General features: G+C 58.2%; 3 protein-coding genes and 2 long non-coding RNA genes across 18 annotated transcripts; 2 read left to right on the top strand and 3 right to left on the bottom strand.

The window, feature by feature from the left end:
* Positions 1-7,623: 7,623 nt before the first annotated feature.
* On the bottom strand, positions 7,624-24,714 carry HPN (hepsin). 8 transcript variants are annotated; one of them, XM_070632570.1, is made up of 13 exons: positions 24,141-24,714; positions 23,545-23,614; positions 18,329-18,430; positions 18,202-18,243; positions 12,689-12,818; positions 12,497-12,619; positions 12,307-12,347; positions 11,848-12,013; positions 11,555-11,745; positions 8,821-8,916; positions 8,490-8,632; positions 8,183-8,347; positions 7,624-7,970 (listed from the first exon to the last, which is right to left on the bottom strand). In XM_070632570.1, the coding sequence occupies exons 2-13, from the start codon at positions 23,558-23,560 to the stop codon at positions 7,932-7,934; spliced, it is 1,254 nt and encodes a 417-aa protein (XP_070488671.1). In that variant the 5' UTR covers positions 23,561-23,614; positions 24,141-24,714; the 3' UTR covers positions 7,624-7,931. The 8 variants fall into 8 exon arrangements, with proteins under 8 accessions (XP_070488671.1, XP_070488666.1, XP_070488669.1 ...); XM_070632565.1 differs by having other exon boundaries at positions 12,689-12,950; positions 23,545-23,753; positions 24,141-24,539; XM_070632568.1 differs by having other exon boundaries at positions 23,545-23,753; positions 24,141-24,308.
* An 860-nt stretch (positions 24,715-25,574) lies between these two features.
* SCN1B (sodium voltage-gated channel beta subunit 1) lies at positions 25,575-34,201 on the bottom strand. The gene is made up of 6 exons (XM_008515101.2): positions 33,813-34,201; positions 32,013-32,179; positions 31,044-31,284; positions 26,819-26,960; positions 26,292-26,363; positions 25,575-26,204 (listed from the first exon to the last, which is right to left on the bottom strand). Exons 1-5 carry the CDS (start codon positions 33,850-33,852, stop codon positions 26,297-26,299), a joined length of 657 nt encoding a protein of 218 aa, XP_008513323.1. The 5' UTR covers positions 33,853-34,201; the 3' UTR covers positions 25,575-26,204; positions 26,292-26,296.
* A 2,766-nt stretch (positions 34,202-36,967) lies between these two features.
* Positions 36,968-60,556, bottom strand: GRAMD1A (GRAM domain containing 1A). 6 transcript variants are annotated; one of them, XM_070632574.1, is made up of 21 exons: positions 60,227-60,556; positions 59,940-60,115; positions 58,813-59,131; positions 50,371-50,581; positions 50,226-50,246; positions 49,672-49,756; positions 49,430-49,533; positions 49,254-49,349; positions 48,403-48,483; positions 45,468-45,580; positions 45,176-45,326; positions 44,454-44,652; positions 43,337-43,480; positions 41,827-41,945; positions 41,610-41,752; positions 41,081-41,184; positions 40,810-40,983; positions 40,626-40,713; positions 39,304-39,411; positions 39,101-39,221; positions 36,968-37,425 (listed from the first exon to the last, which is right to left on the bottom strand). In XM_070632574.1, exons 3-21 carry the CDS (start codon positions 59,079-59,081, stop codon positions 37,333-37,335), a joined length of 2,424 nt encoding a protein of 807 aa, XP_070488675.1. In that variant the 5' UTR covers positions 59,082-59,131; positions 59,940-60,115; positions 60,227-60,556; the 3' UTR covers positions 36,968-37,332. The 6 variants fall into 6 exon arrangements, with proteins under 6 accessions (XP_070488675.1, XP_070488680.1, XP_070488676.1 ...); XM_070632579.1 differs by lacking the exon at positions 60,227-60,556 and having other exon boundaries at positions 58,424-59,131; positions 59,940-59,999; XM_070632575.1 differs by lacking the exons at positions 59,940-60,115; positions 60,227-60,556 and adding an exon at positions 59,475-59,657.
* On the top strand, positions 49,270-52,431 carry LOC139085435 (uncharacterized). 2 transcript variants are annotated; one of them, XR_011543719.1, is made up of 3 exons: positions 49,270-49,362; positions 51,521-51,765; positions 51,848-52,431. It is a non-coding gene; the product is annotated as an uncharacterized lncRNA (long non-coding RNA). The 2 variants fall into 2 exon arrangements; XR_011543720.1 differs by lacking the exon at positions 49,270-49,362 and adding an exon at positions 50,709-51,153 and having other exon boundaries at positions 51,848-52,430.
* On the top strand, positions 56,215-57,729 carry LOC139085436 (uncharacterized). Its single transcript, XR_011543721.1, has 2 exons — positions 56,215-56,771; positions 56,918-57,729. It is a non-coding gene; the product is annotated as an uncharacterized lncRNA (long non-coding RNA).
* Positions 60,557-67,910: the final 7,354 nt, after the last annotated feature.

Here is a 67,910-nt window from a genome sequence, read left to right as displayed (position 1 = left end):
GCTCCTCACCTCCCCGAGGATGCCGGGCAGCCTCTGCTGGTTCCCCACCCACCTGGGTCGCGATGCCCCCCAGGCCATTGTCGGGTCTCCCGCCGCTGGCCACACCCATGGTCCACAGGGTGTCCTTGTAAAGAAACAGTGCCCAGGAGGCGCAGGTGGCCACGGTCAGCACCGCCTGGAAGGTGTTCACCTGCGTGGGGGAGCGCGGTCGGAGCGGCTGCGTCCTGGCCTGGCCTGGGGCGCCCACGAGCCCCCTGGCGGCCACTGCCCGCTGGGCTCCACTGCTTCCCAGCTCTCCTGTCTTCCCAGCCCGCGGTCTGGTCGGCCCTCCAGAGCCTGTGAGGCCTGCCTCCCTCTTCCCCTCCTCTCCCTGTTTCTATTTCTGTTCTTCTGCCTCCCCCACCCCGCCCCCAATCGTTTATCCTTTTCTTTCTCTTTTTCTCTCTCCATCTGGTTGTCTCCTACCCTCGCTCTCTCTCTCTGTCTTCTCCGTCTCTCTCCTAGTCTGTGTCTTTCCTTCTCTCTCTCTCTCTCTCTTTCTCTCTGTTTCCCCTCTGTCTCTCCATCTCTCTCCGTCTCCCCCTTGTTTTTGTCCTTCACTCTCTCCTTCTATCTCTCTCTCCCTCGTGGTGTCTCCCACTTACCCAGAACCAGACCCTTCTTCCTTGGGAGCTGGACCATCCTGGGCCCCTCTCCCCCACCTGCTTCCTCACCTGGGGGCCAGGGGCCCCTAAGAGGGAATTCGGTCCCAGGTGGCCACGAGCAGAGCGCTGGGGGAGGGGCGTGGGGAAAGGCAGGGGCCAGATCTTCGGCCGGCAGCTCTGCTAGCACTACTGTGGCCCCTGCTCGATGTGGACCCGTCCACCCAGAACGGGGCCGCAAAGGCCTGGCCCATCTCCAGGGGGAAATGCCTGGGGGTGAACAGGGCCACAGGCCCCCCTAGGGACACCAGCCATTGGTGCAGACCTTGGGGACCATGGGGGGAAAGAGCTGGGCAGGGCGGTGTCATCAGGTCAGGGATCAGAGAAGGGACAGGGCCCAGGGCCCAGAAGGACAGAGGACACAGGTCAAAGGAGGAAGGAGCAGATGTGGACAGGATCAGTCAGGAGGAGGGGAGGCCCACGGTCCGGAGTCAGGGCTCACAAAGGCCGTCCTGTGTGTGACCCCAAAGAGCATGAAGGGCTCCAGCAGCTGCAGCCCCTTGGAGAAGCTGTCGTTCTCTGCAGGGAGGGTCTCATCCACATGCTCCAGCCCGTGGAGGTACAGGAGTGAGGCTGGGGACACCAAGACCCCTGAGGCTCTCCAGCCCCATCATGCTGGGGCTGTGTCCTCTCAAACTCCCCAGGGAGAGGTCATGTCCCCTCAGTCCCCAAGAGCAGGGGGTCTCCACGGTTCTCTGGGGTGGGGCTGCATACCCCCAGACTCCTAGGGCCCTCCCTACCTGCCCCAATGGCCCTGTCCCCTCACCGGGCTATGGGACATGTCCAGCCTCACCTCTGAGCCCCTCGTTCCAGGTCGCTTCGTTCTGCAGGGCTGAGGGGAGGGGTGTGAGCTAAAGGCTGGGGTCCGTCCTCCACAGCTGACTCTCTTCCAGACCCCCGATCCCACTCACACACCAGCAGTAGCCAGCACATCCCCATGGTGGCCCGGTGTGCTGCTGTCTGCACTGGTTTATACCTGGGGCTAAGTTGGGGGTGGGGGCCTGTAATCAGCTCCACTAGCCCATTGTTCAGGGATGCAGGGGCCTGGGAAGCTCCCCAGGATCCTGGTTCTCAGCCGGTCTGGCTGAGGCTGGGCCGGGCCTGTGGAGGAGCATGGGGCGAGCAGGGAGAGAGGAGACAGGCGCCTCCAGGGCTTTCCCAGTGGGCAGGGCGACCACAGGCAGCCAGGGCCGGGGAGGAGCTCCCCACCCCGTTAGCAGGCCTGAGCATGCGTCATGCACCCCACAGATGGGGACCCTGGAGCTCTGCTGCTGCTGGAGAGCCCACGAGGCGGACAGTCTCTCCTTCCGGGGCCCGTTCTCTCCAGCAGCCTCCCGCGGCCCGAGCCAGCGTGTGCGGAGCAGGTGGTCAGGATGCGCACCTGGGGAGATCCAGGGGCTGCAGGCCGGCCGAGGGGCCCAGAGGGGCCTCTGCAGAGAACAGTGGGGGAGGCTATGGTAGGAGCTCATGGCTGGGCATTTGGGAGCATGACAGGGGCACATCCCAGCAAGAGAGAGATTCGTCTGGAGTGATGCAGACAGTGCCCCTGTGGACGTCGTGGGGGCCACCCTGGGAGAGGACATGCAGAGTTAGGCAGTGGGGACTCCATCTTCCAAGGGGGGTCCCCAAGGCACTGCTCTGGTTCCCTAAACCCAAGCCAGCCCTTCATATGGTCAACCAGGTGGGACAGAGTGGCGCTGGGCCAGCCATGGTTTGACGTGCAGGCCCCTCTCCCTCCAGCATGAGTGAGGGGCCCCTCGCCCTCCCCGACTCAGGCATCCTTGGTTAGGGCCTCCCATGTCCATCCCAGAACAACCCCAGCATCTGGAGACACAGGCTTCCTGGGGCCCCAGGGAACCCCCGAGGGGCAGTGTCCACGCCCAGTCAGCTGAGAGGGGCTGGCAGTGGGGGGCTCAGTACCCTCCCCTGAAGTGTTCTGTCACAGCCCCCTCAGATGGGCCACCATGCGCAGATTCACAGCCCCTTTCCCTGGTTTGTATGAGGACCCAACAGGCGTTTCCCAAAATGTGTCCACAGGCCGCTGGTACGGGGACCCTGGGAATGTATAGGGGGGCAACGAAGGAGCACTCGTCATTATTTTACTGGTGGTTGTCTATCTAATATCTTCTATTTATATTGAAAAAGATATGCCACTGCCATACGAAACCCATAGTTTCATTAATTTTACTGTTTGAATCAAGGCTAAGATCAAAAATAGAGAAAGATACAGGGCCGGCCCAGTGGCATAGTGGTTAAGTTCGCACACTCCGTTTGGCTGCCTGGGGTTCACTGGTTTGGATCCCAGATAAGGACCTACACACTGCTCATCAAGTTGTGCTGTGGTGACATCCCACATATAAAATAGAGGAAGATGGGCACAGATGTTAGCTCAGGGCCATTCTTCCTCAGCAAAAAAAAAAAGGGAAAAACAGGGAAGGGAAAGAGATGATGTGAATAAAACAATAACCCAAGCGCTACCAGTGGTATTTGTTCCAGCCCCACGAGGACAGGAACGTTGTCTGTTTGGTCTCCAGCTGTGTCCCCAGTGCTTAGAACAGTGCTGCCTGGCACCTAATAATTGCTTGCTCAATAAATATCAGTAGAATGAAGGAGTCAGTAGTAGAAATTAGGAAAGCCACACTTAAACGTCTGAATGTAGGGAAACGCTGAGGGAACACACGAACCTCTCCATGGTGCCCAGCATGAAGGAAGCGCTCAAATTGGTGTGCTTATCCTCATAAAAATCATTAGGATTTAGAGGTGCAACAAATAGGTATTCTGGCCAAACGTTAAAATCAAGATATGCCCCAACAAGTGGTGCTGGGAAAACCGGACAGCCACACGTAAAAGAATGAAAATCGACCATTCTTTTTCACCATTCACAAAAATAAACTCAAAATGGGTCAAAGACCTAAAGACACGACCTGAAACCATAAGGCTTCTAGAAGAAAACATAGGCAGTACACTCTTTGACATCAGTATTAAAAGGATCTTTTTGGACACCATATCTTCTCAGACAAGGGAAACAATAGAAAGAATAAACAAATGGGACTTCATCAGACTAAAGAGCTTCTTCAAGGCAAAGGAAAACAGGATTGAAACAAAAAAACAGCCCACTAACTGGGAAAAAATATTTGCTAGTCATATATCTGACAAAGGGTTAATCTCCTTAATATATAAAGAACTCACACAGCTCAACAATAAAAAATCAAACAACCTGGCCAAAAAATGGGCAAGAGACATGAACAGACATTTCTCCAAAGAAGATATACGGATGGCCAATAGGCACATGAAAAGATGCTCACCATCACTCATCATCAGGGAAATGCAAATCAAAACTCACTAAGATATCACCTTACACCCATTAGAATGGCAAAAATAACCAAAACAACAAGTAACAAATGTTGGAGAGGTTGTGGAGAAAAAGGAACCCTCATACACTGCTGGTGGGAATGCAAACTGGTGCAGCCACTGTGGAAAACAGTATGGAGATTCCTCAAAAAATTAAAAATAGAACTACCATACGACCCAGCTATCCCACTACTGGGTATCTACCCAAAGAGCTTGAAGTCAGCAATTCCAAAAGTCCCATGCACCCCAATGTTCATTGCAGCATTATTTACAATAGCCAAGACATGGAAGCAACCTAAGTGCCCATCAACAGACGAATGGATAAAGAAGATGTGGTATATATACACAATGGAATACTACTCAGCCATAAAAAGGAACAAAACCGTCCCATTTGCAACAACATGGGTGGACCTTGAGGGAATTATGTTAACTGAAATGAGCCAGTTAGAGAAGGACAATCTCTGTATGATTCCACTCATATGAGGAATTTAAACGTGTGGACAAAGAGAACAGATTAGTGGATACCAGGGGAAAGGGGGGGTGGGGGGTAGGCACAAAGGGTGAAGGGGTGCACCTACAACACGACTGACAGGCAATAACACACAACTGAAATTTCACAAGATTGTAACCTATCATAATCTCAATAAAAATTAAAAGAAAAAAATCAAGATATGCCCAAAGCTGATTGTCATCTTAGAATGAACTTCTGAGAGATAAAAACAACCCTGAAAATGTATTAAAAATTTATGACTGTCACAATTTTATCATCCCCAATTAGAGCAGGCAAATCTCTCAGGCTGAACACTCTCATGAGGGGTCATTTTGTGCTCCCGCCGTCTGTAGCCTCCTGTGGCAGTTCTGAAACACGGCCCCAAAACCCATCGACAGGCCGAGAGGTGGGGTCTGTGTCTGTCGCTTCTCCTTGGGCAGGTTTGGGACTGTTCAACCGATAGAGTCAAGCAGAAGTGAGGCTGTGGTGGACGAGGCCGCGTTTGCTGGGATGTTCACTCTGAGCCTCTAGGAGGAAGTCCAAATGTCCTGAGGCAGCCACGCCTGGAGGAAGCGCAAGCCATTGGACAGACAAGGAGCCGGTGGTCCCAGCTGAGCCCAGCCTCGGGGCCACTCCAGCCCGGGCACCAGGCGCGGGAGTAGAGAAGGCTCCCAGTGCAGCCCCTGTCCACCGAGTCACCCCACCTTTTAGGTCTTCCGGCGGAGGGCTGGACATCGGGAGCAGAGACAAGCTGTCCGTGCTGCTCCCCACCCATCGGAGCTGCAGACCCCATGAGCTCTCCCCACCGCTGAGCGGGGTGGTCTCTGTGCAGCGAGAACCGAAACAGCCACTCCCCAAATAACCGCGGGCCTCAAATAGCACGGCTCTTTCTGCAGAAACTAGAACCCATTTCCCTACTTACCACTATTTGAACGTTCACAATAATTCTTTCTGAACATAAAATCAATGGCTGTCACAGTCACTGTCCATCCCGGCCGTGTTTTACTTGTGGAATAAACACCGTGGGAGGGTTCCCGGCCGTTCCTCCTGCAACGCGACTGGGCGGCCGCCAGCCGGAGACCACGCCAAGCTTTCCGCTCCAAGTGGCGTCCAGAGGGCTTTCTATCTTTGAAAGTGAGTGTCCGGATAGAAGCACCAACCGTAAACGCAGAGCCTGCTCGTGTCCTGATGTGGTTACATTTTTCAGAGAAGACGGGCCAAGTGCTTCTGGCTCGGAGCCGCACAGCGATGACACGGAAGAACGAGGTTTGATATTCGGTCTCTCTGGAGACTAAGATCTTGGCAGGACATCAAAGCAACCCCAGGAGTGTTATTATTATTTTTCTAATATCTGTGGGGCTCCTTTGGGTGGGTGGCAAGGTTGGTGGGAGCAGGAGGAGAAACTGAGGCTCCCAGACCCCTAGCAACAAACAAAGGGAACTGGTGGATGGCTGCTGGGTGAATCACAGTGTCCACCCCCCTCCCGCCCCCTTCTCCAAAAGAGCAGTAATGCTGGCATTATCCAGGGTGGCCCCAGGGGTGACATTTTCCCAGGAGACCACCTATCGGCTTTTAACGTCCAAATTCCGCCAGGTCCCCTAGAGTAGGGCTGCATACCCTCAGATGCCCCAGGGTGGGGCCATGCCCTCTTCAGTCCCCCCAGGGCAGTTCATATCTGCTCAGACCGGCCCTCTCCCCCCACACGGTGAGCTGTGTCCCCTCAGACCCTCCGGGACATGGTCCTATCTGCTCAGAACCCCCAGGGTGGGCCATGTGCTCTTGGAGCCCCCGAACTTCATAAAACGCATGTACGGTACATATTTCAGCCAACAGTTATGAAGAAAAACTTATAGTCACATCCCCGTCACTCAGAACACTTCTAACAAAGCAAGGCGTGAGTCAAGCCTGCAGTTAGATCTCGGGGGGATGGCTAGGACAGCGCAGCCACGCGCAGGCCTTTGGAAAAACTGCGTGGCGCCCTGCAAACGAGACGTGGGGCAGGGTGCTCCTGACTCAGACGAGGCCAAGGAAGGGATCAACTGTGCGAAGGGTGCGGTGTCCAGGGACGGTGGTGGGCGCCTTTCCCAAACAGATAGTCAGAGACGCTGTTCTATGTCTGTTTATGTTTTAGGAAATTGCCTGGGGGCTTGTGGTTGGTGGGCGACACATTACAACTTTTATCACAGGAACGCAGGGGAAAGGGGCACCCAGGGAGCGTTTTCCCGAAGACCGTCTGGTTTTCAGCAACACTGGTTTTCAGCAACACGTGGTCGAGGCTGGACAGGAAACACCTGCGTTTCTCCCCGTTTAGGGGCAGCAGCGCCCCCTGGTGGCCATCGGAGCCCCCACAAGATCTGAGGATGCTCTGGGAAAGAGTGGGGCCCAGATGGAGGCAGAGGTGGGGGTCTCAGGCTGTGCTCACAGGGCCTGGGGCCACTGTCTCCATCCCACAGGGCCTTGTTTCCTGTGGCGGCCCAAGGTGGGTGTCTTTTCTTCTCACTGCCCATCTATGTCCATTTTTTCTGACAACAGTACCACATTTCCCTTTGGGGAACCCCCCAAAGTCATGTGGTCTTTGAGGGTCTCACCGCCCCTCTCCACAAACTCCAGGCACCAGGTGCACGGTGATTTGATGAGACAGGAGCACATGACCCAAATCTGTCCAAGGAGAGCTAGGCCTGGGAGTTCTTTTGCCGTAGCTATTGAGAAAGAAGCATTCCCTTTCCACTGGGGCTGCTAAATGGTCCATGGCGTATATGCCTAGGGTGTGGGGAAGGGGACATCTCTGTCTCTGGTTGTAGGAGAGGCTGCTTGGAAATGCAGCTGACACAGCGAAAAGTAGATTTGAAAGAGGAAATGAGGCACAGTCCTGATGAAAAATATTTGAGCAGCTGGATCCAGCAGTACCTGAAGCCGATATTCCAGGGCATTTCCAGTTAAGCGAACCAATTAAAATCTCTTAAGCCAGTGGGAATCAAGGGATCCTGCCGCCTGCCTGATTTGTGCCAGGCCCTAATTCTTCTCTTCCATCCCCCCAAAATGTCCTCATTGCTGCTTACATTTACAAATTCAGAGACCACATTAATCAAAACCATCTTTATTATTTAAAGAGCATCCTGTCATCAGGGGCACCGAGATGGGGATCCCCAGATGGTGGAAAAATATTTACATGGGGGCCAGGAGGGTGAGGCTCGGGTGGCCCCAGGGCTGAGTGGGCCCGCCACTATGGACAAGAGGACCCCGGAGGGAGGGTATCCTTGGGCCTGTGGGCTGGGCCCAAGAAGAATAATGTTCCATCCCAGGCCCGGGGTGGACCCCACCATGTGGGGCTGGAGCCACCTAGATCAATTCGGGCCCTGGAGGCACGCACAGCGAGGAGAAGCCACGGGTCAGAGCTGGGTCACCATGCCGCTGGCTTCGGAGTGAGTCTGGGGAAAGACAACTGGGGGCTTCCAAGGTCTGAGAGGCCTCCCCGGGCCCCGCAACTCCCCTCCACCAAGAAGCCCTCTGAAATCCATCTGCTCCCGGGGCGCCCTCTTCTAGGCCCACGCGTCCGTTTCCAGAACGCCCCTGCCTGCCTTTACCCAGGAGAGTCCCCGACACTGCCCCCCTCTGGCTCCCACCCGAGCCCAACTTTCACCTTGATGGCCTGGAAGATCCACTCTCGGAAGTCACTGACTTTGGTGTAGACGCCTGGCTTCTGGGCCAGGGCACAGCCGGTGCCCCAGCTCACGATGCCGCACAGCCGCCAACGTGGCGTCCGAGAGATGCTGTCCTCACACACGAAGGGGCCACCACTGTCGCCCTGGCGGGGGAGGAGAGGCCGAGACGGCTGGCCAGGAGGCCCTTGCGGACGGCCATGGGCCGAGACAGGGAGCCGGCCGCCCACTGCCTGGGTCTCCATCCCCGGGGCGGCAGGGCCGGGGCTGCCCCACACGGTCCCTCACCTGACAGGCGTCAATGCCACCCTCGGGGTAGCCGGCGCAGAACATCTTGGGCTTGATCTGGTTCCCGTAGAAGTCGGGGCCGTTGCAGACGTCATTGCTGATTATGGGCACTCGGGCCTCCTGGAGCACCCCAGCCTGTTGGCCTGGGGGTGTGGGGGCAAGGCTGGCCAAAGCTGGGGAGCACGCACCGCCTCTCCCTCCCACACCCACCCTGGGCTCCTTGGTGTCCCCACGCCCCAGGGCCAAGAGGCATTCATTCCACCAGCCAGACTGCCCATCCCAGCCCGGCTCAGCGTCTCCCTCTGGTGGCGTCCCGGGGGACAGGACTCACCGTAGTACTGCGTGTTGCCCCAGCCAGTCACCGTGCAGATCTTGCCATCCACCAGGGCCTGGCCGGCAGCCGGGAGGCACACGGGCTGGATGTATTCTGTGAGAGACACCACGCCGGTCCAGCCCCTGCCGGCGGCCCCAGGACAAACCTCTGTCCAGCTGCCCCCAGCGCCCCGGCTCTCCTTTCCTCTGCTCTTCGTAACAACCACAGCAGACGCTGCCGGCGACTGAGCTCACAGGTGCTCCCTGTGTCAGTTCTCATCTCCATCAGCCCAGGGGGGCGGGCTACGATTAGCCCATTTTACATAGGGCGGAGATGAGGCCCAGTCACTTGTCCAAAGCCCCATAACGAGTCAATGGCAGAGTCAGAATCTGACCCTGGGTTGGCCCAGCTCACAAGCTTGAGTCCTTACCCATGGCTCACAGGGCCGCGCCCACCTAGAGGTGCCTTCAGGAGAAATGGAAAGAGTCGCCCTATCTTGAGATACTTGACTTCCAGCTGCCAGAAACCACCATCATAAATACACAGTCGACACCGACCACAGAGAGAAAGCACCTCTGAGACGTGCCACCTTTGTGCAGTGCACAACCCACACAAGGGATCCTGGCAGCCCTGCCTGCTGCCTGCTGCTGACTTTACTGCCTGAGCCTCAGGGCTCTCAGGTGCAAAATGGGAAGAAGAAGCGTCTCCCCCAGCGGCTGTCGTGGGAAACTGGCGAAGCTCTGAGCACCACGCCTGGCAGACAGGAAGTGCTCACATATCTGGTAATAATAGGAAACAACAATGGCCATGACCACTGACAGTAACAGAGTCTCACTGTGTGCTGGCGTCGCTCTAAACTCTTTACTCAGATTCACCCTTTTGCTCATCTCACTAATTGTAGGAAGTCACTTAACAGATGAGGGAAACTGAGGCATGGAGAGGCAAAGTCGCACACCCAAGATCACACAGCTGGCAAGGACGTGAATCTGGCCAAAGCCCGTGGTGACCCCCTTGGCCCTGTGTCTCGGATCCAACCCTCCCACCCCACCCACCTGTGTTTCCATGGACTCTTCCTTATTCAATGTCTTTAACCCCCTCGCTCTTTTCACTAAAGAGAAGGGTTTGTTTTGTTTTCAAGAAAAACATGGCTCCCTTAAGCGGAAAACCAGTCTCACGGATCATTAAAAAGAAAATAACCATAAAGTTAAGTATAATGCCAATCACAGAATGGTCCTGACTTCCCGGGTGGCACAGCCCGGGGTGACAGGCAGCTTCCAGCGCCAGGCGTGGGGGCTCACGTCTTTGCCACTTGCGGGAATTTGGGGCACATTGGCCTTCTCTGTGTTGGGACCTCTCCCTGTGGGGGAAAACAGGACTACAGGAGCGCCACCCCCCGAGGCTGCTGACGACCACGGAGCGCACGCGGGGGACCGCCGGGAACAGCACAGGTGCTGGTGCGCGCCACCTCACCACTGTGGGAATCACTTATTGTATGATTTCACCACCGTCACCATTCCGACTTGGTTATCATCATCATCACCCCTATTTTGATTATTATTATGACACTGTGGCCTGCTTTTGACCCAAAAGTCGTGCGTTGGAGAAATGTTAAAGGCACATCGGCCCCCAAGTGAGTCTTTCTTGTGGAGAGTTCAGAGGGAGCCCCCCAGCTTCCTCAGATTCCTTCATAGGTTTAAAAATATTTTTCATTACTTTTTTTTTTTTTGAGGAAGATTAGCCCTGAGCTAACATCTGCTGCCAATCCTCCTCTTTTTGCTGAGGAAGACTGGCCCTGAGCTAACATCCGTACGCATCTTCCTCTACTTTATATGTGGGACACCTGCCACAGCATGGCTTACCAAGCGGTGCCATGTCCGTACCCAGGATCTGAACCGGTGAACCCCAGGCCGCCCAAGCGGAACATGAGAACTTAACTGCTGCACCACTTGGCTGGCCCCAAATTACCTTTTTTTTTGGTAACAGATTTTTTGAGATATAGTTCACATACCTACCATCCACCCACTTAAATTCTGCAAGTCCATGGTTTTTAGTGGGTTCACAGATAATAGCTAAGGAGCATGTCTGGCCATAGGAAGGGGTGGCCACCACCACAGTCCTTTCTAGAACATTCTTGTCACCCCAAATAGAAACCCTGTATGCTTTCCTCTCACCTCCCAACCTCCCCATCACACCTGACCCCATGCCACCCAGCCCCTGGCAGCCACAGTCTACTTCCTGTCTCTACAGATTTGCTTACTCTGGACACTTCATATCCATGGAACCATCTAGATTGTGGCTTCTTTCACTCAGCACAGTGTTTTCAAGGGTCATCCATTGTGTATCACGAATCAGAATTCATTCCTTTTTAGGCCCAAATATTACTCTATCGTGTGGATCAACCACAGCGTGTTCATCGTGTGTCAGATGATGGACACCAGGCGGTTTCCGTCTCTGACTACTGGGATAAAGCTGCTGTGAACACTAGTATAAGTTTTTGTGTGGACACGTGTCTTCACTACTTTGGGCGCGCACCCCAGGACTGGAGTTTCTGGGTCCAGGGGGAGCTCCACGCTCACCTTGTTGAGGACCCGTCAGATGGTTTTCCGAAGCGGCTGCCCAGCTCACGCCTATTTAATGATGCCCAGCTCATGCCCCGCAAGTCCGTCTTCTCTCTCCCCACAGCGTCTAAGCCCCCGGTGCCCTCCTCCGTCCTCCCGGCCTCTGGGGTCCCCAGGCCAAGACGCAGACTCACCTGTGAGGGGCAGGGAGCTGGAGAGGCGGACCAGGGCGATATCGTTGCTGTTCTCCTCGCTGCTGGGGTCTCGAAAGGGGAGGTAGGCCCCGTGGTAGACCACCGCCTGCATCCCCAGCTGCAGGCCGTGGGGCGAGGCCTGGGCCACGGCGCCGGCAAACACTCGCCAGCGGGACAGGACGCGGTTCCGCCTAGCAGGGGACAGGAGGGGAGGGTGGCAGTCTGCCTGGGCGCAGCCTCCCGCACCTCGCCGCTCCGCCACCGCCCCCCTCAGCGTCGTGGGGGACACTCACTCAGGGAAGCAGTGGGCAGCTGTCAGCACCCAGTCTTTGGAGAGCAGGGACCCCCCACAGAGGTGCGCTCCGTCGTAGCGGAGACTGACTTGCCATGGCCACCGGCCCAGGCTGGTGTCCTGGCCTCCCACGATGCGGTCTACGGGCAGCTTCCTGTGGCCACAGTCTGTGGGAGGGGGCGTCAGGGGCAGTGGGGGATGCCGGGACCCCTGGGGGTCTGCGAGGACACACCCCAATCTGGGGAGTGTGAAAGGACACGACCCTGGCCTGAGGGATCTGAGGGAACGTAGGCCCATCCTTGGGGACCTCTGGGGACAGGGCTCCGCCCTGGGGAGTCTGGGATGACACAGGCCCCTCCTTGTAGGATCTAAGAGGATATGGCCTGCCTGGGGGCATCTGATGGGATGTGGTCTTGCCCTGGGGGGTCTAAGGTGGAGGTTCTAAGTGTCGGGGCCTCACCTTGGCAGAGAGCAGTCAGGAAATGGCCTCTGGGACAGTCACTGCGAGGGAGACAGTGACGGAGATGCAGAGAAACAAAAAGTGGGACCAGTTAAGACAGATAAAGGGAAAACGAGGGCAGCAGGCAGGGCGCGGCTTGGCGGCCCGGGATATGCCCACCCCCCCCCCCCCCCCCCGCTGCCCTCCTCACCACACAGAGATGACCTCGAGCAGCCTCCGGGCGTGGGGCAGCCTCCCCTCGTCCACGCAGAAGAAGCCCGACGTGCCGTTGGCGCCCGCCGTCCGCACGTCCAGCTCCGAGTGCTCCAGCGCCCTGGGCGGGGCAGGGGTCAGGCCTGTCCTCCCGCCCCCTCCCCCGCGCCCCCCCGGGGCACCCCGGTACCTGAGGAAGCCCATCTCCTCGCAGCTGAGGCCTGCTACCCTGGCGTTGGAGCGCGAGGAGCAGAGCAGCCGCCAGGTCCCTTCCGTCTCATCAAACACCGTGAGCCGTGCGTCCGCCGGGCTGACCTGCACTGCAGGACAACAGGACCGCAGCCGGGTCACCCTCCTCAGCCCTTCCAGGTCAGCTCTCCAGCCTGGGGCTCTGGGCCTGAGTCCCTGCAGGCCGATTGGAGCACCCCATGTCCCCACATCTGTGCTCGCACCTGCAAGGGCACGTGCGTGACTCAGTGGACCCTTGAATGGCAGCCCTGGGACTTTGGCTGGCCCCATGGGAGCCGGGGGACTTCCACTCGCCCCTGGGCTTCCTAAGCTGGTTGCTCATGTAAGTCTGGAACTTTGCTGGGACATTTGGGAAGAGGGAAACGGTTTTAACCCAGCTCCCAAGAGAATGGCGTGGGAGGCTGGATCTGCCAGGGCCCATCTTTGCCCCCATGAGGGAAATATAAGCCAACATGGAGAAAAGCCAGGAGACTTCTGGTAACATTTTTAAAGCCCATTCGTGGAGTCAGGCTTGAAGAACCCCTAGAATCTGATTATGTAAGTTAATCACGTCCCATTTTGTTTAGCCAGTTTCTTTATTTTTTTCCTTTTGTCTTTTGCAGCCTGAAGACCCTTGACTAATACATCAGATTGCCAAAATCTTTAAATAGATATCCTATAATCTTTAAAAAACAAAACAAAAAAAGGAAAGAATGCTATGTTTTCCGCAGGACTTGTCAGAGCCTTGAATATAGGAGGAAAGTGCATGATAATTCTCCAAACAGAGGATGCAGTTTTCATTCATTCATTCATTCAACAAGCATTAAATAGACGCGTACTCCATGCCCAGTCCCACCCTGGTGCGGGGTGATGCTGGGGACACAAAGATGACCAAGACAGTCCTGGGCTATGCCCTCACCAAGCCAAAGTCTGAGAACTGGGGAAACAGACAACAATAACAAAGTCACCCAAGCAAACACAACATCCCAAACTGAGCAGGGGCGGGGCAGAGATGTACAGGAGGGCTGGAGAGAGCCTACGGGGGATCCCTCCTGCCTGGGGCTAGGCGTGTGGAGAGCCAACCCTCCCCTCAGCTCCCCCTAGGCTGCTCCCCACACCTGGCCGGACGGACAGACAGACAAGCCTCGTTCACAGCTGGCCACGGCCCTTAGGTGTATTATTTCATTTACCAGACACTCTGTACGCACCCAGCTCTATCCTGGGCAATGAACGAGTCAGACAAACCTCTGCCCTGTGGAGCTCGAGGGCCGACAGGTGAGACGGAGACAGACCAGGACAAAGCAAAGTATATGGCGTGTCACAAGAGAAGAAGGGGCCGGGAGAGAAATCAGGCTTGACGGGGGCAGCGAGAAGGTGGTACCCAAACAAAGATCCGAAGGAGGTGAGAAAGAGAGTCGTGAAGACAGGAGACGGAGCATAGAACTAGGCCAAGAGAACCGCAGAGATCCCAAGGCTGGGGGCGGTGTTTGAGGAACAGCAAGGAGCCTGGAGCAGAGGCAGCGAGCGGACATGAGGCGGGAGACAGACCAGAACACGAGGACTTTGCTTTTACCCCGCGTGAGTGCAGCCAGGGGAGGCTCTGAGCCAGGAGGGCCCTGACCTGACTGAAGTTCACAGGCCGCTCCTGGCTGCTGTGGGGAGCAGACTGCAGGGGACAGGGATGGAGCAGGGAGACAGGGCGGGGGCTGCTGTGATGGTCCAGGAGGCAGAGGATGGAGGCCGGGCCAGGGTGGGGCAGTGGGGAGAAGAGTTTAGATTCTGGATAGATGTTGTGTGTGGAGCCCACAGGGTTTGCTGAGAGACTGGATGTGCGTGTGAGGGAAAGAGAGGGGTCAAGGACAATCCGAGGTGTTTGACTGGAGCCACGAGAAGGATGGGCCTGACACCGACCAGGATAGGCAAGGCGGGGAGGGAGCGGGCTTGGGGAAAGGTCAGCTGTGAACTCCTGGGTCCTTTTCTTCTGAGCCTCCTGCATGGCTGGTGTTCCGAGAGCACATTCCAGAAAACTGAGTCTGGTGCAAACTCGCTTTTGCATCCTCTTAGCAGGGACCGGGCGAGGCCACACCCAAGCTGAGAGGTCTTCCTGCCGCCCTGCAGATCTGGACAAGGGGAGGCAAGGCTGCCAGGGAGAACCTGGCTTGCTGAGGACCTACTGTGTGCCGAGTGCCGTGCTGCATGCTCTCCCTGTCCCGCCATCAACCAAGACGGGGCCCACCACCCCGAGGCCACAGAGGTTATTCCATTTCCAGATGGGGAAGCTGAAGCTTGGAGCAGTGGGGTGACTTGCCCAGCATCGCCAAGGGAGTCAAAGGCAGCGAGAGAGGATCAGGCTCGAGTGACTCCAAACCCCAAGCTTTCAGCGTCGCCCTAGACAGCCTCTCAAGGCACATTCCCTCCTGGGGGTTAAAAACACCAGCGCTATCATAAAACTCTGGCTGTGTTCCCTGGGGACAGCAGTGGGCTGGCCTCGACTATGTGTCGTATCTGGAGGGTCCTTCTTAGAATCCCACAGCCACCCTGGGGAGTGGAGGCCATCTCGACGCCCATCTTGCAGATGGGGAACCGAGCCTGGAGAGTGTTACTTGCCCAGGAGCATAGGGCTCAGAGCCCAGGTCCCCCGACCTGCACACGCCCTGCCCCTTCCCCGTCCCCAGCCTGAACACACCCACCCACAGCCCAGACTAAGAGCTTCCTGGCTGGCCTGTCGTAACTATGGCCTCCTGCTCCAGGGTAGGGCAGGGGATGCCTGGCACCTCTGCTGGGTAGTCCCTACCACTGCCTGAGTCCCAAGACCAAGACCCAGGTTTGAAACTCCACCTAGGGGTGGGGATGAATTCTTATTTTAAAACTACTTCTGGGGCCGGCCCGGTTGCGTAGTGGTTAAGTTCGCACGTCCCGCTTCGGCAGCCCGGGGTACGCCGGTTTGGATCCCGGGTGCGGACATGGCACCGCTTGGCAAAAGCCATGCTGTGGTAGGCGTCCCACGTATAAAGGAGAGGAAGATGGGCATGGATATTAGCTCAGGGCCAGCTTCCTCAGCAAAAAGAGGAGGGTTGGCAATAGTTAGCTCAGGGCTAATCTTCCTCAAAAGAAAAAAAAAAATGACTTCTAAGGGCTCCAGAAATATGACTTCCAGAAAGTGTGAGGTCTTAGGAAAAAACGATCACTCTGTGGATGTATGTTGGGGGAGGTGGCAGGGGGAGGGGATGTCAAATGCCCCCTCCAATTACTTTTAAAGCCACATTCTGTGCCATTGCTCCTCGCTTTTAAACTCTTTATTCTTGTTTGCATTATTTTAAGCAATGCAAGAAGAGTGCTCTGGGTCACCTTGTTTGCTTACCAAATCATCTGATATATTTAGAGGTGTGAAAATCCCCGAGAAATGAGGTGGGGATATAGTTTTGTGGTTGCTGTTGTTTGTTTTGTAATTTCCCAACGTTTTGGAAAAACCCACGTGTAACTGAGGGGAAGGGCGCCGGGGTCGGCGAGAGCTAGTGGGAATCGTGGGTTCGTTACTGTCCCACTGGAGGCTGGGGACAAGTTACGTCATGCCCGGATTTGTCTTCCTGTTTCTTCCTTAAGCACAGAGTCCTGAGCACTTACGCAACAGACACTGTCTGGGGCGGTGCCCCTGGGAAATTCACGCATCAGGGAGAGACAGATGCAGTCAGAGTAGAGTGGAGCTTCCCCGAGTTGGGGAAGCGGTAGGGGTTCAGGGACGCCAGAGACAGGGTGTGGGAGGGAGCACCGAGTCTGGGGCACAGGAAGGCCTTGCTCAGGAAAGTTAGAGCCCGAAGGGTGAGACACGAAAGCCAAGGTTTCAGGAGCTGGCTGAGGGCATCTCCTCCAAGTCCCACCCAGCTTCAGAAGAGGATGCTGCAACTCGGAGGGCAGGAGAGGCCTCAGGCTCAGCAAGGACGTGCAGAACCACATCCTGCCTGGGGCGGGAGTGCCAACAGGCAAGAGCAAAGGCTGCGAGCCAGGAGGGTCCCTCCAGGGCATGAGAGGGCCCATGAGCTGGAGCCTGGAGGGCGCCGGGAGCCAGCGTGAGGTGGGCGCAGAGAGGGACCCACAGCCTGGGAGCCGCGGAGCCCACCAGGGGCTGCAACTTCAGCCCAGAGGCAGTGGGGAGCCCTGGAGTGGCTGCCGGCGGGCGTGAGCCCTCTGCCCCGCCACTTACTCCACACGTGGTCTCAGGCAAGTCAGTTCCCTCCACTGGGCTCAGCTTCCTGCAGCTGCAAAGTGGGGTGATGACAACAGCCCCGGCTTCCCAGGGCCGCTGCGCAAAGGCTACGGACAGGGCCTGGCACACGTTAGCCATCACTATGGCAACTCTCTTGACTTTTTCTTGAGAAACAACAGTGTGACAGCTCTACACAAGGGCTGGATCCAGGCCGCTGGGTTCAGATCCCAGACCTGCCACGCACAGCTCTGTGACCTGCGGCCAGTCCCTTGGCCTTTGGCGCCTCAGTGTTCCCCTCCTGAAATGGGCTGGTGGGAGGACTGAATGAACTGATGTGCCCGGCACGTGGAAACGCTCGCTCAGTGCGCCCACGAGGGCTGACACTGAGGGCAGCTTTCCTCGTCCACGCTTCCCTTTCTTCTAAGGTGAGCCCAATCCTTTATGGAATTGATGAGGCTTGTGGGAGTGCAAAATCCATTCCATCACCCAAGTTCCCCTTTCCTCCTGCTGCCCCGGGCCGCAGAACAGCAGCTGGGAGCTTAAATTTGGGAAGATTCATTCATTCATTCCACAGTTCATTTCTGCACCTTTTTACTAGTGTGGTCACTCATTCCACCTGCCTGCAGACACATCCCCACCAGGCAAGGCTAAGAGCTGCTCCCAGCCCCAGTGTTTCCCAGCTGCCTGTTCTCACTTTCCACATCTGTAAATGGGGGTAATAGTAGCAGCTACCTCCCCAGGAGAGCTAGAAGTTTCGCCGAGTTCACACAGCACCTCTCAAACCTGTTTGACCATGCCCCACAGTAAGAAACACATTTTTACATTATCACGTAGCCCTGAACTTCTGTTCTCTAGGGCAAACCATCACATTGCTCGGAGCCTCAGTTTCCCCATGTGTAAAATGGAGAGAATAAGACTGCCACCCTCATCAAACGGAAGCAAAGCTTAACAAAGCTTTTACTCACGGAGCGAGAGGCACTCTGATATTTTCTAATCTATTTCATACTTTTAAAAATGTGGTTTTCAACTCGCTCATTTAATTTCATGACGCAATAACGGGGAACACGCGTAGAGTGTGAAAAACACCAGGTGAGACAAGTGAAGAGCTTAGAACAACGCCTGGGCCAGAGCGGGCAGCTTGATGCAAGTGCGTGCGCTATTACCAGCATCTCTGTATCTGTTCATCGCTTCAAAGGATCCTGCCCCAAGCAGCGCCCCCAGGCACAGTCGCCTCCAGGACGCCCCAGACAGCCCCAGCCGGCCTTGCTCACCTGGATACAGCGCCTCCTGATCACTCCTGAGCAGAAGGGTCACTGCAGAGAAGGCAGAGGTGAGGGCGGGCAGGCCAGGGGGCAGCAGGGGCCCCAGGAGGCCAGATGGGCAGGGGGCCACGCTCACCAATGGCCCAGGATGCCGCCCCGATGCCTGTCAGGAGCAGTAGGGTCCCCGCAGTGAAAGCTGCCACCTTGGGTCCGGAGCAGCATGGGACAGTCCGGCCACCTGCAACAGACAGCATGCTGGGTCCCACCAGGCCTATTCTCTCCGCAGCAGGGTCTGGGCATGGGGCCAGCTCCGCCCTGCCCCGCCAGGCTTGACTAGGCAAAAGCCTAAGCCTGCCATGGCCTGGGCCCAGTTTCCTCCCCCACAGTGTGGACGACCAGGTGTCCAGCTCCCCAAGGGTTCCAGCTGGGAAGGGGTGTGGCCTCGACGGCTGCCACCCTCCCTGCCTGCACTTACGGGATCTTTCCTCCCCAGTGATACCACGCTTCTGTATCTCTCTCATCACACTGTGCCATCTTTTCTTGGACCTCTCACTTCTGCCGACTTTCCCAGGGCTTCTCCAAGCCTCTTGGGGGCTATGACCCCTGACCTTCGCCCTCTTGGCAGCTCTCTTCCCTGCTGTTCAGCATTTCCTCACTGCCTCACTTCTCCCTGCTGTTCCAGACCCTCTGTCCCCGGGGAACCTCCAAACCAGACCTCTCCCACAGGACCCCGCTCCAAGGTCAAATCTGCCTCTGGAGGTTGGGGACCTAAGTGTGGAATTTGTGAGCCTCACTTAAAAATACTGGCCTTACCTCTTGTTGGGTGGGGCCTTGGGCAGGTGGCATCGCCTCTCTGAGCCTCAGCTTCCTCATCTACTTAATGGGCATCCACCTAGCACTCATCCCTAAATGCAATACTTTAAAGTTCTTTTAAATAATAAAAATCATCATCCTCATCATCGCCAAGCTCTGCTCAGAGGCTCGCGCTGTGTCTGTGCCACCCCGATGCATTAATACATTCAGCTCCTGTCTCAGTTATGAGTCTTATTTTTCAGACAGGGGAAACTGAGGCACAGAGAATGGAGTCGCGTGCCCAGGGCAACTTAGCCAGGAAGAGGCAGGGCTGAGCGCAGGAGCCCGGGGCCCAGGTGCATAACCACAGAGCCGCCCTACCCCTCTCTGTGCTGTAGGCCGGGCACACAGCAGGTTCGAGATAATGCTTGCAAAATCATTAGAGCTGTGTGGTCCTGGGCAAGGGCCTTCCTCTCTCTGGGCCGCAGTTTTCTCATGGGTAAAGTGGAGCTTTATTCATTCACGGTCTTACGGCGCATCCACTGTGCACCTGGCTCCATTCCAGGCTCCGGGGACACACCCCAAACAAGACGGATGAGCTGTGGCTCTCACCGGTCTCAGGTGTGTAAGGCAAGGTGGGGATGTAGATAAGGAAATGAGTAAATGAACTTGGTAACTTCCAGATTGTGGCAAAGTCTATGAAAATAACGCAGGTCGGGGCCGGGGTGGTGTCCGCATGGGGCACAGGGAGAGCCTCCCAAGAAGTGACTTCTGAGCTGGGGCCTGAAGGGCGAGGCCAGACGTGCAAAGACCGTGGGCAGAGGGGGCAGCACAGGCAAGGCTGGAGGCCAGAATGAGCACAGGCTGTCAGAGGGCGAGCGAAGCCGTTGACGTGGCCAGAACAGCGTAAGCTTGGGGAAGGCCAGGGGGGCCAAGGCTGGGCCGGCTGGGGAGGCCTGGGCCCAAGGAGAAGAGGGATTTCATTCCCAGCTCAATGGGGCCCCTGGGAAGTAAAAGCCAACCCGTTCTCTGGGGATTGTCCAGGGCCCAAAGAGATAAGGCTGCTCAAAGCCTCAGCGGGCCTAGCACACGCTCCACTGCCCTTGGCATCTGCAGGGCCCCCCAGGGCTGCAGGAGCTCCCGGCTCTCCCCTCTGTGTCGTGGGAGGACAGCTGGTGGTCACAGGCCAGCCAGCACCCGGAATGGAGTGGGAGTGGCCCAGGAGCCTCCTGGATGGCCAGTGTCTGGGTGTCTCAAGGACTTGAGAGCCCCGCAGCTCCCATCAAGGCACTAGAGAGCAGTCCATCCCCCCAGAGAGGCCCCAGGGAGCCGGACCAGCCCAGCCCCCGCTGGCTGACCCTCCGTCACAAGAAAAGGCCGGCAGTCCCACCCCAGCTCCCCCCGCAGCCACCTTCCAGGTCAGTGGGAGGTCTGGCTCCCCTCGGCTGCTCAGCCCAGCCTGGAGGCTCTGGTGCGTCTGCTGGGGCGGGAGGCACCACCACCCCTGTCTCCCAGGGCAGAGGATTGCCCTTCCATGCCCTCTGGTTCAGGGGACCCCAAAGCCAGTGCCTCTGGTGAGACAGGAGGCGCCCTCACTCTGAGAGGGACAGCATCCTCGCCGTGAGTCCTCAGGAGCGAGAGGCCTCTGCACAGCAAGCCAGCGCCCTGACTTCTCCTCGAGACCCCGCTCCTCCAGGGGCCACCCACCTCTTCCCACACGACAGGTCTGCTGCCCCCACCGATCAGCTGCCAACACCCCCCAAGGGACGTCTTCGGCTCCTGTCTCTAAAACTGCCCTCGGTTGATAGCTCCGTGTCTCAGTCCTCATCACACGACTCCAGCTCCCTGAAGGAAAGGCTCTCCTCGTTTGACTTCTGGGATACCACCTGCACCTGATGTCCCTTCCCCGTCTCCTGAGCCTCCACCCACTGCCTGAAATCTGGAGTTCACAGGGCGGGCCATGGCCCCCCCCATCCAGGCCTCCTCCCACCCAAGTCTGTCTCACCCACCTCCACAGCCTCAGTTTCCCTTTTCTGTCTCCAGCCCTGGTCCCGGCCCCTTAGTCCCGGATCAGGGGTCCGGCAGCCTCTTAGATGCCTCCCCATGGAATCCCCTAGGTCCTTCACGTCCCCCAGGTCCCATCTGGTCTCAATGTCTCCCCAGGTGCTAGGTTCAGTCTCAGAGGCCCCCATCCTCAGCACCGTCCCTCATGTGCAGGATGCCTCCCTCCCCCACAGCTTGCCAGCTCCACGGCCTGCAGGCCTCGCCAGTGCCTCCTGTCCCCTGTGCTTCCCTGCCCCCAGCCCCATCCACCCCTGGGCTCAGTCCTCCCTGAGGTCCAGCATCTCCACGGATGCCTGGGGGATCCTCCTAAACACCAAATCCAACCTCTCCCTTCTTTACCCAGAATCCCCCGTGAGCCCCCAGAGTCCCCAGGACAGTCTAAGGATACAAGCATGGCTGTTAGTGATTCGGGGGCTGCACATGCTTCCCCAAAGTCATTACCAGACCCCCCGAGAGAGTTTCCAAAAAGCAGCCAAACCACAGAACCCATAAAACACAGACACACATTAGAGGAAGAAACACAGCGTGACCTCCAGCACCCTCTTGTGGAGACACCCAGCACTGCAGGGCCTGGCCAACCTCTCGGCCATCCCAGCAGACCAGGTCCAGCCTGCACACCTCTCATCTCCCAGCTCCATTTCCAGCTTCACCTCCAGACACACCCAGAGTGCCTCTGCGCCCCTGCACACCGGCAGTGCGTCACTCCCACCCTCCCACCTCAGCCACGCTCTTCCCTCCACCCGGCACGCCCTCCCTAGCCCATGCCCATCCTGAGTATCAACTCAGATAGAACTTCCTCCAGTCCCAGGGCCCCCGCCTGGCCTAGGACAGACTCCCCCAGCACAACGCTGACTCAAACCAGCAGCCGCCGCAGCAGCAACAGCTCCTAGAATCCTAGCAGGCCGACTCAGCCCGTCCCACCTCTCCTGTGATTTCCTGAAATCCTTGCAACTTAATGATGAAGGCATTGTTATCATCATCCCAGTTTACAGACAGGTGCAGCCACCTACCCCGGGTCACCATCAAGTAAGCATCTGTCCGGGTTGGACCCCCCCCCCCTCCCCGAGACTGGGCCGAGCTGCCTGGGGATGCACTGGCGCCCACTCTGCCTCGGTTCCCTCTGTGCCCAGACTGCCTCTGGCCATCCTCTGGGCCTGCTCGGCTTCTCCTCCCTCATTCATTCACCCACAGCCCTCAGCCCTGGTGACTCCCTTCGGTCGGCTCGAGGAAGAAGTCATCCCGAAGGTGCAGGGCTCGGCCAGCCACCTGCTGAGCAAGGGCACAGTGGCTCCTCCCGAGCCGGCGGGCGGGAGCCTGGGTTCGCTCAGCCACAGCTGAGTGGCTTGGGGCCTGATTTGGTAACTGTGCTGAGATCCCAGGAGGCCAGCGGTCCACGCTGGTCATTTCAGCTCACACGCTCAGCGCCTCCTGCCTACGTGGCATTTAAATCCTCACGCCACCCCACAAGGTGTGCACCAGGACCATCTCCATTTTACAGATGAAGAAACTGAGGCCCAGAGAGGGGAGCTGCTTGCCCAGGGCCTCACAGCTAGAAAGTGCTACAGCCTGGGACCGAACCCAGCTAGCCTGGTTCCAGGAAGAAGAGAGGGAGGCAGCCCCAGCTGGGGAGGGAGGAAGGAAAGGCCGCCCCTCAGTGGGCCCCTCCAGCTGGCTCCCAGGTGTGGGAGAGGCTGGGAGGGAGCCAGGCTGCCTGGAGCCCCCACCACAGCCGCCAGGAGTCCTCAGTGCCAGCCCCTCGGCCGGCGCTTCCCCGTCCTGCTGGGTGGTTTCTCTGCCGTCTCTCCCTCTCCATCCACCCTGGCCAGGTCCAAAGTCCTCCCTCTGCTCTTCTGCCCACAATGCGAGGAAGCAGGAGGAATGCCTGGAGTCGCTGGGGGTCTTGGGTCCCTGGGACCCCCAGGCAGCCAACCCGTCATGACGGCTCTGGACCTTGGCATGTGTCCTACATGCTAAGCCCCATGTTGGTGCCTTGTGTGTGTTCTACACTCCCAACAACCTCACGTGGGTAGGTAGGTAGCATTAGGGTCCATGCTTGACTCAGGGGGAACCAAAGCCCAGAGAAGTAACGTCCCTTGCACAAGGTCACACAGCAAAAGAGCGGCAGATGCCGATTCAAACACAGGCCCGTGCATTCGACTCCCAACTCTGCATCCTTAACCATGATAGCTAGTCTCCCCACCTTGGCCCTACACAGATGACAGGCCCAGGGTTAGCTGAGAACTCACTGGGGGGCGAGGGGAAACTGAGGCAAGGAGCCAGGAAAGTCATAAGGGGCAGCAGGGAGGCAGGGGGTGGCGCAGCCCCGCAGATTTGGTTAATAGTTAACAGGTGGGGGCGGCTTCAGAAGGGGGTGGGGAGGGGCCCAGGAGGGCTGTGAGAGAGAGGGGGCTCCAAGGGGGTGGAGGGTGGGGAAGAGAGCATGGAGGGAGGGGTGCAGGCAGAGCCAAAGTTGGGGATCAGGGAAGGGGGACTCACCCTCCTTCTCCGCCATGTCACGGCCTCTTGTTAATGATTCCCCGGCTGACCTCCTGGGCCGGGGCGGGCCCTGTGGGGAGACGAACGGGGAGGCAGGGCCCGGGGGGGCCAGCCCAGCCCGGGTGCCCCCAGTCCCAGGCGCCCATCCAGGGAGGCTGCAGGGACTGGGCCCTGGCCAGAGCACGCCATGATCACGGACGCAGATTGGGCTGGGTTCAAGGATGGGGTCAGTGTCTGACCAGCGGCCAGGAGACACCTGGATTTGCAGGACTGGGGCGCCCGTGCTTGGGCCGGGGGGAGGCAGGGACTGAGGGTCTGAACTCCTGGGTTCGAGGGAAGAGAGAGCCGGGGGCCTGGATTTCTGGGTCCTGGGGAGAAGGGGCTGGGGGCTGGACTCCTGGGTCTGAGGGCGGAGGAGACTGGGGCCCAATCTCTGAGTCTGAAGAAGGGCCACAGCTCCAAGGTCCCTGGAGAGAAGTCAGAGACCCCACTCTTGAGGTCCCCCAGGGCCCCTTGATTGGGAGGTGGGCTCTAGGTTGGGTGGGAGTGAGGGGACCCACATCCTGGGGACTGTAATTGAGGGCCCTGGTCCTTACCCTGGGGTCCGGCAGGTGGGGGCGGAGCTGAGAGGTGGTGCCGCCTTGGGGTCAGTCTCCAGGCCTGGGCAGGAGCATGGTGGCCCCGCAGCAGCGGTGGCCGGAGCGGCGTGGGGCCTGCTAGGCCTGGCTGCCTCACCTGAGGAGGAGGAGGCTGGGCCAGAGGCGGGGAAGGGGCGGGCAGGGGCCGGGCGAAGGGATTGGCAGCATCGCAGGCCACCTGGCTGGAGGGGTAGGGTTTGCAGGGGCTGGACTGGGCCGGCCCAGCAACCTGCCTCGCCTCTGGCTGGAGGGGGCCCAGGTGAGGCCGTGTGAGGGGAGGAGGGAGCAGGGGCAGCTCGCCTGAGGGCCAGGGGTTCCAGGAGACAGAACAGGCTGCGTGTAAGGACTGAAGGATGGGACCTCAGGGAGGGCCCCAGCTGCCCCTGCCACCTCTCCTGCCCCCTGCCCAGCCCCCACCCTGCCCCAGCGCAGGCCGAACTCTGTCCTTGTCCACACTACCCCTCCCGGCACCCCTGCCCAGCCCCAGGCCCACCACTGCCCCTGCCCTTTCCTGCACCCCTGTCCAGCTCCTGAATGAGGCAGCCCTGCCCTGCCCAATTGCGGGCCCTTCCTGCCCCAACTCTGCCCCCTCCCATGGCCCCGGCCCTGAGCCCTCTCCCCCACCCCTCCCCCAGCTGCCTTCCTACAAGTCACGGGGGCTGGTTTGCTTTGGCAGCCTCTCTGCCGCCTGCAGCAATGACCTCTGGAGCCGGGAAGTCCCGGACAGACGGGGGATGGGGGGCCTGGCCCGGAAAAGGCAGCACTGAGCGCTAAGGCCCAGGCCAAGAGGCCGGAAGTGTCCGGAGGCAGACCCACACTGTCCCACCGGCAGCCAAGAGTGACGCACGTCAGGCCCCAGGACCAGACAGATGCCCAGACACTGGGGTCACCAGCAGACACCTGCCCGTGGACAGCCACGCACCCAGAGTCAGAGCACAGCTGCTCCCCAGACAGGCTGTCCCACACAGCTGCCCCAGGCACCCTCCCCTCAGAGCCCCATGCTGCTCAGCCGGGATCCCCATCTCTCCTCCGCTCTCCACTCGCAGCCCTCTCTCTCCTTCCCTCTCCCTCTCCGCAGCTGCCACCTCTGCAGAGAGACCTGCACTGCTGGGAAGACAGCAAACACCCAAACTCCTGCCTGCCGCTCTTCTCTCCATAGCCCCCCAACCCCCATCCTGGCCTGGGCGCCTCTTCTCCCTCTGGCTCCCTCCCTACTCACAGTCGCTCTCAGCTAATGATCCCCCCGACTCTGAGGCTAACCAAGTCTGAGCAGCTGCCAGCGCTGGGCCCCCACCGGTTCCTTCCCCTGGTGGAGGGTCCCCAGGAAAACTGAAACGCCTGGATGTGGGGAGGCGGGTAGAGGGTGACTCGGCTCACCAGACAGACTTCCAATCAAGTCCAAGAATCTTTATTCCATGAACAAAACTATTTGTGTCAAGAGAGACGAGGCTGAATGGGCCCTTTCTAAGTGGCCACACTCCAAGGCTGGTGAGAGAGGGCGGGTTGAGCTGGGGCAGGAGTGCATCACAGGAGAGGGGACCCCAGGTCCAGCCAGAGGAAGCAGGAGGGGAAGTGCCGCTGGGGGTCAGAGTGGCTCCCAGAACCCGCTGCCCCAAGCTGTTCTGGCCCATCACCACCCCCTCTGGGCAGGGAGGGGGCAGGGAGGGGCTGGGCCCCAGTAGTGCGTGTCTGAAGCGGCCAATGTGTGCAAATCAGCAAGAAGGGGGGTGAGGGGCCGCTGCCCCCACCTCACCGCCCCCCCCAACAGGCAGCAGAAGCAGGGCGGGGGCAGCGGCAGTATTGCTTTACCCATCATGCATGGCGCGGGTGGGCGATGGGGCGGGAGAAAGAAGGCTGCATTGGGGTGTCAGCCAAGCCCCCTGCCCCCTCCCACCCCGGAGGCTCCGTTGGCAGGTCTCTGAGGCTTGTGGAGGCCCAGGAATGGCCCACCCCCATTGGGGGCAGGCTGTGCCCGGGTGTTTCCCAGTAGGGCTGGCTCTTCCTTGAGGTGAAGCCCAGGGCCTGAAGGTGAGGGAGAGACAGGGCATCAGGGACCGAGGGGGCTGACACCGCCCGGGCCCCCGGGCCCTGCCCACCCACCCACCTTACCAGGGCTATTCGGCCACCTGGACGCCCGTACAGTTCTCTTTGCTTTCTGAGGTGATGGCCAGGTACTCCGAGCTGTGGGGGCAAAGGCCAGGTGTACAGGTGACCCATCACCAGTCCGGCCCACCCCAGCAGACTGAAGAGGGTGGAGGTCTGTGCCCCAGGTGCTCAGGGCTCCGGAGTTAGAGGAGGGGGCTGCGGGCTAGACTCCTAGAGACCCACAGGAAGTCCTGGGTCTGAGGCAGGAGGGAAGCGGGGGCTCAGACGCCCAGGTCCCAGGGGAGAAAGGGGTTAGGGCCCTGGATTCCTATAGCTTTGGGGAGAAGGATGCTGGGCTGAACCACGGCCCCGAGAGAAGTGGGGGCTGAGTCTGAGGGAGGAGGGGGGTTGGACCTGACAGCAGCCGTATTTGTCTCTGACGACAGGGACGGCGCACTGGGTTGCCCCCAGCCCCCTCCCCACTCCGCTCAGGCTCCCCTGGGGGAGTCCCGGGTGCCTGGGTCACCTCCCTCACCCCCACCGCCACTCACGCGTTCTCCTGTGCGGCGGCCTCCGTGGCGGCCGCGATCTTCTTGTAGCAGTACACCATCTCCGCCACGAGCCAGATGGTCAGCACCACGATGAGCACGTACATCATGATCTCCGACACGATGGACGCCATGTCTCTGTTGGCTGCGGGGCCAGGCACAGTCAGGCGGCTGCCGAGCCCAGGCTGGGGGAGCCAGCGCAGCCTGAGCGTGCTTCCAGCTTGTGGTTGAGCTTGGGCAAGTGTCTGGGCCTCCCCGGGCCCATGGGACCCATGCAGCTTCCCCGGGGCCATTGTTATTGCTGTGATTCTAAATAAACAGCCTTGGGTGTGCCTTGGGGTCACCCTCCTCATGCCTCCCTGTGTGACTCGGGGGTCATCTCTGTCACTCAGGTGGCTGCAGGTCCCCCAGATCTATAGTTCTGCCACCCAAGGGCTCAGGTTCCAATCCTGGCTCTTGCCAGCTGTGTGGCCTTGGGCAAGTGACTCAGCCTCTCTGGCTCTCAGTTTCCCCATCTGTTAGAAGTTGATAATCACAATATCTCCTTCATGGGAGTGTCATGAGAATGACATAAGCTTTAAAGATCCTTAGACTAGCACCTGACATAAATAGCATTCAATCAATGTTTGCTATTATTAATATTACTATTACTGTTATTGTTGGGGCTGTACAACGTGGAAGAGCAGGGGCGCTGGGGCGAATTGGCCAGGGTTCGAATCCTGGCTCTGCCTCTTACTAGCTGTGTGACCTTAGGCAAATGACTCTACCTCTCTGGGCCTTGATTCCCCCTCTGCAAAATGGGGAAGATAATACTCATGGCCTCTCACAGGGCTGCTGGGAAAAGGAAGCGAGTTAACATCCACAAGGCTCGGCAGCGCAAGCCATCAGCACCAAGCGGCGGGGCGGAACCCCCAGCCTCCGGGCCGCGCGGCCCCTCTCACTGCCAGCTTCCTTTCATTGAACCTCAATTTAAACTGCAAAAGACGCGATTCAGCCAGAGGACCAGAGCGCAAGGCCACCCGGGCGTCGCGCCGGCTGTCGCAGGTCCGCCTCGCATGCCGGCTCCCTTCCCAGTCGGCCGGATCTGCTTTTCCCCGCGGTGCGCGCGCGTCCTCCCGCCCTGTGCGCGGCCACTTTCTGCGGCCCCTGCCCCCGCGCAGGTGGCACCCGGGCTTTCTGCGCCAGAGTGAGGGAGGTGCGCGCTGGATGCTTCTCCCTGCTTCCCTGCAGGAGGGGCCGGGACGGATTCCACGCCTCATTCATTCACTCGTCCATTCATTCATTCGTTCACCCCTTCCTTGCCTCCAAAGCTGTCCTGAACGTGACCTCTGGGCCAGGCTCTGTGCTTCACCCCAGCGTCTCTATCTGAGCATCTCCCCGACTCTTCCAAACCACCCCAGGATAGAGACGTCCTGGCTTCGCGCTCAGCTGCCCTCAGGAAGACACTGAGTTGGCTACAAGTGGATAAAGTCACCTCACTGGAATTCTCGGTCTTGCTCCTGGGACTGAACGCCCAAAGGAATTTGGTAACCTGGAATCTCCGGCTCTTCCAATTAGATTAGGACAGTGACGGCACGGGTCTGTAACCCGTTTTCCAGACAAGGACATTGAGGCCCAGAGTGGGGAAGGTGCTGGGCCAAGGATGCACAGCCAGGATTGGACTCAGGGCCAGGGTTCAGCCCCGAGTGCAGGTGACTGCAGCGTCCGAGCTGCTCTGCAGAGCTTGCACAGCCAGAGACTCAGCGATAGCGGCCGGGGATCCAGCGCAGCCTCCACCAACCCACACAGACACCCGGGGTGGCTGTCATTCTCCCTTACAGATGAGGGACCCAGGCAGAGCGTCACACAGAGGGTCAGAGGCACCTGCTGTGGGGAGACCTTCAATTTCTTCAAACATCCCCAACCTCCTAAGAGCTCTACCCACCACCCACAAGGGTAGCCCCCAGGTCCCACGCCCCAGCCACACCCCTGGGGCCGGCTTTCAGACATTTTCCACTCACACCGACGACATCCCAAGCAGAATCAGCCCTTTCATCCCCGCCTGCCAGCCCTACTCCTGGTTGGGGGACCCCGGTGCTTCCTACCGTCTTCTGACCCCGCCAGGGCGGAGGGGGTCTCACCACCAACCCCCACTGCCCCTCCTTTGGAAATGACTCGGTTCATTCCCTGGGGGTTACTACCAGGAGGCGGGCGATCCAGGCTGACAGGGAACGCTGAAACCACAGTCTGATGGGGGGGTCATAATAAAAAAGATGATAGGCGGCCGGCAACGCTAACCAGACAATAATACGAAAGGAGTACTGCAGTGTGATGGGTAATGTTAAAAATACTACAGCATGATGGGCAATGATGAACATATTATAACATAACAAGAAAAATTTTAAAATACTACAATATAATTCATAGTATTTTAAGATACTATAGCATGGTGGGTAATGATAAAAATATGGTAGTATGGTGAGTAATGTTAAAAATACTCTAGTATGATGGGTTAGGATAAAAATACTGTCGTGTGTTTGGTAATGTTAATATACTGTAGAGTATGATATAAAATACTGTACTCTCATGCATGCAATACTGCAATCTGGTGGCAGGTAACGCTGGGGCCGCAGGCTGCGGGAAGACCACAGAAGGGCTCCGTGTCGTGGTAAATGCTGCTGAGAGCACACGCTCTGGGAGGGGGTGTAACATGCAGATAACGTGGAAGGAGAGGCTCCACCGGGTCCCCATGCCTCAGCCGCTGCCTCCACCACGAGATGAGGGCCATTCTGAGCAAGGGCCCAGCCACAAGATGGAAAGAACCTGGCTGCCCGAGGGCATCGCGGATCCCCGCCCTCCGCACCCCTCACCTAGCACTGATTTGGGAGACCGGACTGACAGATTTTGTTAAGCTGCGGAATTTGGGGGCGCCTTTGTTACAGCAATTCCACTCCCCCACCCGACTCACGCGGGCGGGGCTGCATCTGCTGTGTCTGGGGGTGGCCGCCCACCCAGCATCGGCACCTACACCGAGGAGTCGCTCAGACTGTCTCCTGCGTCGAATTCCGCTGGATCACTTTGACAATAAACGTAAAAATGCTAATTATAAAAAGAAACCCGCAGGCTCTGGCTGACAAGGGAGCAGTGAATCGTGCTGAGAACAGACACAGGAGTCACAGGCTTGACGGGTTCACGTCCAGGTCCCACTCTGCGACCTTGACCACACCATCTAACCTGCCCGAGCCCAGCCCTCCCCACCTGTAGGACAGGGACAGTGAGAGCCCTGCCCGGAGGACTCTCAAGGAGGACTCCACGTAAGGCGCTGGGCTGGCACCCATCCTGGGGAAAGGAAAGACCCTGTGTGTTGCCCATGACGATGCGTGTGCGCCACGGGCCCCACGGGACACACCTGCCCTGGGTCTTTGCTGCCCAAGGTCAGGGATATCTCCCTGACTCTGAGCCAATGGCTGTAGGGCCCTGGAAAATTCCAGTTTATCCCCATCTGAAGATGGTTCAGAGAACAGGTTGAGGCAGCTGAAGCCAAAACGATGAAAAGTTTCCAAAGCACCTTAGATGCTGGCTGCTCAGCGTGGCCCAGCCCTGCAGCATGGCCTCACCTGCAAGCTCGTCAGAAGGGGGATCCTGGGCCACCCAGGTCTGCTGAGTCAGACTGCACCTCAGCAAGCCTCCAGGGTGCTCCGTGTGCACAGCAGAATTTAGGAGCACCGCTATGGGTGACGCACTCATCTCTCCCCTGCCGCGGGACAGAGAGAGGTGGGGCTCTGGCTACTCGGCCACCAGAACCACCAGCATCCATCGCCCCGCGTACTGAGGTCCCACTGTGAGCCAGACATGCGCCAGGAGCTGACATCCAGCAAACTGCCCGATGCTCATAACCTTCCCAGGACAGGAGAAGGGTTCAAACAACACCCTGAGACGTTTCATCCTGTTTTCTACAGGGCAACCCTTTGGCCCAGAGACAGAAAGACACCTGCCGGAGGTCACACAGCACAAGGGGCAGAGCTGAGTTCTGCACCCAGAACTTCCACAGGAGAGGCCCACTGTGACCTCTCCGGGGTTAGAGAGAAAGAGAGGCCAGAGCTGGAGCTGGGGAAGGAGGTGCGGCTCCCCCCGCCACCATGGACGGTCGGCCCAGGCGTGGAGCCAGCCTGTCCTCTCCCTGCCATCTGTCCCTCCATCTGGCCGCCGGTGGGCAACAGGGATGAGGGGGCAGCAGGGCCCGACTCACCCTTGTCCACCACCTCGAGGTGGATCTTTTTGACAACGCTGGTGTTGTGCTCGTAGTTGTCGAAGAAGAGCAGGCGGTAGACGTGGCACTGGTAGTCACCCGAGTGGTTGTAGGTGACGTTGGTGATGAAGATGGACAGGTCCTGCAGGTCCTTGGTGCCCCGGCTTCCGTTCCACACCACACGGCCCTCGAAGCGCTCGTCCTCCTCCAGCTGCAGCACCTCGTTCTCATAGCGCAGGATCTGGGGGCGGCGAGCAGGGGTCACCACCTGCGCCCCCTCCCCGCCCACCCCTCTGTGCTGTCCCTCGCCCTGACACACAGAGGGACAAGCGTGGGGACTCGGGCCCCATGGATTCAGGCAGGGAGGGTCTGGAGGGCCGGGATCCTGCCTGGGTCTGCCCGGGCCCCTGACTGTGCCCCTCGCCCTGAGACCACACACGCGCACGTCCCTCAGTCACCCTCCCGGTGCCCGTCCAGCCGTCCTGGCCCCCACTCTCTATAGCTTGTCCCCGGCCACCAGGCACCCTCCTCGGCAGGGACAGAGGCAGCCTGACCCCAGCTGCTGCAGACCCCTGTTCTCCAGCAGCCCCTCAAAGCTCATGGCGCCCCCGCAGACGTAACTCAAAACACACAGAGTGCACGGGAGGTCCAGCGGGTGCTATGTGCTCCCAGGACAACTGTCCAAGACATTTCTGCTGGTTCTACATAATTCCGACGGCATTTATTCTGTGCCAGCCATGTGCCAGGTACATCAACTCACTCCGTTCAGAGTGAGCTGAGCTGGAGACCACGGCCGCCCCATCGTTACAGAGGAGGGCGCTGAGGCTCAGAGAGGCTCCGCCACTGGCCCGAGGTCACCAGCGGGTCAAGGGGGAGCCAGTCATCGATACCAGCACATTACTGAAAACAAACAAGCCCTCCTGGCAGCCAGCCCCGGTCCACACGGACGCCCACCCCCGCCCCACGTACCTTGACGAACTCCTGGGTGCCCTTCTGGCGGAAGGTCCACTCTGTAAAGGTCTCCGCGGTGGTCTCGCTGCGCCGCTTGCAGGAGATGCACAGAATCTTGAAGGTCATCCCGTACACGGCCTCGGTCTCCGAGTCCACCTCCACACAGCCCGCCCAGGCTGACGACACTGTGGGGACAGGCCGCGCAGGGGCACCCGTCACTCGGGGCAACGCCACATTTGCCGGTTGTCGGCTCTCCGGGCCCCCACAAATCATCTGTTTCCCCTCAATAATGATCAGGAAGGGACAGAACCGGACACCAAACCTGGCCCTGCCAGGTGCTGCGTCCCCTTGGCAAGGCCCTCATGTTCTCTGAGCCTCAGTTTCCCTCTGTGAACAGTGAGGGCAATGATCGTCTTTGCTTCTGGAGGTTGCTGGGCAGATTCCATAAGTTAGGTAAGGCCCCGGGGGGCCCGGTCCACAGGAGGCCCCCAACCAACAGGCTGTCAATGCTGTCAGTAACTCAGGGTCTGTCACCCGAGCACCCCACCTTCAGGGTCCCTGCCCAGGCGACTGCAGCATCCAGGTGGTGGGACTAGACTTCCAGCTGCATTAGAAGTTCAAGGCGGCAGTTATTTCCACCATTACTGCTCTGCACACCCCGCCAGCCCCAGACACATGTGCCGGGAGAAGGCAGGGCCTCAGAGGGGCAGATGGGCCCTGGAACCAGGGCAGACCCACACTCAGCCCTGCTCCCCAGTCCCACAAGCTCCTGTGTCATCCCCGCTTCCGCAAGTTCTCCTGCCTCCTTGTCCTCCCGCCCCCAGGCTCCCTGACCTCCAGGCCCCTATCCCACCTCCTATCAGCTTCTCAAAACTCCTTCCTGCCTCAGGGCCTTTGCACCCCTACTGGATTCCAACCCCTTTGGGTCCCTCCTCCACATTTTTACCTGCCACCTCCTTCCTGCCCCCTCGAGCGCTAACTGCTAATGCATGTGTCTCCAGCTCCAGTTCTGGGTCTTTTTCTGCGTCCCTGAATCTCTTCCTCTATTAATCTTGGGGCTTCTTGTCCTCCTCTGCTCTTTCCACCTCCTTGAGTGCCTCTGTTTCCCCTTCTTTCTCTCTCTTAAGGGGCTCTCTGAAGGTCCCACCACTTTGTGTCCTCTTTCCAGGCTCAGACAGCCTCTCCCATCTCTCTCCACCTTTCCCTGTCCCTTTAAAACTCCATCTCTCCCCGTGTCTGCCCGTGTCTCCACTTCTTTCTGCCTCTTAAGTTTCTCTCTCTCCACCACTCAGATTCTTAACTCTCCTCAGTCTCTCTTGGGCAGCTCTGCATCCCTCCCTCTGTCTCTGTTTCTCTTTATTCTCATGACCCCATCCTCCCAACATAGCACTCAGGAGTACTGTGAGTCCTTCTGTCTCTCGCCCCATCTCTCCCGTCTCCATCTCTCTCTGTCTCTCAGTCTCTCTCGTCTCCGTCTCCGGGCGCCGCCTTCCCCCCACCCCCTCCCGCCGCTGTAGGTGTCACATTGCAGCCTGCGGGGCTCCGGGAGCAGCTGACTCCGCGTTTCCTCGCCCCCGGCTGGGCGCCCGCAGCCGCGAAACTGTGCCAGCCGGGCCCCCGCCCGCTCTTGCCCACCCGCACCTCCACCGCCCTCCCTAACCCCGCTCCCCGCGCGCACAACTTCTGAAGCGGACTTAGCCGGGCCGGGAGATGGGCCGGGGGTGGCCTTCGCCCCGCCGTCCGGCCCCAGAGCGCGAATCCCGCCGCCCGCCCAGTGCCCCGCTGTGGCCCCGCCGCGCGCGCCCCCCGCGCACTCACCCAGTGCCGCGCCGACCACGAAGGCCAGCAGCGTCCCCATGGCTGCGCTGCGCACGCTGCGCCCCGCTCCCGGGCCGCCGGTATTGATAGCGGGGCGAGAGGCGGCGGGACCCGGCGGCGGTTAGAATGTCCCCGGGAGCGCGCGGGCGCAGCAGCTGCGGCTCTGGGACCGGCGAGGGGGGAGGAGGGGGGGCGCGGCCCCCCCCGCTCCGGTTACCGCCGGGGGCCCAGCCCCGGGGCCCGGCGTCCGGGCATCCCCGCCGCGCGGGCGGCCGCTGCTCGGGCTGCTGCGCTGGGGAGCTCCGCGGGCGCATCCGCCAGGCGCGCGGACCCCGGCCCGGCTCCGGCTCCCGCTCGGGCGCGCTGCGGCGCGGGCCGCGGTCTCCTGCGCACTGCAGCGGCGGCGGCGGCGGCGGCGGCCTGCGGGGAGGAGGGAGAGGCAGAGGGAGGGGGCGGGGTGAATCACCGCGGGGGGAGGGCGCGGCCGCCCAGCCTTTGCCGCAGCGGCCCGGCAGGCGCCCGCTGCACCAGCCTCTCCCGGTGGCGCAGGGACCGCGGCTTCTGGGCATGGGGCGGATGGTCTGGGCGTCCGACCCCTCCAGGCTCTGGGAACCCCCAGAGTTGGAGTCTGAGACAGGTCACCCCCGAAGTCACAAGAAGGCTTTGAGGGCGATTTGGGGGCAGGGCTTCCGCCTTCAAATTATGGAGGTCATCCTCATGGGATGGAGGGGGACTTGGCTGAGACCTCTAAGTGACCTCCCCCTCAGATCCCCGGCATCCGGGCTTGGACGTCACGGTGCGGGACCCCAAGTAGGCATGAGGGGTCTGTTCGGCTGGGGCTACGGATGATACTCCGGACCCCACCCAAGCAGGAGGTGCAGCCAGATCCCGCCCGCCGAGAGGCTGCTCTGGGGTTTGCGGGTGCCACGTTTCTGGAGGAGCGCCCTCCCCTCTGTCTCCGAGGTCGTCTTCTACCCTCCCCCCAACTCCAGTGTGTCCAGGCCCCTGCTGTCCCACAGGCCGAGCTCATCCCCGCCTGGGGGCCTTGGTCCCTCCTCCCCCAGGTGAACAAAAGGCTCACTGCCTGGCCTCCTGCCGTTCTTGGTTCCAGTGCACCTTTGTCAGGGCTTCTGTCCATCCCCGGGGCACTGCCTCCCCGCCCCTCAGCTGACCTCCTTTACTCGTTTCCGGTGTTTCTTCCACAGCAGTGTCCCTACCTGACATCCTCTTCTTCCTTTCCATAGCCCCGGTCACTGCCTGTCTCTCCAGCACCGCCCCCCCCCCCCCCCCCCACAATCTCCTCCAGGGTCGACTTCATCCTGGGCACCGTGTCTCCAGCACCGTGACCTGTGCCCGCACATTGGAGGCCTCAGTAAATGTGTTGAATGTATAAATAAATGTCAAGGCTGGAGCCCTTGCGATACACCAGATCCACTTCTCCCTCCCAAACATGGGCAGCAAGGTCTACTATCATCCCTTTTACAGAAGAGGAAACTGAGGCAGAGTCATGCCCTGGCCTCGGGTGGGTCTGGAATCCTGCCCCAGCAACGGCAGGTGGGCTGTCCTGTCAGTGGATTCTGCCAAATGGAGAGGATGGGGTGGCAGCTCTGGGCTGTCAGGACCAGGGTGAGTGAGACTTCTGGCTGGGGGGTCGCTGCTCAGGTCTCGGCCACCAGTTCTGGGTGGGGTGAAGTCCCAGAATACCCCTGGCCTAGCCCTGCTGGGCAAGAGGAACCAGCATGTGTGGCAGGCCCAGGGCAGAGGGACAGGAAGCCAGGGACACCGGACACCTTTGTGGTCTGGGCATCTGTGCCAGCACCTCCTGGGCTGTGAAATTCCCTTGCAGAAAATAACCCTCTTGCTATCCCAAGCCCTCCCCCGGCAGCGGGTGGAAGGCAGAGGCATAGCCAGGACCTGACTTGGGCACCAGGCAGGGCTGCCTCCTGCCAGCCCTATACGCTGGGGTTTGCTGAGCACCTGCTGTGGGCGTGGCACCATTCTAAGCACTTTACTGATATTAACTCATTCAATTCCTCCTACAAGGTGGGTATTACCATGACGCTCATTTTACAGGTATGGGAAACTGAGGCTCAGAGTGGGTAACTTGCCATGACCACACAGCTAGAGGACAGGAGAGGCTGGCTCTGCCACTGGTGGTCCATCCTGCCTCTACCCACCGAGCCCTCTGCCCCAAGCCTTCAGTGAAGATGCTTCCAGCCTGGCTGGCACACGTCGAAGGTCTCTCTCTGCCCCTTGCTCACTCTGCAAGCCGCACACGGGGTGAGGGAGACAGATCTGGCTTCTACCTGGACAGAGACTTTGCCTCTCCACCCATCTCCTCCTCGGTAAGACAGCCTCAACCTGGAGGTGTCCTCTGGGGGTCCTGAAGGGCACAGGGCCCTGCAACTGAATGTGGAGACACCAGGGCCAGGCCTGTCATTTGCGCCTCCCTGCTGAGTGGCATCAGGCATGTAACTCTGTCTCCATGTCACAGAGCTACCGTGAGAATTCAATGAATCTCAGACCTCAGCCCAGAGCCTGGGGCGCACTCGGCGCCCACTACTTGAGTTACCTTCTTCCCCTCAATTTTTCTATGATAAGAGTAACATTTATTGAATACTTACTCCAAGCCAGGGCCTGTTAAGTAGCCACGTTTATTAACTCCTTGAACCCTCCAAGTGGTTCTTAAAGTGATGGTCTCTGGACCATCAGCATCAGCATCAGCTGGACCCTTGTTGGAAGTGCAGGATCCCAGACCACCCCCTCCTGCTGAGTCAGACACTCGGGGGGTCGGGGGCTCTGCCTCTGCTTTTTAATAAGCCCTACAGGCTCGTGATTCAGCTCAAGTGTGAGAAGACTCATTTCTAACGCCCCTGGGAGACAGGGGTTATTTTTACGCCCATTGTACAGAAGAGGAAAGTGAAGCTCAGAGAGGTTGACCTGCTGCGGGTTATGCGCCTGCTAAGTACCAGGCGTGGATTTGAACCCAGGCCACCGGGCACCAGAGTCTGTCCTCGGAGCTCCTGCATTGGACCCTGATGATGCAAAGCTTATGAAAGATGCTGGGGAATTCCAGGTCACACCAGTGACCATGGCCCCAGAAAATGGACAGATCCCCCCCCTCTCGCTCCCAGGGCCCCGCAGGCATAGCCACAGCCATTTCCAACCCTTTATTGGGGCTCTGTCAGCCCCAAATAAATATAATACATTAAACCCAGAGCTGAGGGAACCGTGCACCCCAGGAGGCGCCCCCCACAACCCCAGCCGGGCAAAATAAGTTAGCGGGGGGCCTGCCAAAGGCCAGGCCAGCTCCCTGGAGGGCAGGCGATGGCAGCTGGACTCGCACACGCTGGTCTAAAGTGCATCTTCTGTGTCTGTGGTCCCCGTGTCTGCATGGCCCCTGGTCAGGCCACGGGAGGGGTGGGCGGAAGGCTCCCGGCGCTCACACCGTGCCAGCAGTGGCTACCGAGGCTCTATGTCCATCTGTCCCTTTGGGTGAACGGCTGCGTGTCCGGCATCCTCAGGAGAAGCTGTCGTCGGGCTGTGGCTGGGAGTCGAAAGGAGGCTCTGGGACGGCAATGCCTTGATGCAGCTTCTCCAGCGAGAACTTCATCTGGGGGAGAGGTGGGCGGGTGAGTGTCGGCAGAGGTGACGTCGCCTCATCCTGCCGGTGAGGAACCGGGAAGGTCGAGGGAGGCCATGTGCCCTGCCAAGGTCACCCCATAACAAGAGGCAACCCGGCTGCGCCCAGTTGAACTTCTCACAGGCAGCAGATGGACGGGGCCCAGGTGGCCTGACTTCAAGTGCTGGCTCCCCTCCTTACTGGGTGACCTCGGGCCAGCCCCTCAGCCGTCCCAGGTCCCTCGGCGGAAGTATGGTCAGTAACATCCCTGCTTCCCTGGCTTAGTTCAGGGATACTGGTGGGGGGGGGGGGCCACCTAGGACCTGGCACCCAGGAAGCACTCAGTGCACATCAGCTAGCCTGTGCAACCTTGGGCGAGTCTGAATGCCTTGTTGCTCAGCATCTCCATCTATGAGATGGAGGATGACGAGAGCATCCCTGACAGGCTGGCGTGAGGAGCAAGTAAGCTGGCCATTTTAGCACTTGGAACAGCCGGCCTCAACCAGCGTCTGCCGTTCACACTAATTTGTGAAGTCAACTCTGTGCCCTTGGCAGTTTGAGAGAGAGAGGAAAACAAGAATTTAACTCAGGGTCAGGGGGCCGGGCCGTTCCCCTCTCTGAGCGATGGGGCCCCAGCCTCAATCCCCTCCCACTCCGTGCTGCATGGCCCTTCCCGGCCTGATCTCCCTCTGAGCGCCATTTCAGGGAGCAAGGAGGCCCCTGAAGGTGGCCCTCAGCACGACGGTCTACGGTGACCAGACGTGACCTTCACCGTCACCCACCAGGGTGGGCACCCAGCCGAGGCCAGCTGCTCCCCAGCTACTCATGCCCCTCCCCACCTTAGGCACTTCCCCCAGGGGCTGCCCTTTGTGCTGACCCACTACACATTTATTGAGCACCTACTGTGTACCGGGCCCTGGGCTCACAGCAAACACATTGTTTACAATGAGCTCGGCACTATTTAAATGTTACCTCGTTCAATCCCTCAACAGTCCTTGAGGTCACATCAACTGCTACCCCATTTACCCAGGAGGAAGCCAAGGCCCCAACGGTGAAGTCACTGCACAAGGTCCCACACCAGCATTTGAACCTGGCCATCTGAAAAGACGCTGCCTCTGAACGGCAGAGGTTGTCTGGGGCAACCCCTCCCGGAGATGATACCCTAGTAGCCTTAGGACAACCTCTCCCACCCTCAGGTGACCCCTCAGTCACCCCAAAGCGGGGGAGGGGTTCAGGGGCCAAGCCTTGCCTAACCAACCACTGTGAATGGTCAAGCATGGGCATGTGGCCCCAGCAGCCAGTGAGGGCAGGCTCTTTTTTTTGGATGTCAGCCTGGAGCTGCAAGTACCACCTGAGTCATCCTGGGGGAGAGGATGCCCAAAACAAAGCCAATCCTGTGGGTAGACAGACAAGAGATGATACGAGACCAATTCTTACTAGTCTTGTGTGGCTGGATCCAGCCATGCCTGAAGTCAGACACCCTGAACTTTCTTCCCAGGATGAGAGCCAAGAAATTCTCTCTTCCATCCCACTGATTTTTCCAGCAATTCTGGGAGGTGGGGACTAGGAATGGCCTCCTCATTTTACATAAGAGGAACCTGAGGCCCAGATGAACCTGCTGCCTCTGGCGATTTAAATGCAGGAGCCCGCAGCCCCAAAGCCGCACCTCGTCCAGGAGCTCCACGGAAGCCCGCAGGATCTGTCTCCACTTGTGCACCTCAACGCTGTGGAACTGCTTCTGCAGGGCCAGGATCTCCGCCCACTCTGTGGCTGTCTGGGGGAACTTGCTGTGGGAGATGCAGGACCTGAGTGGGGCCTCGGCCTCCCCAGACCTGCCCAAGCCCCCAACCCCTCGGGCTATCCACTCACCCCTTGGCCAGGGCCAAGCTGTGCCAGGTCTCGAAGGTGTGGGCCGTCCTCTCCAGGGACCAGAGGCGGTAAAAGAGGAGGACATTGAGGGCGATGAGGACGATCAGGCTGGGGGCAGGGGGCAGAGGTCAGGACTCAGGATACGGACGCTCCCCTCAGCTGGGCACCCGCACAACCACAGCCTGAAGGGGCACCAGGATTACCTCCCTTTTCAGAGGAGGAAGCTAAGACTCAGAGAGGGTAAGTGACATGCCTAGGGTCACACAGTCCACAAACAGCAAAGTCAGGGTTCCACCCCAGGCCTGTCTGATACTGGCGCCCTTCACTGCCACACCGGGCCACCTCCCTGGGAGAACCAGGGGCTTGGGGCAGGGAGAAGGGGCTGCACTGGGGGAGAGACACGAGGATGGGAAGGAGCCTACCTCACACAGATCCTGAGGAGGCAGGGAGGGGAGACAAAGAGATGAGAGCCGCCAGCCCGTCCTAGCCCCCCACCCTCCAGGCTTGGCGGCTCCGAGCAGAGCATGCAGCACAGCCTCTCACTGCCCTGCTGTTGTGGGGAAACTGAGGCTCAGAGAAGCTGAGTGTGGGGCGCATCTGAGTCTCACCTCCCAGGGTCTGCTGGGAGCATGGATTTCACCTCCATCTCCTCAGCACGTCCTGCCCCCTGCGGCTCCAGGACCGCCTGCATGTCAGGCCCCTGCTCAAGTCCTTGGGGTGTCTCCACTCAGGAGTCCTCCGCTTTCCCAGGAGGCCCTCCCTGACCGCCCGCCCGTCCACCCTGGAGGGAGCCCTCCCTGACCTCGTCAGCCCGGGCCTGTCCCCTCTGCCTGTGCCTCCCCCATCACAGCCTCATCATCTGGTCTGCCTTCAGGTCTGCTCCCCCCAGGGCTGTTGGTCACTACTGTGTCCCCGGGGTCACCCAGCTTAGAGTTGGGCACAGAAAACACGAATGAAATGTGCAAATGACACTGCTTCTTCTCTGCCCCTCTCCTTGCTCACCGGATTCCACAGGCTTTGGGTGCCTGCTCCTCCAGGAAGCCCCCTGCCCCCGAGCAAAGTCAGGCCCCTCTGACCTTCCCGGCCTCCAGGGCTTCTGCCGTCCCAGCAGAGAACACTTGTCCATGACAAACCAAGCGTCCACACTGTGTGAGGAGCTCTGCCAGCGGGTGCCACACACCACCTTATTTAATCCTCACTGTGAGGGGAGCCCAAGCTCCCACTTAAGCAGAGGCCCAGAGAGGCCGAGCTCTTGCCCAAGGTCACACAGCCAAGGATGCAGATCCAGGCCCGTCTGACCCCGAGGCCAGCCCCATACTCACACAACGCTGATGAGAACCAGGGCGTTGGGGATGCCTGCCCCGGGGCCCTGGTCCACGGACGGTTCCGAGAAGCGGGAGCTGAGGGAGCCTGCAGGAGAGCAACTCGGAGTCAGTCAGACTCTCCCGGGCTCCCCCGCCGAGCCCCCCTCCTCCTCCTGCCCTGCGCAGGCCTGGTGGGACGCACCTGAGGTGTGCATGCCAGCGCGAGCGCAGGGGTCCGGGTCCGGGTGCTGGGGTCCGTCGCCGTGGCCCCTCCAGCTCAGGGGCCGCTTGCGCCGCCGCAGGCCTGACAGCAGGCCCCGGGCATCCTTCCCGCCTTCCTCCAGGGCCAGCTTCTCGGCCTTGGCGAGCTCACGCTCTGCAGACACAGGACAGAGCTCCGCTGGTCTGCACCGGGCCGGGCCCCGCCCCCCGCAGGCCCCGCCCCGACCCTACCCGGCCGACCCCGCCCCTACCCAGGTGGCGGAAGTACTCTTCAATGCCGCTCCATGAGTTCTTCTCGATGAGAGATTTCACGAGGCTCCAGGGCTGCTTCCGGTAGCGGATCTCGGAGGACACTCTGGGGGGGGGGTATGGGGCAGGGGTCAGGCTCTGACGCCAGACTTGCTGCCCCATTGCCCAGGTGCTTCCCTTCCCTAATTCAGAGGCGGCCCCCTGTCACGCACAGACCAAACACACTCCCACCCCACGGCTTCCCTGTGATCCCTCCTTGCCTCGCACTCACCCCAAACGCTGGCCCGTCGGCCCCCTGTCCGCACCCTCTGCCTGGGCGAGTCTCCGGCCGCCCCCCGCCCCCGGCCCTCACCCCTTCCTCCTTGCTGCTGTGCCCCAGCTCCATGCAGCTCACACCGAGCTGCCCGCACCACATCCTGGTCAACGGCGGCTCCACACCGCAGGGTGTCCCTGAGCCCTCGGGACTCGACACCTCTGCTCCTCTGCCCAGGTGGCAGCCGAGGGGGCGCTCCGGGCTCGGTCGGGGCTCACCGGAGGCGGGCCTTGTTCCGGGCCAGGCCCAGGATGCAGTAGCGGTGGGCCGTGTAGAAGTAGTCCTGGTACGGGATGCCCTGCGTCAGCACCTCCGAGTCCACCACGCAGCCGCCCGCCTGCGGGCCTCGCCGGAACAGCGTCTGCGAGAGGGAGCGGGAGGTCAGGGCCAGCCCCGCGCCGCCCCCCACCCCCGGCGGGCCGCCGCCCCGCACACCTGTGTCTCCACCACCGAGGCGCTCTTGGGACCCAGCGGGTTGCTGATGGGGATGGTGTAGGTGAGTACCCGGCGCTGGTGGCACTTGCTGTCCCCGCTCCAGGGGCTCAAGGTCACGTCTAGGCGAGGAGAAGCAGAATGAGCAGACCGTTCTCCAGGCCTCTGCCCACCCACAGGCTGTAGGAGAGTCAGCCTTTCCAGAAGGTTCTAGTTCTCTGGGAACTTGCCCCTAAACCCCCACTCCTCTGTGTCCCCACTCGGGTGTCTGCCCACCTTCCCTCTGGACGCGTAAAACTTCAGATGTTGGTGATACTCAGAGCTGGGACATCTCCCTTCCCCACACTTCTCAGCCCTCCTGGGCTCATCCACTCCTGCAGCCTCAGTTTCCCTCTCTGTACCAGCCCCGGCTTCCCCCCCAGTCTCAGACCTGGGCTCCTGAACACACTGCCCTGGAAGTCCCGTGGAGCTCTCACACCCACCAGAACCCACACCAGCCTCAGCATCTCCTCCAACCTGCCCCTCCTCTAGGGGCCTGTCTCAGAGCTGGGCCCCACTTCCTCCAGCTTCCCCCCGAGCTCCATGCCTCAGTCTCCACCTCTGCTCCAGGGGTAGCTTCCTAAAGCTAAGCCTGACCCTGTACCTCATCTGCCTAGAATACTCCATAGCTCCCAAGTACCCCCAGACAGAGTCTGAGTGCCTCAGTCTGATGTGCCAGTATCTCCAGGATATAAGCACAGTTTTGGGGGATTGTATGTCCCCAAGGACAAGGCACAGCTGACTCACTCTGTAGGATATTCTGCATGTTTCATCAATACAGAAAAAAAGAGAGAAAAGCTACCACCTAGCTGGCCCCTCCCCTACTTGACTCTCTTTCGCAGCCTCCTGAGCTCCTGTGCTGGCCCCCTGGCCAGCCCTCTCACCTCACCTGGGGCTGGGGCTGCCCCTCCACACCTGGCTGCAGGGGCCCGGCCACAGGGATTTCTGCCACTGCCTGCCTCCAGCCTCAGGGCCTTTGCAGGGCCTGCTGGCCACCTGGCTTCCTCTTCCCCCCACCTGCTTTCCCTGACAGGCTCAACCTCACAGCCTTCCTGCAGCGTCCGGACACCCCTCGGACACTTGCTCTCCCCCTCATGGGAGCATCTACACACTGGCGTTCTCACTAGATCCTGGGGTTTGTCTATCCTGGTCTCTGCGCAAGCCTGAGAGTGGGCACTAAGCGTGTGACCATTAACTCGTGTTCATTAACTGCTTACTGCAGGCTACTGTCCTGTGCACCTTGCTAATACAGACTCCTCTAGTTCCCAGGAGACAAGGCAGGTCCATCATCACACCCCCATTACACAGAAGAAGAAACTGAGGCAGAGAGCAGCTGGGAACCAGCCGAGGCCGCGCCAGTCGGGTCTCAGGACCCTCTTGTCCCTCCCCCACCCGCCACACCTAACCGGCACAGCAGGGCACCCCCATCTCCTGGCTGGCCCTCCACCCCCGACCCGGGTACCTGGCCCCTGACCTGTGAACTTGCACTGCTGCAGGAAGGCCTGCAGGAAGGGCGAGTCTGAGAAGAGCATCTGCTGCAGCCGCTCGGCGCCCACGTGGAAGACGGCGTTGATGAGGAGGCGGCCGGAGAGGTCGGGGAGCAGGGCGGCCAGGTCCGCTGGCGGCAGAGAAAGGCAGTGGGTGACGCCACTTGCTGCCCTCCCTCCTCAGCCTGGGCCCTTGTTGCCCTCTGGGTGACCGCTCCTCCCCGCCCCCACGCCCATCCTCCTGGACAGAGTGGACACTGTCACAGAGCACCACTCGACCCCTCTGCCACAGGGATGGCTCGGCGGGACAGTGGGGGCGTGTGTCCCAGGCCCAGCTGATCAGAGCCACCACCACCGGTTCAAGGCGGAGCACACACCTAGGCCAGCCAACTCCGGCCACAGGGTCACAGGGGGTCAGGCTGCGGCTCTCGGTCGCAGGAATTGGTTCAGGGGTGTGTGCGTGACCCAGGTCCAGCCAATCAGCCACCGTGATTGGTTCAGGGGTGTGTGTGACGCAGGCCCAGCCAATCAGCCACCGTGATGGTTTAGGGGTGGGCCTGTGCTCTAAGTTGGACCAATGGGAGCCCACCCTAAGCTCTTCGTGCAGCCCCCGGGAAAAGCGTGCTTTCTCCCCCTGGGGCAGAGTGAGCCCCAGCTACCTGAGGAGCAGCTTTCTCTGCGGAAAACGGGAATAATAACGAGAGCCAACACTTACTAACCAGCCCAAGCACTTTACCTGTACTAACTCACTTAACTCTCTTAACAACAACCCTGCGAGTGGGTATTCTTCCTGCTAACTCCATTTTTCAGATGAGGAAAATGAGGCTCAGAGAGGTTAAACGATCTGCCCACGCTGCACAGCTGGGAAGCAGGGTGGCCGGGATTTGAACCCTGGCAACTGGCTTCCGAGTCTGGGCTGAGTCCCCCTCCCTGCTGCCTTCAGAGCAGAACTAAGCACAGGCGGACTTCTAACACCGCCTGCACGCCTCACCTGCCCACCTGCCGGACGTTTTAGTCCCGAGAGCCAGCAGACCCCAGGCTCAGGCCGCTCGGAGTGAGGCTTGTCACAGGTAAGGGAAGCGAACCGTGCGGGCGCCGCCTCACCTTCCTCCCCCGTGGACGAGGAGGAGTTACTCGTGTCTGTCAGCAGCTCGTCACTGGGCAGCAGGTCCAAAGGGCCCAGGGCGGTGGGCCCGTCAGGCGGGGTGGGCTCCGCGCTCAGGGGTTCAGCCACCGGGGTCACTGTCTGGCTGGAGGAGGCGTCTGGCTGGCTGTCTGTCTGCTCCTCCTTGTCCTCCTCGACCTGCAGAGAAAGGCTTCATGCAGCCTCGTCCCACCTCTACCCCAGCCCGAGGGCCCCCACGTGTCCACATCGGCCAGAAGGACTCGCCACTGCAGGAGAAGCAATGCTGGAGGCCGTGTGGACGGAGGGCTCAGCCACAAGGGGCCCCTACAGGCCTGCCTTGGAGGCCTGGGCCAGAAGCTTTCTTACGCCTGTCCTGTCCGTCTGTCCGTCCTGTGCAGGCCTTGTCTGTCTCCTCGCTCATCCACCCTTCCTTCCCTCTCCTGCCTCTTCTGTCTCCCACCCTTTGCGTCTGTGTCCCCCCTTCTGCCTGTCTCTCTCTGTCCCTATTTTCCTTGCCCATCTTCCCAGCTCTGTCCGATCCCTCCCTCTGTCCCCTCCCTTACTCCTCCATCTGTCCCTCTGTCCATCCTCTCCCGTGTCCCCCCCAATCTGTCTATCCGTCTCCCCGACACCACCCCCCGCCTTCCTTCCTCTGTCTCCTCCTGGCAGCACCTTCTTTCCCCTCCGCCCTCCTGCTCACCCCGTGGTCCGCATCGCTGCTGGCCCGGGAAAGGTTGGGGGTGAGGCGGCCACGGCGTGAACCCACGGGGCTCGCCTCCTGGCTGTGGTCCGCTGCCCCCGAGGGGGTGATGTCACTCAGGGCGATCACATCTCCCACGTCCTTGGGGGTCCTGCAGGGAAAGGGAGGCTGAGACCACTGTATCTTTGAGACCTCACACACCCACCTGACTCCACCCAGGACTCCAGGAGCCCCGCAGGCAGCCCCTCCTGTCTCCCCGACCCCAGGAACCAGCCGCCGACCTCCGACTCACCCCAGACCGTTCAGCTGCAAGGGGCAGACATAGTCCTCGTCCTCGCTGGTGAGGCCCAGCTCTGAGCCGTAACACTGGTGCACCAGGTGCCAGAGCTCGCGGGGACTCAGCGTCTGTGCGGGCGGCACGTGGGGTTGGCCTCCGCCTGGCTGAGGCCAGAGCCCTTCCCACCGGGACCCCGGGAGCCCTCAGCCTCGGCAGTTCGCCGGGTTCCCAGCAGGGGGCAGCACGGCCTCGCGTCCCAGCCCTGCCCACGGCCCCTGGATGGCCGAACCCCGGATGCCCCGCCCACCGCACCTGCCCCCACTAGGAGCCAGTCTGCTCCGGACTTCCCCTCGGGTCCTCACAACACTCCCGGAGCTCCAGGGTACCGTTCCCAGCGTTACAGAGAGGCTGTGGGGCCCAGGGAGGGGAAGTGATGAGCCCAAGGCCACACAGGTGACCAAGGGCAACTCCGAGTCAACCCCCGCCAGACTCCGGAGCCGGTGCTCCCACCCTCCTGCATCCTGCCCCGGCTATTTTCCCAGGTGTCCTCAGAGCCCTGGACCTCAGCTACCCACGGCCACAGCGGCTGGATCACGACGAGAAACAGGAATAATAGTAACCACCGCAGCAGCAGCAGCAGCCATTCACTGAGCGTCACGGGGAGCCAGGCAAATCCCGACCCGCGGACCCGTGCCAACTCCCTGAGTCTTCAGAACAACTCTGTGAAAGAGCTGCCGATACTGTCACCAATTTAAGACAATGACGCTGAGGCTCAGCGATGCAGTAATGGCCCGAGGCCATCCATTAGGAAGTGGCAGTGCTGGGATGTGAGCCTGGGGGGCTGGGCTAGCACCCTGGGGCTAACCACTGGGCAACCCTTCCTCTTAAGAGCTGACATCACCAAGCTCTTACTCTGGGCTGGCCCTGCATGCTATGAAGTACGCACGGTCCCCATCTAACTGATGGGGTTCAGTGACTTGCCCCGGGGCCCTCAGGGCCTGAGTTTGGAACCCTCCTCTGCCCTCACCCTCCTTGGAGACTGTGACACCATGAGGTCCCTCTCTCAGGTTCCTGCTCCTGCCCGAGGACGGCTACAGCTGGGCTGCCCTGAGAGGACAGGACATGGCGCAGCACCACTGGAGGAGCGGGTGTGGGCCTTGCAAGGTGCTAGAGGCCAGCAGGAGCAGACACTGTGCGGTGCCTGCCCAGTATCTATCCACCCTTCCTCACTGCCAGCAGATCCCTGATTAGTTTGGGGTGAAAATCTTCCCCAGCCCCAAGGTTGAACTGTGACTGGTTTACGCCAATTCATCTTTCCTTTGCCACATACCCAGCATCCTTTGCAACCAAAGGTGATCACGTGACCCAGTTCTAGCCAAAGAAATGTAAAGAGAAGTCAGCTAAAGGAGACTTTCCCTCCCTGATAAAGGAAAGCTCACTTTCTATCCACCCCTTTCCTCCTTCATGTTTGGCATACTTATGTGAGGGTGTGACACCTGGAGCTGTGGCAGCTATCTTGCAACCATGAGGCGACAAACATGTGGACAAAATATCAATAGGCAGAGGGGTGACCATGGGCAAGTCTGCCCCTCCTGCCTCACTGGTGACATAAAGGAACTAACCACACCACCTCGGAGGGTGGCTGTGAAGGACAAATGCAGGAGGTAACTCAGGGAATGCTCAGAACAAGGCCTGGCACCCCACCACCTTCTGTGATTATCAGGATCTGCTTGCTTAACACATCGTGTGGCTGGGTTTTCATTCCCTGCAAGTGAACGCACCCTGTATGAACCCTGTCCCACCGCGGGTATGCCCGGAGGGCCACTCACGGCGGGTGCTGCAGACCGCAGACCATGAGTGAGGTCATCAAATCTAAAGTCCCTACTCAAAGCCTCCGGGCGAGACACAGCTCAAAGCCAAGTCACGTGGGGCTAGAAAGACAACCAGGGCCTGCGCCGTCCGCTGTAACAGCGCCAGCAACAACTCCATTTTACTTAGTGTCCAGGCCAGTGTGGACCAGAGGTTCTCGGTGTGGTCCGAGGACTCCCGGGGGGTCCCCTAGGCCCCTTCAAGGGTCCATGAGCTCAAGCCCCCCTTCCTCAGTATGATGAGCTTTCCTGGCAGCCTAAGACGTTACCCGCCGTTCCCAACATTACTCTCATGAGTGAGCACTGGAGTTTCCCAGAGGCCCTGTGACCCGGGATGCTGTCACTCTGGCGGCTAATGCGCGGTGTCCCTGTGTATCTCGTGTTTAAAGATGGCCCCGTTTCCACTTCCAATACAGTAAATGTTGGTAGGTATCACCCACTTCCGCAAAAGCTCTCTGGAGTCTACAATCACTGTAAAGAGTGCAAAGGGTTCCTGAGGCTGCAGTGTGAGAGGCACTGGTAGCGTCTACACTGCACACTATGGCTTCCTGTCGAATTCCAACTACGTCCAAGGTTTACCCCTGTCAGACACATGAACATTTTTTTGTCCTGAAACATACGAATGGTCACATTAACTGAGAAGCACACGTGGCCACTTAAGTTTAAATTAATTAAAATGAAATGAAACTAAGAATACAGATCCTCTGTCCTACCAGCCACTTTTCAAGAGGCCAACAGGCACACGTGGCCAGTGGCCACTGTGGAGGCCGGCACGGAGAGGACACTTCCACTGCAGCAGAGACACTGACACAGACTCTAAACCACCATGTTGGCTCAGGTCAGATTTTGCCGCCACAAATACAATAAAACCTCCTCATTTTCAGAGCATTCTGGATTTGCAGATGGTGAATGAGGGCCATGGATGTGCCTTTCTCGTGGGTCTGGAGCTGGAGCCCGGGGCGGCCCCCAGCGGGGCCTACAGAGGAAGCTGCAGATGCACTGGGCCTGCTGCCCATGGAGAAGAGCTGCGGGTGCCCTAGTTCCCTGAGTTCTGGCCCCCCTGGCCCCCTGCCCAGGCCCACCTTTTCAAGTAGTGCATTCTGCCAGAGGCGGAAGATGAGGAGGAAGCAGCGGTCCCGGGCCCCGAAGGAGGTGAAGAAATGCTGCAGGAGACAGAGGGCTGTGAGCGCAGGGAGGGAGCGGCCCGAGGGCAGGGAAGCTCCACCCACCCACACCCGGTCCCAGTCTCCAGCCTCCTGTATCCCTTCATCCATCCCTCCATTCCCTCCACAAATCTTTATTCTGTGCCCACCCGCCACTGGACGATGCTGGAGTGACTGCAAAGAGGACACTGCCTTGGCCCTGTCCCCAAAGCTCACAGTCCAGGGTAGGAGACAGGCACATCTCCAGACAGGGCAGCCCACGGGGTTGGGCTGAGAGGGGAGCCACCCAGGGCACTTTCCCAGTCTCCTTTGCCAGCTAGGGATGGCCAACTGGCCCATTCTGGGCCAAGAAAACACAAAGGGAAGTCTGCTGGGAAGTCTTGCCCCCATCCCCCTTCCTTCCCGTCGGGGCCGCTGGTGTGAGCTGCCGTCTTAGAACTGTGAGGCAACAATCCCGGGGACAGAACGGAGGGTCAGGGAAGGCGTCCAAGGGGAGGGGACATCTGAGGTGACGGAGGGAAGAAGTTCACTATTACTGCTATCCCTGAGAGGCTGTGTGAGAGAGAAGACAGACTGCAGGGACCAACACAGGAGGCTGATGGAGGGAGCCAGGTCAGAGGCGATGGGAGCCCGGGCTGGGCAAGGGCTGGGGGAGTGAAGAGAAAGCGACAGGTTCGCAAGGAGCTCAGGGGGGCAGAATAAACAGGGCTCTGATGGGGGAGCCCGCCAGGACCAGGGGCCACGCGGCCATCAGCAGTCCTCAGGCCCACCTTCTCGCTCTCGGTGCAGATCTGGATGGCGTTGGGGATCAGCTTGGCCGTCTTCTCCTTCTTCAGACACGTCACTTCCTTCAGCTGGATGGAAATCTGAGGACGAGAGGTGGGTCAGCCGGGCTGGGGCCAGGGCCAGGGCCCGCCCGGGCCCTCCCCGCGCCCCACCGGCTCACCGTCGTCTCCCAGCGGAAGATGTTGCTGTAGAAACAGATCCAGTTCTCGGAGAGATAGAGGCGGCCCTGGAGGAGGATGTCACGCTGCAAGGCACAGGAGTAATCTGAGGCGGCCGGGGAGGGAGAGAGGGCAGACACCGAGTCACACGGCGGCCGGGCCGGCCTGTGGCGAGGCGGGGGTCAGAGGGCAGAGCAGGGCACTCGGGGCAGCTCCAGGGATGGGCCTGGGGCGCAGGACTCACCCACGATGAGGCGCTCGGCTTCAGGGAGCTTGCTGAACAGCTTCCGGAAGTCCTCGTTCCGCTGCTTGTAGGTGGGGCTCAGCATCTGGGGTCAGCACGGGAGGTGAGGACCCCAAGGGGGGTCCACACCCCTAATTCTGCCCCACAGAGCTCCCAGGGCCCCTCAGTCTCCTCAGCCCCATACAGGGTCTCCGAGGCCTCAGTGTCTACTCCCTTCTGGCTCCCACTGGGCCTACCACAAGCATAACCAGGACAAAGGGCCACTTATTGATTTCTACATAAGCCAGGCTCTAGGCCAAATACCCACCAGCTGACTCTCAGTGAGGTTCCCTTCAGCCTTGTAAGGTTGGGACTGTTTCCCAAGGAGAGAGAGAGGCCCAGAGAGGTTAAGCGACTCACTCAAGGGCACACAGCACAACTAGCAGCATAGGATGTGACCTTAGGTCTGCTGAAGCTGGCACCCCTCCCTTGACCGCTGCAGCCTGGGGCCCCTGGCCCAGCACCGGCCCTCTCCCTCTCAGCCCTCCAGCAAGCCCCGCCATCCAGACACTTACACTGTACCAGCTCTGCATCTTCTGCAAGAGAATGGAGTGAAGTCAGAACAAGCTCTGGATCCCCTGCCCTCCGCCCCTCCACCCCCCACCCCCCACCTCCGGCTCCTCTTCCTACCCCACACCCCCGATGGGGGCTTGCACCAACCTTGCTGTTGCGGATGAAGTTCCGGCTGCCGAGGCTCTGGGTGCTGGGTGTCCCAGGCACCCCGCCCTTCTCCGAGGAGCTGTCTGACCCCTTCTCCACCATGGTGCCCGGTTCTGGCTCCAGCGGGGCTCGGCTTGTGGGCAAGAGCTGCAGCCGCTTGCGGAGAGATGGGGAGCTGCTCGGCGTGCTCCGGCCAGAGTGGGGCGTGGTGCTGGGGGGAGGCGGGCATTGCGGGGAGATCAGGCTGGGGCGCGGGGACACGCCTACTCGGGAAGGCCCGCCCCCAAGCCCACCGACCCCACTTCGACCCCACTTCCGGCCCTGCTCTCGCCCCGCAGACACTTCCCCTGTGACCCGGGGCGACGAGCGCGGCCTGGGCTGGTGGTTTGCAGTCAGTGCACAGAATGTGCTTCGAATGGAGCCCGCGGAGGACGCCTGCTGTCTTCTGAGTTCACTTATCAGTTCGCTCTCACAAGCGGTTCTTAGGCGGCCACTTCCCACTCAGCTGCTTGAGCTAAAAACCTAAGCATCTTCTTCATTTCTTTCTTTTCCTCACTCTTAACTTCTAAGCTGTTAGCAAGTCCCACCTGCTCCACATCCCAAATCTATTTCCATTGTTGCTACTACACCCACTTCCCCTGCTCCACTGCGCCACCAGGGCCGGCCTCCATCCTCTGCTTCCGGGACCATCACAGCAGCCTCCTCCCTGTCTCCCTGCTCTGTCCCCGCCCCCTGCAGTCTGCTCCCCACAGGAGCCAGGAGCCACCGGTGAACCTGAGTCAGGTCAGGGTCCTCCGGGCTCAGAGCCTCCCCTGGCTGCACTCAGGCTGGGTAAAAGCGAAGTCCTCACCTCGGCGCCCAAGGCCCCCGTGCCCCCTCTGACCTCACGTTCTCCCTCTCCCTGTCACTGTCTCCCCTCCAGCCATCCCAGCCTCTTTTGCTCCTCAAGCTCACCAACTGCACTCCTGTCCCAGGCCCTCTGCCCGGATGTCCTTCCACTGCCCCAGCATGACGGCTCCATCTCATTCCGCTCGAACGCTCCTCCTCCCCTGGTCCCCCAGCCGGCAGGACCACCCCCCGCCCCAGTCCGGCCTCACACCTTCTCCACTGATCCTCGTCACTTATTCAGTTTGTTTACTGTCTGCCCCAGACCCTGAACTTGAGGAGGTCCTGGCTGCCCCTGTTCCCAGCACCCAACACTGCACCTGGCGCACAGTGAACCCTCAGTCAACACTGGTGACCACAAGGACAACCCGTGCACTGGCCAGAGCTGGGAGCAGCAGCGGCCACCAGACAAGGCTCCTGCTTGGGGGAACCAAGCTCCTGGTGGGAGGCAGAGAGGAACCAACAGAACTCCCACAGGGCTGAGTAACAGGAAGCGTAACAGGCCGTGGGGTAAGCACCAGAGTCACTGCTGACTTCGTACCAGGAGCTACGGCAAGCTCTCCTAGTGATAACTTTATTATTCCTTACGCAGCCCTGTGCATCTGAGACTATGACCATCCCCACCTTACAGAGGAGGAAACTGAGGCGCAAGGCCATGAGCCACTTGTCCAGTCTGCACGGCTGGTTTAATTCTGGGCAGGACTCCAGCCTGGGGGCCATGACCTCCTCCGGGTAGAGGTGGCAGTCCCTCAGACTTCTCTCTCCTGCCTCCAGGCTTGAGCACATGCTGTGCCCTCGGTCCAGACTGGCCTTTCTCTTCTCTGCCTAGCAAATTCTCAGGCATCCTTTGAGCCTCTTGCTCGCACACTGCCTCCCTCCTGGATGCTGCCTCCCCTTCATGGGTGCCCACAGGCCCCCCACAGCTCTCAGCCTCTCCCTAACTATTTGGCCTCGGCTCCCCCATCCAGACCTGACGGCTCTGGGCTGTCACTGTCTGATGACAACTCCATTTCCCCCACAGGTCTGTGAGCTCCCTGGTGGCACGCCTTGGTGTTGTCTTGGTCACCGCTCTGTCCCCAGCATTGCTCAGGATGGTGCCCAGGGTAGGCATTAAGGTCATAATTGTGAAATAAATTTGTGGAATACAATAAATAAATGAAATAGATGGTGACCAGGGCCTCCACCACTCCCCCTGGACTCTGGAAACTGCCTTCTCCCCGGTCCCCCCGGCTCCGTCCCTGTGCCCCTCAGTCTGTCTGCTCCCCACACGCAGCCAGGAGCCTGGACCTCGAGTCAGGCCGGGCCCCCCGGTGACCGGCGCTCCCTCCAGGGAGAAGCCCAGGGCTGGACCCTCCATGGCCCCTTGCTCACCAGCCCCAGCTCCTGCCTTGGCCATGCCCTCTGACCAAGTGCGCTTCCTCCCAGAAGTCCGCAGGGTTTCCTGGCCTCCTTCAGGGCCCTGCTCAATGGACACTTCTCCCAGACGCCTCCCCTTACCTCCCATTTAAACCACGAGGCCCACCCTCCAGACCCCCCCCACACCTGCTTCCTCCACACTCCCCCCACCCACCCGTCTCTGGGCTCTCCTTGCTCATCCTCCACACCAGGGGGTGAGCTCCACAGGGAAGGGGGTTTGTTCCCCGCTGCATCCCCACAGCCGAGACCAGGGCCTGGCGCACAGCGGGTGCTCTGTGAGCATCTGCTCTTGTGGACTGAATGAATGACTGATGCCCCCCGCCGCCCCTGAGAGAACTTGGATTCAACCAGGCCTGTGACCTGCTGGACCCTGAGACTCCATTCAGCCACTTCCTCCCTGTGTGACCTTAGGCAAGCGTCTAAACCCATCTATGCCTGCTTCTTCTTGAGCATAAAGGAGTCGCAGGGCTGTCTGCAGCGGAAGGTGACGGAGACACACAGAGCCAGCACACGGGAGGCATTCGGGCTGCAGAAGGGGGGCCAGACGGAAAGGGAGCACCCGGCCTGGTGCACTGTGTCCATGTCGCGACGCTGACCCCGACAGGTACCACGCAGACACCTCAGCCTGGCGTTTGGGGCCCAAACTGACCCTAAACGCCAGTCAGTCACCTCTAAGGTGCACTGAGCACCTGCCCTGCAGAAGCGAGCCACACGGACACCAGCCCCATCTGCGGGGACCCGCCACTCCGGGTAGATGGAGATAATGAATGAGAAAACACGTCAGTGAGGACGGTGATCTCAGGACTGGCCGGCGAGAGCTGTTCACCCGGCAGCACTTGCAGCCCCCAGAAGTTGTCAGAAACGCAGATTCCAGGCCCCCTGCAGACCTCCGGAATCAGCCCCTGAGGGTGGGCCCAGGAGGTTCCAATGCAAGGTCAAGTTTGAGGACCACTGACATAAAGGATGGGCTGGGTGGGTGGGCGGCAGGCAGAGCACACCTGAGCTGAAGCCCAAGGACAGTACAGATCTGGCACAGTGGGGGGGTGAGACTGGCAGGAACAGCAAGTTCAGGGAGAGGACTGAACGTGGCGGGTCTGAGGAGGAGTGAGGTGGCCAGTGGGCCTGAGGAAGGAGGGGAGGAGGGCACAGGCCCACTGCAGGCCCTGGGGGCCCTGGCCAGGTTTCTGGGCTCCAGACTGAAAGCACTGGTGAGCTACGGAAGGGTTCTGAGGGAGGGGTGACACATCCTCACCTGCCTCAACTTCCAGCCTGAAATGCAGACCCCTCCTCCACCTGTCCCACTTCCTGCGGGGGGGGGGGGGCAGCCGCACCCCCAGCTCTTGCTCCCTGGCAGGATGAAGAGGAAGTGCTGGAGGGCAGGCACAGCCCCAAGGCTGCCCAGGCAGGCAGGCCACTGCGGCAGAGGACAGGAGGAAGGGAGGAGCCCGCACAGCCGGGTGACCGTTATGGGGGGGCAGGGACCCGGAAGAGAATGGGGTTTCACCACTGCAGACACCTCACCTCCGGCTTTCTGGGCCCCAAGAGGCCCAGAGGTGCCTCTCGGCAGAGCCGGGCAGATGTGTACACAGGTGTGCATAAAAGGGAAACTCGGTGTGGGTCACGCACACGAATGTCACAGGCAAATGGAGGTCCCCACAGTTGCAACAAGTCTCCCCCAGCCTCCCCCCTCCACCCACACACACGTAGCAGTCGTATCACACGTATGTTACAGTCACACGTGCAGCTGCAGAGGGTCACAGAAAACCACAGAAAGTCCCAGATAGATCACATTCACACTTACAGTCACAAGACAGTCTCAGGGAAGAACCAAAAACAAATAACATTCCCACGGCTACGGAGAGCCACCCAGTGAAAGAAGAACCGCGGGGACCCCAGCAAACACATGCACAACCCAGGTAATACGGTCACAGGGTTGGCTCGGCTCTCCTGGTGGGCCGGGAAGACAAAGCAACCGCCTGTGCTAACGTGGAAGGGATGCAGGTGTCGGCTGCTGTCGCTGACAGAGAACCAGGACACTCACATGGCGCGTGATGGACTCGGGAAAAACACAGCCCAGGGGGGTGTGGACACATCTCGACAACACAGAGGCCAGGAACTGAAATAATGCACAGGACGTGCTGTATACATTGTGACAGGGTAACTCTATCAGTTATCATTGCTGCTGCAGAGCAAAGGGTACAGTCAAGGTCTCCGGAGGGAGGGTCCCAGGCCCGCCAAGAACCACAAGGGGTCTCTCTCTCTTGCTCTTCACACACACAAAGCCCAGAGGGTCCCAGCTGCAAACACGGAAGCCCAGGCACACACAATAATGTCACAAATGGACACACAGTGGAACTTCCACACAAAAATGGAATCGAAGGCAAACGATTGGCACCATCCCAAAAGGTCTCAGTCATTCACGCTGAGCCCCCGACACACAACAGTGCAACACACGAGCACACGCAGATAACCTACATGTGCACACATAGCTAACAGGTTCAGAGGTAAATTACAGGCACGCACGGAGGCACAGGGTCATGGCGGCAGACGCGGAGCCCCAGACATATGGACACACGCTAAAGTCCCGGCTGGACACACAGGCAACTTACAGTGACACCTGGAGTCACAGATGCAGAGGTAAATCACACACACACGCACACACAGAGGCAAGGACGACCACAGCCGCCCGCACACTAGGAGCTCCGGACACGCGTACACACTTCCAAGACTCCGGACTCATAACGGATAACGCAGCGGGCCCAGGCGGGGGCAGGAGGTCGACTCGGCGCCCACGAACCCCCAGGGTCTCCGGCTAGCGGTCCGCCGGGCTCGCACAGGCCCCCAGCCGCAGCAGCCCCCCGCCCCGCGCAACCGAGGGCGGCGGGAGAGGGCCCGGCCCGGGAGGGCTGCTCCGGCCTGCCCGGCCCGCGGCCTGCGGGGCTCGGCTCCGCCCCGCCTCCACCCCGGCCCGAAGGCCCGCTCAGCCGCGCGCCCACCCTCGCCTCCCGGGCGGGGCGAGCCAGGCCGGGCCTCCCCGCGGGATGCGCCGGGCCCCGCAGGGACGAGTCGGCCCCGTCGGCGATCGGCGCCCCAGTGCCCGCCGCCCCCCCGGCCGCCCCACGTGCACAGCCCCCAGGCCCGGCCGGTGCCTTACTCGAACATGGATGCGGCGCGGAGGGCGCGCCCGGCCGAGCGGGGCTGGGCTGACCGGCGTCCCCGCAGGGCCCCCGCCTCGCCTCCCGCGGCGCCGCCCCCCGGCCTCGCCGCCGCACAAAGGCCGGAGCCGCCGGAGCCGCCGGAGCCGCCGCGGCGTCAGCGCCCTCCGCGCCCGCCCCCCGCGTCACGGCGCCGCGGGAAGGGAGGGATGGCGGAGAGGGGAGGGGAGGGGAGAAGAGGGGAGGGGAGGGAGGGGGAGGAATGGCGGAGAAGGGGAGGGGAGGGGAGGGGAGGGGAGGGGGAGGGGAGGGGAGGGGGGAGGGGAGGGGGAGGGGGTGGGGGGAGGGGGGAGGGGAGGGGCGGGGCGAGGACCGGGCGGCCCCGAGGGAGAGGAGACGGGAGCAGAATTAGAGATGAGGGCGCAGGGGAGGAGGGGCCCGACCGAGAAATCCAGAGGGGGCGGCTGGCACGCCGGAGAGGCCCGCAGAGAGAGAGAGAGAGAGAGAGAGAGAGATGACCGCGGGAGAGGGGAAGACAGAGAAAGAGAGACAGTCTCAATTAAAACAACACTGCGCCACGGCGGCTCTTGGGCACGGGCTGCGGCCCTCTCCCTGGTACCGCAAAGGGGGCCTCAGCTCCGAGAGTGGCCCACCCTCCCGGGGCGACCCTGAGAGCGGGGCGGATCTGGGGGTGATGGAGATTCCGGGAAGCCGATGGAGGTGTCTGGCTGTGTTACCGGAGGAACCTCGGGCCGGCGGGAAGGGGAAGCAGGTGGGGCCCGGAGGCCGCCCCGTCTCTGAGCCCCTGTTGGCCCCAGGAGTCCCTCGCTCTCTGGGGCCCCAGTCCCTGTCAGCCAGACCAAGTTAAAATGCAGCCTCCCCGGCGCTTGTGTGTCCTGTGATCTTGGGGAGATGACCCCCGTGCTGGGGCGCCCACGAACTCTGGTGAGGGCTTTCGCACGGGACAGCGGGGCAGGGGGAAACCTGGCCTCAAAGAGGAGAAGTGAGTGGTCAGGAGGTCACCCAGTGGGTAGGCTGCAGAGCTGGGTGCAACCGTGCTCTGCCGCCATCACCTACGCCTGTCTCTGCAGGGGCTGCCTGGATCTGCTGGTGTCCTGGACTCCTCGCCCGAGTCCCTCCTCAAGGCTCCTGGCCAGAGGAACCCTGCACGGACCTGCTCCGCACCCCTCTCCAGATGGGCTGTTCCTACGTCTTGAAGAACTCCATCCCCAGCCTCCTGCCCACCCTTACACCCCCTCCCTCCGAAAAACCCACTGGACTTCTCCATTTTGGCAGATGGCAGGCCCCAAACTTGTCTTTCTTGACCCCTCTCTTTCCCTCACACTCACATCCAGTCTCTCCGCAAACCCCGTGGGTTCCACCCACAGCATCTATCCGGAATCTAATCTCTTCTCCCACTGCCCCACCCTGGCCCGGCCTCCATCCTCTGCCTCCTGGACCATCACAGCAGCCTCCTCCCTGTCTCCCTGCTCCGTACTGCCTGCTGAAGTCTGCTCCCCACAGCAGCCAGGAGCCCCCTGTGAACCCAGTCAGGTCATGGCCCTCCTGGCTCAGAGCCCTCCCCTGGCTGCACCTCCCTCCTTGTAAAACCAAAGTCCTTACCTTGGTGCCCAGGGCCCCACTCTGACTTCTCCCCTGTCTGTCTCACCCTTGCTCAGTCCCTCGGGCCACCAGCCTCCCTGCTGTTCCTCTGACTCCTGTTCCAGGCACATTCCTGCCCCAGGGCCTTTGCACTTGTTACCTCTGCATGGAAGCTCTTCCCCCCAGTTCTTGCCCTGAATGCCTCTCTCCTTGAGACCTCAGAGAGGTCCTCCTTCCATGACCTCCCTCTGTCTCACTGCTTGCTTTATATTTCTCTTTGCCTGTTTCTTCTTTTGAAATACTTCTAAATTTTTAATTAGAGAATATTGATTTCAAATAGGAAAAAAATATAATGGTCATCTATGTCCCCGTGACCCGTATATAATATAAATGGACATTTTTGCTTCGGATCTTTTTTCTTTCTTTCTTTTTTTAAAGAAATAAACTACGACAGTTATAGCCAGCTCCCCATCCGTCCTCTCTCTGCCTCTGCCCCCCAAGGGACCCACAGCCCTGCAGTTAGTGTGTTTTTCCTGTGCAGGTTTCTTTCCTTTTTCTACATCAGGATGTATCCATCAACAACAATAGTCTATTTTTCACTGTCCTTTAAAAAGATACACCAAGAGATAGACAATTAGGCTCCTGCTGTTTGGTTTTGCGACCTGCTTTCCCCACCGTCACTGTTTCGGAGATTTCTCCGCAGTGGTACCAGAACTCTGCTTCACAGACTTATCTGGATCATTGTGGGAAGGCACGGCAATGGATATTTCTATTCAGGGCCACCACGGTCCTTTCCCCTGTAGCCTTGAACCTCCCAGTTCCTGTCTCCTTGTGCCAGAGGCTGTGTTTCTTTGCAGAAGTTTTGTTTAAACTTTTTTTGTTGTTTTTTTTTGCCCGTGAGCTGCGGCAGGAAATAGCTTTCAGATCAGCCTCCGGTACAACACTTAGGAATACATGTAACGTCACAGAAGTTTCCAGAAACCACACTTACTCACCTGCCTCACGCACTGTGTTATTTTCCTTTCTATCCTAGTTCTGTTTGGGAAAAAGTGCCGATTGCCATGTACCAGGTTGTTTTCATGGCCCTGAAAGGGGTCACGACCCACAGTTTGAAAAACACAGGGTGGGTGTGGGGCTGGCCCCCTCCAGCCTCCGGGGCCCTGCTCAGCTGAGTGCTGAGGCCGTTATCCCACCGGAGAGTCCCAGCTGCCTGTTTTGGTTCGTGCATCAATTTCACAGCTTCTAGTCTGACCCTGTTCAGCCAAGGCCACCTTCTGACTGACCAGCAGCTCCCCACCTGCACAGTGACAGCCACAGGGAACCCCACTCCAGCATGAGTCTCTGGAGAGGGAAACCCATTCCCACCCTACTGCCTGGGTCTGACCTGTCCTGGGGCAGGCTCTCCAGGTCTGGGGTCCTCAGCAGCTGCAGGCGCCCGGGGGTCGGGCTTCCGGGGGGTGACTCCCCATCACTACATGGCGTTATCTGAATGGAGGGCACTCCCAGGAGTCTCCAGGCCTCAGGGGCCAGGCCCTCGGCACTGCCACCTTGTGGCTGCTGGCTCTGCCACTTGGCTGGGGGTACAGGTGAGTCCTGGGCACCGTCCTGGGTCAGTGGGGGTGCCCAAGGCAGCAGGGGCAGGAGCTCAGCCATGGGGAGGGCTCTGCCTGCCCGGCTGGGGGCCTTGGACGGCAGCGAGGTCTCTGGAGGAGAGAAAAGAGAGGTGAAAGGGCAGCTCCTTCCACGCCCTGCCCCTCACCACCTCCCCCGGCTGCTCCACCAAGAAGAGAGGAGCTGAGGTGCAGAGCACAGGGTGCAGCTCAGAGCAGTCCGGGTGGGGTTCCCACCTCAGCCAGTGTCTTCCCTTCATGACCCTGAGCCTCAGTTTCCTCTTCTGGACACAGGAGAGCCTGATGCTGATGTCCTAGGGGGCAGGGCAGTGTCCCAGAGCTCTGACACTTGGAGCGCTGCCTGGGCCGCGCTCAGCCAGTGGGCAGTGAGTCAGTTCAGGCCCCCAGGCTGGGGTCACTTCCTCTGAGCACTCACCAAGGCTAGGCCCGCGTTTCCATACGCCACCCGGGCGCCCCTCACACCCCAGCCAGGAAGCAGCTGGACCGAGGTGGGCCCCAGAGGTCTCCACCCGGGCAACGGCTGATGGAGCGGAAGAGAGAGGCCGAGCCCAGGCTTTCCCTTCCCTGTTGGCTCAGCAGTCGCCCCTCCCTAGACAAACAGAGGGAGGGTGGCCGGAGGCCTCCCCAGCTGGGACGCAGCCAGGCGGGTCCCGCCTGTGGCAGCGTGATAGCAGAGGCCGCCTGGTCTGGGGAGACCAGATGGGTATCTGTCTGTCCTCACAGCAGAGCACAGCAAGGGCTCTCCGGCGTCCTGCAGCCGGGGGAATAGGGAAGGAGGACCTGTGGGGCCCAGTGAGGGTCCCCTGGCTTGGGGAAGACCCTGACCCTTACAGGCTAGGCCTGGACCCTGGGGTCCTCCCAGGCACCCCAATACCCCTACCTTATGGCTTCCTCCTCCTCTGTCTTCACAGGGTTTGGACATCCAGGGTCAGGGCTGGACAGCAGGCCCCTCCCTCCCCCCGGGAGTCCTGGCTGCGCCCGAGAGTCATGACCTTGCCGGCAGGAATAGCGTGTCTGTGACTGGCTGGAGTCGTGTTCCCCTCTGGCCAGCTGTTCCTGGGAGAGAGGGCAGGCTGGGGGTGGGGGCGCTCCTACCATGGAGGAGGCTGAGGTCTGCGCCTCGTCCTTCCCTCTTGACTGCCCTGTTGGGGAAGGGGCTGTCCTCACCTGGGCCTCTACTGGTCCATCACTCCTGTTGGCCGGCAGCCAGCCACCACATAGCTTCAGTCCCCTCTGGTCCCCAGAACTGCTCCTCCGAGTCCAGGGACCACCCCCAGGTGTCCGGGTCTGAGACACGTTCCAGTGCTCATCTGCCTGCCTGCTCTTAGAAGCCAGATGCTGGGAGACCTCTCTTCCTTCTGGGAGGTTCTCTCGGCCCTGAGATGCCCCAGTCTCTGGCTCTCCTCCCACCCTCTGACAGCACCATCTCGCTCCTGTGCGCAGCTCCGTCTCCCCCACCTGGTCTGTAGACGCTGCTATTCCCCATGGCTTAGGTCTGGGCACTTTTCTCTTATTTTTCCATTTTTACTACATAATAACTGACACAGACTAAAGGATGTCTGTATCGTGGGTGTGAATTACAAAGTATAACAATAAAACAAACTTGTAACCTCCCCACCCCCAATGTGAGAACCAACACATACAGGCAAGTGCCCTCTGACTGCCTTAGGGCCTCCCCCATCCTGCCCCACCTCCCTTCCAGAAGCCTCCATCAGCCCCTGTTTGACAGCTATCATTCCTTCAAATTTGAACAGTTTTTTAAATCGCATTGGTATGCATCCCTAACAATACAGTTTTCAGTTGTCTTTGCTTTTGAGCTTTATGAAATGGCCTCATACCACGTGTCATCTCTGCTGAGTTGCTTTTTCCACTCAGCGTTATTCCTGAGATTCGTCCACGGGGTGCAGGTGGTTACACTCCAGCGTTTCTGCTGCTGCAGCTATCCCGTCGTGGGAGGACACCTCAGTTTATTTGTCCGTGTGCCCGTGGGCGCAGGGTTGTTTCCGGTTCTCTGCTCCGATGTATGGAGCTGCCCTGGATGCTCCTGGCTGTGCTCCTTGGGTAACCCTGGGGTGGCCAGTGTCCCACTGATGGCCCAGCCCCCCGGGCCTCACCTGTGCGGGGCTGTCTCTGAGTGCTCAGGTCGGGTCCCGGGATCTGTCTCGTCCTGGCTCCGTGGGATTCTGCCTCAGTTACTCTAGCTTTCCGCTAAGTCTTGCTGTCTGGTGAAGCGAGTCTTCCTGTCTTCCTCCTCCACCTGAGTCAGCGTGTCACATTCCGCGGAGAAGAGTGAACACTGGGGACTGAATTGTCGTGCTGTAACCTACGATTGCTCTCTTTACAATCCTGAGTTTTCCAAAATGTCCACAGGGGGTCACTCCCCATGTATCTGGGTATGTTTTCATGTCACTCACTGTATGTTTAGGTGTTTTTTAATATTGTGATAAAATATGCATAACATAAAAGTCACCATCTTACCCATCTTTAAGTGTACAGTTTAGTCGTGTTAAGTACATTCACATTGTTGTACAACCGTCACCACCGGGGGTTTAGGTCCTTTGGAAAAATGGTTTCTTGTAAAGTTCTTTCCTATCTTTTGTCAGATTTTTTCTTTCATATTTCATGTTCTTCAAAACCTTTTTGTGATGGATAATACACACAGGAAAGGACATAAAATATAAATGTACAACTTAATATATGAGAAAAGAGACTCTCAGGGACCCATCATCCAGGTAAGGAAGAGTGTGCCGCTGGCGTCCCAGAGGCCACAGTGCCTTCCCAGCAAACCCGCCTCCCACCCTGGCCTCGAGGAGCAGCCCTTCTTTGCTTTTCTTTGGAGTTTTACTACTTGAGCGTGTATTCCCCAACATCCTAGTTTAGTTTTGCCTGTTTCTGAACTTCACATAAATAGAGTAACACACTTTGATTCTTTCGTATTTGGTTTTTTCCATTTAACATTGTGTTTGTGAATCATCTGGCTTATTGTGTATAGCTGAAATCTGTTTATTTTTAGTATTGTATAGTATTCCACTGATGAAACAAATTGTAGATGAATACTACTATTTACTTATCTATTATGTTGATGGACATTTGATGGCTTCCCAGTTTGGACTGTTAAAAATAGTGCTGCTGTGAACATTCTTTTACGTCTCCTTGTTTTCCTGTCTGTCACACATCAAGTATATACCTATCTATCCATTCATCCATCCATCCATCCATCCATTCATCTATCCATTCATCCATTCACTATCCATTCATCCATCCATCCGTCCATCCATCCATCCATTCATCTATCCATTCATCCATTCACTATCCATTCATCCATCCATCCGTCCATTCATCCATCCATCCATCCATCCATTCATCCATTCATCCATCCATCCGTCCATCCATCCATCCATTCATCTATCCATTCATCCATTCACTATCCATTCATCCATCCATCCGTCCATTCATCCATCCATCCATCCATCCATTCATCCATTCATCCATCCATCCGTCCATCCATCCATCCATTCATCTATCCATTCATCCATTCACTATCCATTCATCCATCCATCCGTCCATTCATCCATCCATCCATCCATCCATTCATCCATTCATCTATCCATCCATCCATCCATCCATCCATTCATCTATCCATCCATCCATCCATCCATCCATTCATCTATCCATTCATCCATTCACTATCCATTCATCCATCCATCCGTCCATCCATCCATCCATTCATCTATCCATTCATCCATTCACTATCCATTCATCCATCCATCCGTCCATTCATCCATCCATCCATCCATCCATTCATCCATTCATCCATCCATCCGTCCATCCATCCATCCATTCATCTATCCATTCATCCATTCACTATCCATTCATCCATCCATCCGTCCATTCATCCATCCATCCATCCATCCATTCATCCATTCATCCATCCATCCGTCCATCCATCCATCCATTCATCTATCCATTCATCCATTCACTATCCATTCATCCATCCATCCATCCATCCATCCATTCATCTATCCATTCATCCATCCACTATCCATTCATCCATCCATCCATCCATCCATCCATTCATCTATCCATTCATCCATCCACTATCCATTCATCCATCCATCCATCCATCCATCCATGGGTGTTTCAGAGCTTCATTGGTCTATTTGTCTATCCCTGTGCTATCCTAATTATACATACCTAATTTATATATGTAGTTTTACAATTAATCTTGATATCTGGGATGGAAAGTCCTCCCACCTTGCTCTTCTTTAAGACTTTCTTCGCATTTCCTATTAGAGGCTTTCCTCAAATGTGCATGATCCTTGCCTGTCAGTTCGTATTTAGGAGTAGGACATGAGGCTGAGCCTGTGGCTCAACCAAGGGGGCAGTGGAAGACTGACATAAGAAAATGTTTTGCAGAAAAACGTGAAGAATTCTATTCAGGAAAACTTGCTGGGGATGCTTATGGAAACTCCAGATGGAGAGGTCCAGTGGGTAGCTGGCTGAACAGAGAACCGGGCTGGCCCTGGGAGTCCTCAGCATGTTAATGGGGAGCACCCAGCCCAAAGTGTCTAGCTGGCAAGATGACCCCCTCCTTACCTGGCACGTTTTTTCCCAGAACCCATCTTTCTCTCCCTACACAGGAGTATTGTCTTCAAGAAACTTCAAGGTCAACTCCAGATTCTTTCTTGGGGTTGAGTTATATGGGGCACTGGGCTTACATCAGGTTGTCTTTACCTTCTCTGCTCTCCACCTTTGCAGACAGATTTCTGAGTCAGGTTCATGGCTGGTGTTAGGGCTGTGGAGAGAAAGAGCCCCATTGGGACCTAACATCCTTGGGAACATGGGAAGGATTGGTGTGTGGAAATGAAATCCTAAACAGAGCAGGGCTATCTCAGAATGCCCCGTGTGAGGCCCCACGTGAAGGCCCCAGGTCCCCATGCTCAAAGCTCTGTGGACTGAAGACCACCTGCCTCTTATTCCATTACTTTTGCCTTCCCCTCGTGCAGGGAGTGGCAGGGCCATGACACTGCCCCCTGGAGTCTCCTCCCAGCGGGGGTGGCTGCTGGGTTGAGGAGTCCGGATTTTGTGCTATTTCTATAGCGTTTTTTCACGTGAAGAGTTGATGCACAGATGGGATCTGTGCTGGCTGCTCCACTTTCCTCACCTCTGTGGGTGCTCAAGAAAGCACAGGCTTATGTGTTTGTGACAAATAATAAGCAATAATGTGATAGCTGCGCTCCCCAGGTCCTTCAAGATTTTCCGACTGTGTCTCTGTGTTTCCAGTGAACTGTGACTTCTGGTTTCTTCTTTCAGTATCCACGTGGGTCTGGTGAGTTTGACTTCTTCCCAAATCTCGCCCGCACTCTCTGTATACCTAAGATTTCTTCCCCAAGTGTGTCTGATTTTAACAAATCCCTTCCCGCACTCTCCACCCTTGAAAGTCCCCAATTCTCTGATGTTCTCCCTTTCAATTCCTTGTTCACAATCTTGAGAATTCTCCCCTTGGGCTAGACTGAGCTCTATTCCTACAAAACAGATGTGTCCCCAGGTGCTAAGCAGCTGTCTGTGCGGCCAGTTGGATGGTCCCCTCCCAGCCACCTCTCCGCCTCACCGACAGAGTGTCGTTGAGCCTCGGTTTCTCGTGAACTTCCGCCTTGTCGCCCCACCATCTTGGATCGAAGTGTTGGTGCTGCTGCTCTCACAGCAAGGACACCCAGGGCAAGACCATTTCCTGCCCTTACACTTGGGGCTCTCTGGGGAGGAAGTTGGTGTACCTCGAGTTGCCCAAAGAATCAGCACCTTGACCAGTGCAGGCCAGGGGCATGAAGATGAGCTTTTTGTATTTTGTCAATCAGAGCATTCAAGATTGGGCCTCCCCGGAGTTGCTTCCTTCTCCCAGGTTTCTTCCCAGCATCTATTTTTCTGTTTTGCCTTCTAATTTTATACATTTTATTCCCACCCTAGGAAGTACCCAAGACATAGTCTAAGAAAGGATGGCCTGTTCTACTTCTCAAAACCTAAAGAATCACATTTTTTTCCTGACCATTCGGGTTCATTTCTGCAAGGACTTGTCAGAACCAAAAATAACATTTCCTGTAGAAAATAACTGTTTTGGGGGGATCTTGAATGCCCGGTGGAGCTTCCATCCCGTATTTCACCCAGAGTGGGAATTCTTCCAGGAAACTTCTAGATATTGGAGGCTTCATTTCAGCAGTGACGGTGGGGAGCCTTCGATAAGCTGCAATGATTTTCTAGGCCGTCTCCTTTCCCACCGACACACATTGTCAGCTGCTTTTCCAGCAAAAGGGGAATTAAGCTACAGACAGATAGACACGGTCCCTGTGGTCAGTGAGCCTATAGCCCTCATCTGTGAAGCGTGGAAAATGTTATGATCCACCGCAAGGGGTTCTGAGAGAAGTTTTAAAGGTAAAGACAGACACGACCCCTAACAATATAAAAGTTCAGTTTACCAGGAAAATACAACGGTTCTCAGCTCGGCTGCTGTAAGGAACAAACCGTACCCTATAAGGAAAGAGCAAACATGCCCTGAAGCACACATGGATATTTACAAAATGTCATCACTGCCGAGGCCGTAAAGCAAGTGCTGATGATGAAGTCTTTGATGGCAAACAAATGCGTTCTCTGGTCACAATAAAATTGTCAGAAATCAATAACAAAAAGATTACTAGAAAAACCTATTTGTTTGGAAGTTAAGAAACATACTTCTAGATAACCCATGAGTCCAAGAAGAAATCATAATAGAAATTAGAAGATGTGTGGAACTAACAAAAATTAAAATGCCATATATAAAAACTTGAAGGAAAATTACAGCCTTAAATGCTATTTATGAAGTAAGCAATGGAATTAAGAAGGTAGGAAAGAGATAGAGGAATAAACTCTGAGAATATATAAGAAAGGAAATAATAGACATAAGAGCAGAAAATAATAAAATAGAAAACTGAGATACAATAGAGAAGATTGGAAAACTCACAAGTTGTCAGAAAAGATAAATTGACAAAATTTTGGAAAGATTGGTCAAGTTTAAAAAAAGAGAGAGGGCAAAAACATTCCAAATTAAAAATGAATAAAAGGGACCAAGACACAGATATTATAATGACAATTAGAATATATTATGATCAACTTTTTGTCAATATATTTAAAAAGTTAGAGGCAACAAACCAATTCCTAAGAAAAAATATAATTTACTAAATGGATTAAGGAATAAATACAAAATATAAATGGTCATATAACAAGTAAATCAAATAAGTTGAATTACTGGTTAAAAATTCTGCTCCCTGTAACTCCCCCATCAGACCATACACACAAAACACAGCACAAGAGGTTTTCAACAGGGGTTCTGCCAAACATACAAGGAAAAAGTAATTCAAATCTTATACAAATTGTTTTCCAGAAAGAAAAGTGAGGGAAGATCTCCCAACTAATTTTATAAAGCTAGCATTACCTCGATATCAAAATATACAATCTCATGATGAGAAAGGAAAATTATACTCATAAGCAGAGATGCAAAAAATCCTAAACAAAATATTAGCAGACTGAATCCTGCAGTTGGGTTTAGGCCAGGAATGCAAGGATGGCTTAACATAGAAAACCAGGACATGTGGGGCCAGCCCCGTGGCATAGTGCTTAAGTTCTCATGTTCCACTTCAGCAGCCCTGGGTTCGCTGGTTCAGATCCCGGGTGTGGACCTATTCACAGCTTGTCAAGCCATGCTGTGGCAGGCGTCCCACATATAAAGTAGAGGAAGATGCGCATGATGTTAGCTCAGGGCCAGTCTTCCTCATCAAAAAGAAGAGGATTGGCAGCAGATGTTAGCTCAGAGCTAATCTTCCTCAAAAAAAAAAAGAAAGAAAGAAAACCAGGAAATGTAATTCAACACATTCACAGATCAAAGATGCAAAAAAAGCATTCTAAGAAATTTAGCATTGTTCATGACTAAAAACTAGCAAACTAGAAATATGAGTGCTTCCTTTAACTGATAAATGGTATATGCACTAAAAGTGATAAACTAGAAGGAAAACTCCTGGAAAGCAGAAAACAAGACAAAATGGATAATAAGAGAAAAAATAAGAAAATTAGAAGATAAAGTAGAAATTCCAAAAAAGAGAAAACAGAAAATACAGTAGTGAAGGAAGTATTAAAGAAATATTACAAGAAATATCCCACAACTGAAAATCGGAAGAGGCCTACAGAGTGTCCAGCACAACTGTTAAAATATGATAATGATACTTTAGAACATCAGTTCTAAAACTTTCCAGAAAAAAAAATCACAGTTAAAGGATCATCATTGAAAGGACACTGGAAGTTCTGGAAAAAATGCTGTTTAACTTAGACTTCTATCAAACTGTCAATCAAGTGGAAACAAGACTACAGTCAGGCACCACGCAATGATGTTTCGGGCAATGACTCACACATAATACAATGGTGGTCCCGTAAGGTTACTACCATAGAGGCTAGGTGTGTAATAGGCTATAGCACCTAGATTTGTGTAAGTCACTCTATGATGTTTGTACAATGACAAAATTGCCTACTAACTTTGTTCTCAAAACATATCCTGTTGTTAAGTAATGTATGACTAGATGTTTTCAGATGTACAATGTCTCAAAAAACCACCTCCTGGGCCAGCCCCAATGGCCTAGTGGTTAAAGTTCAGCACACAACACTTCAGTGGCCCGGGTTCATTTCCTGGGCTCAATGGCACACCACTCATCTGTCAGTGGACATGTCGTGATGGCAGCTCACATGAAAAAGAAGAGTAAGATTGGCAGCAGATGTTAGCTCAGGGCAAATCGTCCTCAGCAAAAAAAAAAAGAGAAAAAATTGCCTCCCAAGC

Source organism: Equus przewalskii, chromosome 9, assembly GCF_037783145.1.
Source record: "Equus przewalskii isolate Varuska chromosome 9, EquPr2, whole genome shotgun sequence".
NCBI classification, from domain to species: Eukaryota; Metazoa; Chordata; class Mammalia; order Perissodactyla; family Equidae; genus Equus; species Equus przewalskii.
Note: the sequence above shows the minus strand (reverse complement) of the source record. Positions and strands in the feature narration are given on the sequence as shown.

Bases quoted from the DNA above. Each gene is read 5' to 3' on its own strand.
- HPN (XM_070632565.1), bottom strand. The intron at 12,620-12,688 runs GTACCGGGGTGC...TGCCCCGCCCAG, and splicing joins GAGGAGATGGGCTTCCTCAG to GGCGCTGGAGCACTCGGAGC. The intron at 8,348-8,489 runs GTGAGGGACCGT...CTCCCCCGCCAG, and splicing joins GTGGCATTGACGCCTGTCAG to GGCGACAGTGGTGGCCCCTT.
- GRAMD1A (XM_070632574.1), bottom strand. From the start codon at position 59,081: ATGGCTGAGCTCCTGCCCCTGCTGCCTTGGGCACCCCCACTGACCCAG. The intron at 48,484-49,253 runs GTGGGCCTGAGG...TGTCTCCTGCAG, and splicing joins TCTGCACCGAGAGCGAGAAG to CATTTCTTCACCTCCTTCGG. The intron at 45,327-45,467 runs GTGAGTCGGAGG...CTTTCCCTGCAG, and splicing joins TTGCAGCTGAACGGTCTGGG to GACCCCCAAGGACGTGGGAG.
- SCN1B (XM_008515101.2), bottom strand. From the start codon at position 33,852: ATGGGGACGCTGCTGGCCTTCGTGGTCGGCGCGGCACTGG. The intron at 31,285-32,012 runs GTACGTGGGGCG...CGCCGCCCCCAG, and splicing joins GCACCCAGGAGTTCGTCAAG to ATCCTGCGCTATGAGAACGA. The intron at 26,961-31,043 runs GTGAGTCGGGCC...CTGGCCCCGCAG, and splicing joins CCTCGAGGTGGTGGACAAGG to CCAACAGAGACATGGCGTCC.